Source organism: Vitis vinifera, chromosome 12 (genome assembly GCF_030704535.1).
Source record: "Vitis vinifera cultivar Pinot Noir 40024 chromosome 12, ASM3070453v1".
Taxonomy (NCBI): domain Eukaryota; kingdom Viridiplantae; phylum Streptophyta; class Magnoliopsida; order Vitales; family Vitaceae; genus Vitis; species Vitis vinifera.
Window position 1 is genome coordinate 11,813,875 of NC_081816.1, and position 66,690 is coordinate 11,880,564.

The following is a 66,690-nucleotide window of genomic DNA, read 5'->3' on the forward strand; positions in this document are numbered from 1 at the left end:
CATTGCATAAGAATTTATTAATTTTCATATTTGTTTTCCTACCAAGGCATCTACAATGAGCATGAGCTTTGTAACAATTTCCATTGCATAAGAAATAAGAAGAATATACATGAAGGAACAGATTAATGAGGATATAACATATAATTAGAGATGAGAAAATGAGAAAGTGAGGAAGAGAGAGATGTGCAGAAGCTCTTATGACAGCAATGCTAAGCAACAACTGAATCAGTCTTGTGGAGCATTCACGTGAAGATCGAGGAAAAAATTAACTTCACTTGATGGGCTGATAATTGTCAGAGACACGCCTTGGAGGTAGCTTCCGAAGAATAAAGAGCACCAAAGCAGATGGAATAATCTCTACCAACTGAAAATAAGAGAACGAGATAGGCATCCATATATAGAACGTCAGGATGAATGTTTTAATGGGAAGAAGGAAACAAATTTTTCAGTTACCCGTATCATATTATAAGATCCATGCATGTGTTGCAAATGCAACTTTTCCCATGGGAAAATATCTGAAATACAATTGACTCAATATTGATTTAGAGGGGTGAAAATTTTGTTCAAAATTCAGGTAGATGTTTCTTCTAATTTTGTTTAAGGGAAGGAAGCACATATCAGTTCAGAGTTTTTACAGTTAGAAGCTATTGTTTATTTTTATGTATTTATTTCATTTTGTTGTCAAGAAATTATTTCCATTGCGATTCAGAAGAAGTGTCTTCAAGGATTAATGCAGAAGGAAACGGTATTCCCTAATTTTGTTACAACACGCAAAGAAGATGATTTAAAGACCCTTATCATTCTAATGAGCAAAACTTGTAACCATCTGGGCAAGGATTTCTATGCTCGAGGCATCTCAAAACAATTTGATATATGCTTCCATCACAATAGGAAACTTTTAGCCAAGAGTTGGAAAACCTCCAAATGGTAGATCTTTATCATCCTTGATTTGTACAAAACTAAATACTAATTCCACAGATCACATAAAACAAGGCATACAGCATTGAGGAGTCAAAACTTGCCATGTAATAACTGAGGTTTAGAATGGGATGATTCAGAACATCAAGATCAGCATCCTTGTCAAGTGCAGAGAGAGCAACCTACATGTATGCCAATAATTAAATATTAAGTAGCAAGTAACTTGTAGGAAGTTGGTTTTGTCACAAAAGTAGAAAATTGGGTTAGATTTATGTGAGACTTAGATGACCAATAGAAGCTTACCACCAAGCATCTTATCAGGAAACAAGTGCAGCAAACTCCTGTTACAAAGCCAACCTGCCATGAATATAAATAAGAAATCAAGAGTTCTGAGCAATGTAAAGTATATTAACATCAATCTTGCCTCAAAAATACATGGGAAATATGTATAAAACAAAGTTACAATTTGAAGTTCACTGTGGGAACCTACCATGAAACAATGTTGAAAAATAAGGATGCCTTATGAATATCTATGAAGAATCCAAGTAGAGGGAATATTTGAGTACTCAACTTATAGGATATCACAAACAATCCCTATAGGATAACAAACATTTACTAAAAGGACTTCCAGGAAACAAAACTTGATATTTCATGATTGGCATCCCATTCTATAGGTCTCATAAACATTTCCTATAAGAAAGGATTGTATTTCTAGAGTATCAGCATAGGACTCCCAGCTCACATTCTCCTGTGAGGCCCAAAGTGGGAAAACTAACAGAAAAACACCCAAGGAATGAGATTGATTTGCATGCCCCCTTGTCACTGTAGCAAAACTTAGTCTTATGCATGTGATATCAATCTGTTTCCTATATATTTGTTCATGATCAGTTCTCTCTCTGTGCATGTTGCTTAGGTAGCACAAGAGTGAAGGTATTAGCATCATATGCATTTTCTGTTTCCAAACCACTTAAGATATTGGCCAATTAGACCCTCCCCTCATATTTTATAGCAATCACCAGTGCTAGTAAAAGATCCTCAATTGCTTTTTAAGACACTTCGTCACTACTCAATGTGGGATAAAATGGTTTGTTCCAAAAAAAAACATTTCAACCAGAAGGGAAAATAAAGAGAAAACTCAAGACTCGAATTCTTGCATACTTCCAAAAAATCCCCAAATATTGTAAAATTTAAGAATGACTAGTATATAGAGAGGTCATGACAATTCAATGATTGGAACTTGTGTTTTGGTCTATAAACTAGCCTTAGTCAAGTAAGAAGTGACTTACAAAAAATTGGTGGAATGAAGAGTTTCTATCAACTCGACAAGCGTCCTCATGCAGCTGGAACCCTACACCGACATCTATCATGTCAAAAATTCCTTTTTGAGGGATCCTCAATCATTAAATCCAACCACTTCACTTACTTTGTGAGGGATCTTCATTAATGTAAAAACATTATGATCAACATTTTAGTTCCAACCTGATATGGGGAAAAATGGTTTCACCTGGTTTCAACAAGCCCAACAACAAAGAGCATGACAAGAGAAGAGGCAAACCAAGAGTTGAATTTGTACACTATTTCCAACAATGTTGCCTTTACAAGGATTTCCACACATGTCTAAATTTTAATCCACTTCAACTTTACAAAGCATCATCTCAAACACCTTTTTTAGAGACAAGCATTTTCATACATGTCTAAAGACACGGTTTACCTAAACTCAACTTTATGAAGCCTTATCTCCAACAGTTGGATAATGAACTACGCTGAATATTTCCCCTAGCTAACCAGATGGGCAGAGGTCATTATTCTAAGCAATAAGATAAAATACATTGTCGTCTTCGTTCTTTTCTACTTTAACTGAAGGATCCAAATATTGTTGCCCAAAAGTAAAGCATCATGCTAATTAATAAAGAGTGACTCACATCATACATAGCATCAACTAGGTGAGACAGAGCATGGTATGAATATCAACAAGATGTACCACCTATGTGCTTCCTCTTAAGATGTGTTCATCTCATATACAGCAAAACAATGCAACCATAACAAAGTTGAAGTCATGCATGTGTCACTTTGTTCTTGAAAGAAGTGATCACACATTTTGTGGCCACCTTAAGGCTCCATCAAATTGCTTCCTAGGGCACCAGGGCTTTCCTTATCAGGGTGCCCTGTTAAGGTTTGTCTCTACCACTTGGGTTTGTATAATTTTCCTAGTTTCCATTTTGTTTTGTCCTTGATGCCCATATTTGCATTACTTCACGTGCTTTCACCTTTTTAGTTTCCTGTTGACCATAACTCCTATAACATTTCACACCAATCCCTCATGTCCAGTTTGCATGACTTCATCTACTTTCACCTTATTCGGTTACATGTTTGCTATGACACCTACAAACTTTCATGTAATAAGTGTGATAGTGTGGCCAAACTTGACAACATCCTATTGAGCATGCAACTGTATGTGCCAAGTGTTTGCAAGAAAGTGAAAGAAGGGAAATCCATAAGGCCAAAATTATCCAAACAAACCAGGAAGCTATTATATGTCACCAGGTTCATGAGGGAGCAGGGTTTTAACCATGATGTGAATGATTTGCTCCAGACTGACTAGTTTAAGTTCTATTCTTGCACTCCTCTAACGTGCTCTTTAATCCTCCTTAGTCATCAATTCAATGAAGTAAATAAAATGTATGAAAAGTCATCTTCTCATAGATGAATTAAAGGTTATTTCTTGATGGAGATATTTTTCCCTAAGTCATTAGACTCGCTTTGAAAGTCAATGGAACTTCACTAACCTTTCAAAAGGCTAGTACGACTTCTCATGAGCACTTGATCATTAAGGTGTGACACCAACCCTCCTTGTCAGGCTCCTAAGCCAAGACCTTCCAAGCTCCTTATTAATAATTTGCCTAAGCCTTAGCGATAGACAAATAATCATCTCTTGAATTATTGGCGAATGAAGTCTCTAACTTCTCATCAAAGTGCATTACATATTATATAAAATATCATTGATGATTGAATTGTCCTATTATAAATATGTTGCCAATTGTGAACCTCCTATCTCACGTTACTCCAAATCTCTAACAGCCAATGGAGTCTCCTTTCTCGCTAGGTTGCCTCCTATATATCATGTGTTACTCCAAGTATCCAACACCCAAAGGAGTTTTCTTTAGCATTAGGGTGTAATACTTTGTAAATTAGCGAGCAATTCTCAGTTGTAGGTGTGCCAATAGTCGAAAGACCTTTTATGCACTCATTATGTTCTAGGTAATTGCTACATTAGTAGTTAAGAAAACATATATTGCACATTCTTATACATGTTTTTTCTTTTTTTATTTCGTAAAGTTTTTCAGTTCTTTTAGGATGACCCTTACCTATTCAAGTGTTGCCCTAACCAAATTATAAGAAGACATCTGCTCTAGGACGACATCCTTAGTGTGAGAGGTATCCATAACCATTTTAATATTAGACCACTAATTTTTCTAGAAGTTTAAGCTATTAGGATTTAGGTTCACAATGTATATCATACTATCCATTACCCTTCCTCAAGTGGGGCTTCATAGCACATGGAGAGATATGCAGGCATATAGGCAAACCAATATCCTCCTTTGAGTTTACACCTAGGTTCAATAAATTAGGGACATAAACATACAGTGAGGTTTGAACACATAACCTCCTACCAAATGAGACCATACTACCATGGTGAAATGTAAGGGAAATTGTATGAAAAACATTCTTATTGATGTTGGCAATTACAAAGGAATATATAAAGTTGAGTATACAAATAGAAAAAAGGAAAATAAATATTTACAATTGACCTACGTTCTTGATTCTCCTTAATTTGAGCTCTCCTAAATATAATAGTCAACTAGAAAATATAGTATGGAATTATAAATCAATAATTCAAATCATTATTAAGAAAAATATTGGAGAAAATTAAGAAATATAAGGAAATTAATGATTCGGTGCACATTCTAACACTCCTCCTTAAGCTAGTTCGGAGATATTTTTAATTACCAGCTTGCATGTGATATTCTTGAAAGTCATAATTGAAATACCCTTTGTGAAAATATCAAAAAATTGTCTTGTTATATTGTACATGATTATGTGCAATGTGGATGGTCACTTTATACTCACAATATTATTTTATAGATTCTTCTATTGTCGCGTTTAATTCTATTGGAATGATCTTAAACCAAAGTAGTTCACATATTCATTGAGTCATTGCTCACAACTCAACCATTGCATTGGATTTTGCCGCAATGCATTTTTTTTTTTTTATTCTTATTGAAGAGACTAAATTTTCTCACAAAAAGTGCAATAACCAATAGTTAATCTATGATCCAGGGTTTGACCATTCCTAGTTCGCATCTATATGGGTTTTAACTTTCAAGTGATTATTCTTTGAGAATAATAAACTATGCCAAGGAGGTGATTTTAGATACTTAAAATTCTTTCAACTGCATTCATGTGACACTCTAATAGTAAGGGCATAAATTAACTTACTATATTCACAACATAAGTGATATCAAGCCTAGTGTAAGATAGTCTTCCAACCAGCCATTGATAGCATCCTTTGTCAATTGAATTTATGCTCCAAATTATGGATCAATTGGAGTCGTTGTCAATTTACATCTCAATAATCATGTCTCATTTAGAAATTGACATATTTCCTTCATGAAACTTTTGAATCTTGAAACTTCAATACCAATATGGATCCCAAATCTTTAATTTCAAATTCCTTTGCCAAAAGATTATTCAAATTCTTCATCTCCTCCAAATCATCACATGTGACCATTTACATAAATAATAAGATCAGTTATCATCTACATAAATAATAAGATCAATTGTTTTCTTGTTAGTAGAATGCTTAATAAAGAAAGTGTGATCTCCTTAACTTAAACAATATTCAAATTTAATTACTCAAACCCGGATTTTGTTTATTATTTTAATCCATATATAGATTTCTTGAATTTACACACTTTCCCAAAACCAAAGTTGTCCTCAAAACCATGAGGAGTTCATGTGTACTTGCTCTTTTGGATTACTAATATAAAAGCTAATCAAAATTTGCACCTAGGTTTGAAAGAACTCTATTTGTTTTCATCTTTGCAACCAATGCAAAAGGTCCTTACTAATCTGTGGAAGAATGAAATTAGGAAAGTTGTGATTTTGTAGAGAGAATTAGGTAATCCCGTAATCAAAGGGATTTGTTGTAATTAAGTTAGGAAAGTTTTCTATTTAGGTGCTAGGAGTTTTTGTATATATATGAGTCTCTATACAGGCAAAAGATTAAAGAAAAGAATTTTTACCTTGTACTCTTTCCATCTCTCTTCTACAGGGTATCAGAGTCAAGTTCATAAACCTAGGAATCAAGGAGAGACCATTCTCGACCTTCATCTCCCTTATGTCGTCAACATCGACAACCCTTATGCTTCGTCTCCCTTGTGTCGTCTCTCATCTTTGCATCACATTGCATCTCCATCTCTCCGTTGTTGCAAAAGTGGATCGCGAACTCATTCGTGAGAGCAACAAGCGGCCTTTGTTCTTGTTGTACTGCCGATATTGTAAAAAATCAAGGGTACTGAACCTCCAACGACACCACTATGGCTAGGACCATCCCACATCGACACTAGTGGGAGCTACATGGTTCTCTCAGCCTTATGGGAGAGTTCTTTATCAAAGAGCTCTTTTATATTTTCCCAAAAAAAAAAAAAAAAAAAGAAAGAAAATAAATAAAAATAAAGGTATATCAAAAGGCGGATTCAATCAAAAGGAGATTGAAAAATTAAGAATTTTTTTGGGAAGTCTTGAGAAACCTTCAAGTACCTACTCACTAGCACTCCTATTGGATTAAGGTCTCGAATGAAACATTTGCCAACTCATGGGTTTTAGATTTATGTGCCATAGAATATATGAGTCATTCATCATATCAATTTAACAACTATAACCTTTACCTAAGCAATAAGAAAATTGTCACAATTAATGGTTCATTAACCACTATCGCAGGTGTAGGAGATATCCAAATTAGTCCTACACTCAATCTTAGAAATGTGCTTCATGTTTCAAAGTTGTCCACTAATCTTGTTTCTATCCAAAACCTTACACAACATTTAGGTTGCAATGTGATTTTTTTACCATACTCACTATGTATTTTAAGACTAGTAATTAGGGAAGATGATTGGACTTACTAAAGAATGGAATGGGCTATATCACCAAGCAAATCAACTGTATCTCTTCTTTCTGAATACCATATTTTTAAAGAAAAATTTTGGCTACATCATCGTAGGCTTGAACATCTGTCATTTAGAACTTTTAAGATCTTGTTCCCTTTTTTGTTTGGGAAATTAAATGTTGAGAGCTCTCATTGTGAGGTATGTGAACTAGTCAAACACAAGCGTTCAACCTTTTTAGTTAGTAATAAAAAAAGTTCAAAGCCTTTCCATCTAATTCATAGTGATATTTAAGGTCCTTCCCCTATCCCAAATATATCCAGGGCACACTAGTTTGTGTCATTCATCGATGATTGTATTAGGGTCTCTTGGATCTTTTTACTTAAACACAAATTTGATGTGAGTTTTGTTATCCCAAATTTCCACAATATGATTAAAAAAAAATCAATTTGGTGTCACAATCAAGAGGTTTTGGTTGGACAATACCAGAGATTATTTCCATCAAGTCCTAACTCCATACTTTCATCATAAAAGTATAATTCATGAGTCATCACATGTAAACACCCTACAACAAAATAAAGTTGTTGAGAGGAAAAATAGTCACCTCTTTGATACAACACAAGCTTTTTTGTTCTAAACACATATGCCTAAATCTTACTGGGGGTAAGTCGTCCTAATCGCCACACATTTCATAAACCGTTTACCTTCCAGAGTCTTAGGTTTCAAAAGTCTTATGGAAATACTCTCATTATTTTATCCTAATATGAGAACCACAAACCATCTCATTCCTAAGATATTTGGGTATGTGTCTTTTGTGCATATTCACAATCCAAACAAGGGAAAATTGGATCCCAGAACAATTGAATGTATTTTTTTGGAATATTCAACTCAAAAGGGATATAAGTGTTACCATCCACCATTATAAACAAAAAAAAAAAAAAATTGTCTCAATTGATGTTACTTTTAACAAAAGTGAGTCTTATTTTCCCACTTCTTATGTTTAAGGGGAGAATTCTATCTATTGAGGAAGATAAAGATCGGGATTTATTTTTCATTGATCCCTTTCTTATTGACCCTCCTAAAGTGTCTAATCCAATATCTATACCCTCCTCTAAATTTGAGCCATCCATTGAGCCTACTCCTAAGAATCGAATGACTAGCAAAGTGTACTCAAGGAAGAAAGTTCTAGTTCCTTAACTTATACAAGTGCAAGATTTTGAACCAAATTCTGGAAATTAGGTAACAGTTTCTCATCCTCCCTTACAAGTTGACTTAAGACTTCAGTTTGAAAAACTATAAACCAAAACCTCCCTTATTGTCATTAGGAAAGGAACGAGGGAATGCACTAAACATCCTTTGTATCCACTTTCCCATGTTGTGTCATTCGAAAAGTTGTCTCCATCCTATAAGAGTTTTGTTACAAATTTGAACAATATTCATATTTTAACCACTCTATCCAAGGCTTTATCTAATGAGAATTGAAGATAAGCCATGAATGTAGAAATAAAGGCCCTAGAGAAAAATAAAACTTGGGGGTTAGTAGATTTTCCCATAGGAAAAAGACCAATAGGATGTAAGTGGGTCTATTCTGTTAAGCATAAAGCAGATGGGATGTTAGAGAGGTACAAGGCAAGATTGGTGGCTAAAGGATATACTAAAACATAAAACGTGGATTATTTAGAGACATTTTCTCCAGTTGCCAATATGAACACAATCAAAAAAATTTTATTGGCAACAAATTATAATTGGGATCTACAATAGTTTGATGTCAAAAATGCATTTCTGAATAGAGATCTTTAGGGAGAGATTTATATAGAAATCCCTCCAAGATTTGGAAGTAAACTAGCCACTAAAAAAGTGTGTAAATTGAATAAAGCTCCATATAAGCTAAAACAGTCTTTGAGGGTGTGGTTTAGAAGATTTGTAAAGTGATGAAAAACATGGGATACAGACAAAGTCAAAGAGATCATACGTTGTTCATCAAGCATTTAGATTCATGGGGAGTTATAGCTCCTCTAGTATATCTAGACAACATCATTGCGACGGGAAATGATGAAAAGGAAAAACAGACTTTAAGGCAATGCTTGACCAAGGAGTTTGAGATTAAAGAGTTAGGAAGGTTGAAATACTTCCTAAGAACCAAAGTTGTACATTCTAAGCAAGGAATTTTTATTTCTCAATAGAAATATGTAACTAACCTTCTCAAGGAAACAAAGAAGTTGGCGTGTAAACCAGCAAGCACACTAATAAATCCTAATTATAAGCTTAAGGAGGCTAAGAAAGATGTTGCAATAGATAGAGAGATGTGTCAACATCTAGTAGGAAGACTCATTTTTCTCTCTCATACAAGACCAAATATAGCATATGCTACAAGTGTCATTAGCCAGTTCATGCACGGTCCAAAAAAGGTTCATTTGCAAGTTGCTAACCGAGTGTTACAGTACCTTAAAGGGTCTCCAAGAAAGGGCATCCTATTTAAATAAAACTCAAGACTAGTACTTGAAGCATACATAGATGGAGATTATGCTAGATCTGAGGTTGATATAAGATCAACCACTAGGTATTGCACCTTACTTGGTGGGAATTTGATAACATGAAGAAGTAAGAAACAGAGTTTGGTGACAAGGTCCAATACCGAAGCAGAATTTCATGCACTGACCCAATGATTTTGTAAACTACTATGGTTGAAAATTATTTTGGATGATTTGAAGATTAAATGAGATGATCGAATGAGACTTTACTACGATAATAAATTTGCATCAATATTGCATATAATCCAGTACAACATGATTAAACGAAGCACACAAAGATAGACGGACATTTTATTAAGGAGAAACTAGATAGTGGGTTGATTTGTACTCCTTACTACCAACTTGCAGATATACTCACAAAAGGTTTAAATAGTACAAATTTTCAAGCAAATGTATCCAAGCTAAGAATGGAAAACATCTATTCACCAACTTGAGGGGGAGTGTGGAAAAATGAAATTAGGAAAGTCTTGATTTCGTAGAGAGAATTAGGTAATCCTGTGATCAAAGGGATTTTTTGTAATTAAGTTAGAAAATTTTTCTATTTAGGTACTAGGATTTTTTATATATGTGAGTCTCTATACATGTAAAAGATTAAGGAAAAGAATTTTTACCTTATATTCTTTCCATCTCTCCTATACAATCAACTCCACAAGTTTGAGTGTATTCCTTAGCCACCTCTAAATGAACTCGTTTGCTTGGTATTTTATAGTGAAAATCCAGTTGTTGAAATTGGTTTATTTCCCTTAAGTAGCTCAACAATCTTTCGATTATTATTTTTATATAATGCTCCTATTCATGTATAGCCTTCTCCACCTACAATAATAATCTTTAGAGCCTTTTCCCACCTAAGAAATGAAGGCCTTATCTTCATAATCAAATCAATGAGGGGATAAGAAATTAGAAATGTAGAGTAGGCTCTAGTACCTTTCCTAATAGAAATGGGAATATCAAGATCCAAATCAAAGCTAAAAGGGGAAGGAATGGAATCAAACATACCTAACTCAAGGTTAGATGATTAGTCATGTGAGGGAGAGATAAGGTCTTCCAAGTCACACTCGCCTTTTCTCCTCTTTGAATAAGCTCCCTAATCATCTTTTTTCGGGTTTGACTACCTTTGGTGATTCAATTCTAGATTCATTTTCTTATTTTGGTTTATTATCATCTTTTGCACCTTCTCTAGCCTATTCTTTATCATTTCAACTTTCACCCATTGCTACACTTCATTATTGGCACATTGCTACTCTTCATTATCATCACGTGAAATCAGAAATGAGATCATCCAATACTGATCTTCCTCATAACCACTCCCCCCCACCCAGAAGATTAGTTAAGAAAAAGTAAGCATGATCTTAAAAAACTTGGACCTAGTTTAAATCTTTCCTGCTATGAGTACAAACAAAAACAACATAACCAAACACTCTAAGAGAAAGAGAGTTGAATAAATTGTTGTAAGGGAAATAAATCAATAAGAGTAGTGGAGTTAAGGATTTTTTAAGGCATATAATTTATGAGATATGCAGTGTAATAATAACCTTACCCCAAAAATGTTTAGGAATATTTTTTGTAAAAATCAAAGCCCTAGCAACCTCGAGAAGATTCCCATGTTTTTTTCTCTCCACTACTCCCTTTTATTGTGGTGTATTAAGATAAGAAGTTTGTTGGATTATTCCATCTTCAATAAGGTATGAGCTAAGAGCATCATTAAAATATTCAACCCCCATATATATATATCTAGAGAGAGAGAGAGAGAGAGAGAGAGAGAGAGAGAGAGAGAGAGCATGATATACATTATGTGCTCAAATGTTCAAGTCCTCTTTTCATCAATTTAACAATTTAATTATTGCAATAGAAAAATGGGGTTTTTCTATTGCTAATGTGGTCTCTACCTAGGGATGGCAATGAAGAAGGTTTAGGACAGGACACCCCTATCCCATTCATGTCCCAATCATATAATCCTTCCCCATCCCTATCCCAAACCCGAGTCGGGGCATGTTGATGAGTACCCATCCTCGTTTATAGAAAAAATGATAAACCCATACCCGCATGTCTCAACCCGAATATGTACTTTTGTTTGAATGGGGAGGAGGATGATTTTCTCAAAACCAACAATATTACATTAATCCACAAAATCTCCAATGAACAAATTCACAATTTTCATGCCTATACACTTTTTTGAAAAAAAACAAAAAAACACCACAAAAATTTCTAGAGATCACAATGGCTTTCAAAAAGAAAATATTGGGAAAAAAACAAATGAATCGGCCTGAGACAGCTAGATTCACACTTGGAGCAATACGGGATGCAAGTTGATTATCAAACCAAAACTCAAATTATAAAGGAAAAAATACCCAAATTTTCCACACAAAAAAAATCAAATATTTTTACACAATCCAACCGGACAAAACCCTAAAATATAAATAGGGTTGAAAACCAAATCAAAACACCTTTAGAAGAGAAGAGGGCTTGAAATGGAGATTGAAGAATTTGGCACTTGATGAATGTCGAAGTTCTCACTATCGAAATGGAGCCAATCATCGCTATGATTCCGCTTCTATTTGAAGAAGAGAAAAGGGTTTCTCTACAAACGTTTCTTGATTTTGTTGCTCTTCTTGATTCATCCTTGAAGATGGATTTATGAAGGTTGAAGTAGAAAAGGGAAATATCCAAAGATGAAAGGAAAGCGATGAGAAGAGAGCAACGGTTGATCTAGGGCAATGAAAAAAAAAACTATTTATAGGGAGTTGTTTGGTATTTTATAAAATTTGAAGGGTAAGTTTGTAACTTGGCTGGACGAGGTGATGTGGGGCAGGTTGGTACAAAACCCATCCCCACCTTGAACTTGATTCAGGTTTTGAAAATTTTCCCAAACTTGTCCCATCCTCGGTTATCACCTACGCATACTTGTCCCAATAAGGACAAGGCGGGTCGGGTTACCCAAATAGCCTGCAAAACTGCCATCCCTATCTCTACCTTCCACATAGACATAAAGTCACATGTGCAATAATGTGTGGAGTGAGGGGTTGATGCATGATATATAACCATATAATTTTTTAAGGTTGTTTGATTAGTGACATGATTGTCATCCCATGAGAGGTGAAGCATGTTGTTCACTCTAGATTATGATTTCTAATGTCTGGTCACGTGGTAAGACATGTTGCTAGTACAAATCTCTTGATTTCTTGGTGCCATATGTTGATTTCTAGTAGTAGGATTTCCATAGATCATGATGGTGAGAAAAGCACACAATGTATAATCATGTTGATTTGGCAAACTATATTGATAAGTATGTCTAACTAGTTGTCCATGGTCATTGACTCATGATTATTATGGTTATAGCAACTATAGCATACACATTGGATGCTTTTCAAAACCATTTAATTTGGTTTAACCATCACAACATTTGCACATCATGGTTTTACTTTTTAAATGTTATATTCACCAACTTATATCTTTCTTTTTCTAGCAAAGGGGTTGAATCTCCATCTATAAAGGTTAGGTATGTTGATGTCCTTTAGCAGTAAGACACTTAATGATTCTTTATTTTGACTATTCAAACCTACAATCATTTTATTTTTTATTCATTTATATGTTTCTTACTTGTATAAGTGGCAAGCGTCCATTTGGTATTTATGTACAATTCTTCAATCCATTCATTTCTTTGGTCATGCCTAGACAATTGTTTCTTTCAAATTATGCTATTTTTATTAATAGCATTGTGGGTTTGACTTGTTTTAGAGTAGTATGCTATAATATTTACTTGTAGAAGTCATGGTCACACATTGGACTTTGCATGATATGAGCCCTCAAACTCTTTGAATAACCTTTGAGAATCATTGTTGCCACGCAACTTGAGTGAATCTTAGAACTTCTAATCTTACTTTAAAGGTGGAACAAGGTCCAAATACTTGGCAAGATAATGCATGTTCATCATGAAATGGTTGTCCTACCAATTATCACTATCACTATCACTACCAATTATCACTATCACTATCACTACCAATTATCATCACCTATAACATTTTGCCATTCTTGGAGCAACATTAGCTATCATCCTTAATTCATATTAATATTATCTAAGCTAGGCTGTTTCTATAAGATAATAATTAATTAAGGCTTGAAAGACAACCCAATGCTATTGTCATTGTCTTCCTCATGCATGTATGGTTTACTCCTTTTTGGTTACTTTGTTTCTCCTCCTCAAGGTAGGAACTCTCCTACAATCTCTTTATTTTTAAGATCATATTGTTAGTGCAAGCAATTTTAGACATGAAGAATAGATAGGATGGCAAGCCTAATAACACTTGCCAAGTAGATGGTAATTTCGCATTCCAAATAGTAAAACTCGCAATAGAGAACCAACTAGAGCTCGCTTAGTAGTTGGCTCCAATGAGAAGTTAGTGTAAGGCAAGAAAGATGATGAGAGAAAAGGATAAGTGAATGGGTGTAGGAGTTGGCTTGAAAATGGCTTCATAGGGTTCAAAATACTTCTTCAATAAGAGATAATGAAACAAGTATTTTTACTCTACCGCTCTCTGAGTAGGTCAAGGGTCTCTTTTATATCCTATTGGTTGACTATGGTTACTTTAACCATGATTCAGTAGGTGGGAACCCAGGTTAAAGGGGAGGCTAGGAGTTGTGATTTAATTGGTTGATCACCCTATGTCATGCGGTAGTAAAAAAATGATAAAAATGTTACAATATGTTGAGAAAAGTCACATGATGGTAGGTAGGGATTATTCTTATCCATATGCCATCAATATAGATTAGAGTTAGGGTTGCTTTGATCATTTCCTGAATAGGAGCAACTTAGCCGAAGGATGGTCTTCTTAGGGAGTGTCAAGGTTAAGTATGCCTACTAAGGCTCATGAGTCAAAGTGCATAGGAGCCCTTTTTCACATGTGTCCAAATTAAGAGCGAATTACCCTGGGCATGCTTAGATGAGCAAGCCCAAATCAAACCCGATAGTTCAAGCTTAGCCTAATCATCATAGGCTAAACTGAGCCTCAACACAAAGGTCTTCAAGTTGGGTGCCTTCAAACACCGTATATTATTTGATGTCTCTAGTTACTCCATCATCAAAAGTGCAAGGTCATCATGCTAATGAGATATATAACTAATAATAATGTCAACATCTGGATAAAAGAATTCTCTTCAATAATATTATGCACTAGTTTTTTTTATCTCCTTTACCAAAAACAAGAGAGGTCTTTCCTTTGTTATCCAATGCCAAGGGAACTAAGAAGAAATGCCAATGTATAATTTGATCTAAACAAACCTACAAACCCTTGAGCCTATCTTATTTTCCTAAAGCAATATAGAGTTCATTGGCATGTCCAAACAAAGTATCTATTTTTTTAGGATTACAATTTTGGGTATTACATACTTCATGAGTTGGAATTGCAATTTGATTTACCTCAAGAATTGAGAAGAAATCTTCGAAGAAAAAGATAATCTTGGATCTATAAAGCATCGGTGGTAACAAACAAGATTGAGTCAACAAATATTTTTCATATGACATTACTCACAAGCGTTGAATGATTTCATCTACACACCCTACATAAAAGTAAATAACCAACTCGGTTAAGACCTTAAATCCAAATAAAACCTTTTTTAAGTTATACTCGAGGTTAGGAAATGGTAGCAATGTATATGTTTTGTATATGCCACCAAGCCATAGCAAGCAAAGCTCCTCCCTATATCAAAACAACCACCTACATGCAAAGTAAAAAATTGAAGTTTTATCTTTAGCTCTTTTAATTCTTAGTTTTGTCTCATCTTTGTAGGATATAACTAATATGGAAAATTTTTTTTTAATTCAAGAATTTTTATATTAACAAAAAATTAAGTGATGGACTAAAATTTATCCTTGTGCACAATTTTTTTTCCCAAGTAAAGCAAATAAAGTGCAAGAGGACTTCCCAAGAGTGGTAAATATAAATCCTCAAAAGGTTTTTACTACCAGCAAGGGGTAATCAAACTCAAAATTTATGATTTGTAGGCAAAAGTATCCGAGAAACCAATTTCATAGAACATCATAGGAAACTAAAGTCTTAATTCCATCTACTGACCTCATTCAATTTTTTTTGGCGGCCTCTCGATTCAATAGGAAAGCGCCTCAGCAAGAAAAACAACCTAATGTGCACAGAAAATTAAACATTGCAAAGGAAGCAACAACTTGAATCATGTCATGGATATTAACATCTCACTTATAGTCATACGTAGGAAGTTACCTCCCACCATATATCAAGAATCCTAGAGCAGCAAAGAATGACACTACTGCAGAAAGAAATTATTACCATTAGCACATCCTATAACACCATTGGCATTATCATCAGCATTTGAGCATTATTAAGTTGCACTAATAATTGCATTAAAGTAAAAAATCAATTTCAAGAATGTGTTCTGCAAAGTTGAAATGGTGCTTGTTAGAAAGTTTACAAAATAGAATAAAATAAAAATAAAGAAACAATAGTGGCACCAGCAATAGAAAAAAAAAAAAACTTTGATTCAACCAAAATTATCATAATAACATCACCTGAAAAGAAAAGTTTAGCAACTTCAATAGCAATAGGACTTTGGCTCAAACGTATGCTTATCCAGATAGATATCTATCATCATGACAAATTCACAAGAAAATTGAGTCACAAAATCTTATTACAAATATATTGCAATAAAATCATTTGTTTTCCAAGAAAATGTTTTCACATTGTTTTCTCCCTACCTGTGTAAAGTATACAAGTCCATTGATAATATAATATGCAGGTCTAAGTTTATCAATGGGAAGGCTTCTTGCCTAAAAAGAAAAGGATGAAAATATAAGAAAATAAATTTAAACATAGCAATTAGCTGGAAATGGAATATATTTCAAAACAATGAAAGAAGGATTACCTGGTGATATATTTCAGCCCAAAACAAGACAAGTAATGTATATGTTGAGAAAAATAGAAGACCAGGAAGATCGAGAAGCACCATTTCAAGTGCCTGTAGCAGAATAATTTTTGGAGGTAGCATAACTAAATAAAAATTGGATGATTAATAGAGTTAATAATAACAGTTCCACTGATGCCCTAAATTTAGTAATAAAACCTAATTCCGTTTGTGAGGAGTGTAGAAATAAAACCTTAAAGAAGGTTAAAAACCAATATATGTTACATGGATTCAAACCAAGTGGTATGCATATGTAAACAGATCTTAGACCAAGTTTACTTAGCCTACCAGGTTTGCTTAGCCTCCAAATATCAGGACACAAGGAGAGCTAAGTTTTGGAAATTCTCAAATTATTCTTTGTTGTACTTTCGGGTAAAAGAAAGCCATATGACATACCATTCCACCTGGCATGTAAACTAACAGATTAACAAAGATCTCATAATATTTATATAGCCTATGTAATAAATTAAGGGCCCATTTGGGAGTGATTATGGTAAAAGCACTTTTGAAACCATAGTGTTCCTTGTTAGTAGCTATTTTAATCAGTTAATGTTTAGATATAATCTAAAAAAATTGTCTTTATAGTGTTTTCAGTATGTTACATAACAAAAAAGTGATGTTTGGAAGAAGCAGTTATCAGTTGCTAGTCCAAGAATCATTTCAATTGATTATTTAGATTTTTTAGAAGTGATTTTTGAAACTCTGCCATGTGCTAATTTTTTGTAAGAAAAATGTTTCCAAGCATTACGAAGCACTTCTAATCCTTCTAGAATCATCCTCTAATTGGCTTTAACTATGCTAGATCTGGAGGTTCTAGCAAAAATAACAAAGATTGAGTCATTTTCAATGTTTTTGTTGGACACATGCTCCTGACAACAATTGAATAGAGGCATGTCCAAACATGTCTTGTTCTCATCGTATACCCATGTCAGATTGTGTCCCAAATGGATGCTTCACATATTTGAATTTTTCATGCAACATAGGTTAACATATACAAATTGCAACTAATTTTAAAATGTATTTATATGAAATTTGATTATTACTGATCTAGGAACCTCATATATAATTACATTAAAGTGGAATCAAAAACCACCTCAAAATTGACATTCCAGATGGTATAAGCAAAAGAAACAGAAAGCGATAGCTAGATGCATGATCATAATTAGTGACTAAGTGAAGCATTGATGAAAATCTCTCAAATTGTAGTTCCCCAAGGTGAAAAAAAATGCCAAACCATTTTCTCCATAGACAAACCATCAAGCCATATAATTAGAATCAGGTAAAAAGAATACAGAAGATGAAACTTACTTTAGACTTAATAAGAAACACACTCCTGTAGAATCCAAAGAGGATTGCCCTCACTGCCAAAAACACAGTTTAGATTTAGCGAGGCAGGTAGAAACTTAACTTATGGCAGAAGCATACAAAAGTAGAACAGATGAAAGACAACCCTTACATCCATTTACAATAAAATTCATCAAGTGGAAGACCTTTTGTGTTGTCCAACCATATTCTGGTACTCTGAATTGAATCCGAAAGAGTTGTACCTAAAAATTAGGCATAATGAGATCTTTTAGGAAATTTAGGAAACAAGTTGAAGGAATGAATAATTTCTCACTCTTAATTCTCAAGAAGGATGAGTACAACTTATATAGATACAAGGTTGACTAGGCTATAGCTAATTTAGAACTAAATCAAGGAACCTAATTACATGCAAATTTCTAGGGAAGAACTAAGGAAAAAATAAAATTACAACCATACAAATCAATTACAATATTTAGAAACAAATTATAACCATTCAAATTTGAACATAATTTGTCAAATCTTCCAACACTCCTCCTCAAGCCAGTCCAAAGATTTTTTGCATTCCTATCCTGTCTAATATTTGATGAAAACCCAAATTTGGTAAACCTTTGGTGAGGATGTCTAGCAGTTGCCTAGGTGAGGAGACATGGCATACAAATTTGATCAGAATCCACTTTCTCTTTGATGAAATGTCAGATGGATTGGCTTATGATTTATATTTATAGTTGCCTTGTAATCACAATACAACATGATTGACTCTTTTATCTAAATCTTAAGATCTGGGAGTATAATTTCAACCATAGTAGCTCATAAATACCCTAAGTCATAGCTCTAAACTTTGCTTCTACCCTAGATATGACCAAATAGGTTTTTCTTTTCTTCTCCAATTGACCAAATGTCCTCTTAGAAATGTGGAATACTCAATAGTTGATCTTCCATCCACCATTGAACCTGCCCAATCCTCATCAATATAGGCTTCCAACTTGAAATCATCATTCTTTGAAACATTATTCCCTTGTCTAGGGCTATCTTTAGATATCTAATAATTCTACACTCAACCTCCATATCCAACTTAAGTAGAAAATGCATAAATTGATTAACCATATTTACAACATATGCTATATCAGGTCTAGTGTGTGATAAACAAAATAGTTTCCCTTAAATATTTGGCAAAGGTGGTTCATTCTTTTCCACTAGATTATGGTTTCACTCTATAAGGGTATTAGCTCATCTGCACCCTAGCATGTCGGTTTCATTTTAGTAGATCTCATACATATTTTTGTTGAGAAATAAAAATTCCCTTTTTTGACCTTGCAACTTCATCCCCACAAAAGTACCTTAGAGTACCCCAAGTCTTTGATCTCAAATTCCTTTGCTAGGTATGACATTAATTCTCTAATTTTTTTTTCCAAGTTATTACTAGTAACAATGATATCATCTACATAGACAATCAAAATAGCTATTGTACCAAGAGGGGAATGTTTGAAGCATAGTGTTTGATCACCTTAACTTTGGTGATAACCCTTCCTCACCATTGACTTAGTGAATCTTCCAAACCAGGTTCTTAAGGATTGCTTGAGTCCATAGAGTGATTTTCTAAGTCTACACACTTTGTTCGTCTAAGATTTGTGTATGAATCTAGGGGGAATATCCATGTATACCTTATCCTTTAGATCTCTATGAAGGAAGACATTCTTTACATCAAATTTATGCAAAGGCCAATCAAAGTTAGCAGCCAAAAAAAAAAAAAAAAATTCTAATAGTATTTGTCTTTGCTATCGGTGCAAAGGTTTCTTGGTAATCTATACCATATTAAGTGTACTCTTTAGCAATCAAACTTGCTCCATACTTCTCTATGGTTCCATAAACATTGTATTTAATGGTATAGACCCACCTACATCCCATTATTTTCTTTGCTTTAGATAGCTTCACAACACCCCAAGTTTTATTCTTTTCCAAGGCTTATAGTTCTTCATTCATGACATATTTCCATGGTTTACTATTTATGGCCTCTTTGACTGTTTTAGGAGTTTCATTAAAGGACAAATGAGTAATAAAAGCATGGTATTTTGATGACAATCTCCATAAGGACACAAAATCTGAGAGGGGATGTTGGGTACTTGTTATAATTCCTTTCCTAAAAGCAATAAGCAAATCTAAATCACTATTAGTATCAAGACTAGGATTAACATTTCCATTACCTATCATGGTTTCAGAGATTAGAGAATGCACAGGTAGTATGGATCATTTTCTCCTAGAATAACCATTGAAATAAGGTGTTTCAAGTCTCTTGTGCTTAGTCTCAGGTGATTGAATCTGCAATATAGGTTTTGAGGAATTCGTGCTCTTGTCAAGACTTGAGGAACTTGGACTCTATTTCATTTCAATGGACAGACTTTCAAGTTGATTTTTTTTTTAACTAGTCCACTCTTAAAAGGGGTTGGATGAGAAGGAGAATGATCATAAAGATTAGACGAATGATCAAATATATCACTTAGTAAATCCTGATCTAAAAAGTGACCAGAATCATGTTTTGCTACTACCTTACCAGAATCAAAATCCAACTCTAAAACCACACCAGAATCCTATGATCTATCTTCCACAATCTTGTTACTTCCCCCCTAAAGATAGGTTTCAGAGAAATAAGGTTTGTTTTTGCTAGCATATTTTAAATAATTTTGTATTTATTTCTTTCCTTTTCTTTCTTTGGCACAATATGATTTATGTGAGAGATTATAGGATGGTAAATGGTAGGTGAATAAGATCCCTAATTTATGGGAAATATTTTAGGGGAATATAATCCCCGATTGTGTATATATAGGATGTACATATTGTATTCTAACCAAATTTTGTAAGAAGAGCAGAATTTATTTCAGTTTTCAATAAAGGTAACATCTATGGTGATGTATTTCCTTTTGGTGAGAGGATGGTAGCATTTATATTCCTTTTATGCATTTTAGAGCCCTTAGATCAAGATTGCTTCTCAAGTGGTTATGAACATGAACAAATGAAACACACCTAAAGATTTTTGGAGGAAGAGAACCAATGCCTTGAAAATTTGGGGAAAAAAAACTCTAAAAGAGTATATATAGGAGATTTGAATGCAAAAACTTGAGATAGCATACGTTTGATCAAGTAGGTGGCTGCTAGAATGACTTCATCCCAATAGATTTTAGGAACTTTCATTTGGAATAGAAAGGACCTAGCAACCTCTAGTAAATGCCTATTTTTTTTCTCTACAACCCCATTTTATTAGGGAGTACCAACACATTATCATTGATGAATAGTGCCTTCATTTTGAAGATATGTAATCAAATTATTATTAAAGTATTCCTTCCCATTATCAGATTTGAGTGTCTATATTTTGACTCCAAACTGTGTACTTTCAAAGATTTAGGAGTTAGTCTCTTTCAATGTAAACTTTACCCCATCTCCCTTTTGTTCCTTAGCTCAGAAAGGTAACTACCTCACAAACGCTCTTGTTAGTGTTAATTCCACTTCCAGTCATCCTTGGATCATTGATACCGGTGCAACTGATCACATGACTGGATCTTTCAAAAAAAAAAATTCTTCTTACAAAACTTGTGTAGGGAATCAAAAAGTTAAAATAACTAATGGGTCCCTTTTAGCTATTGTTAGAAAAGATTCATAGTTTTTTCTTCCTTCCTCACACTTCATAACATTCTTCCTACTCTTAATTTCTCATGTAATCTCTTGTCTGCCAGTCAAATAATTTGTGATCAAAATTTTCAATTTAATTTCTCCTCTTCTCAATGCAAAATTCAAGATTTGAACTCAAGGAAGACTATTGACAGTACTAGACAAAGTGGAGAATTTTACTTCTTTGAAGATGGATCTAACTTTAAGGAACAACCTCAAAGTACTTGTCTCAAGTCTATTTCTAGTACTAATGATAATGAAATTCTATTATGGCATTTTAGGTTAGGACATCCAAGCTTTCAGTATTTAAAATATTAGTTTCCAAAATTATTCATCTTCATTTCAATGTGAAATTTATGAGTTAGCAAAACACCACCGTAGCCCATTCCCTTCACAGTAATATAAAGCATCAAAACCTTTTTCTATGATTCATAGTTATGTCTAAAGACCGTCCAGAATTTCTACATTCTTGGGGAAAAGATGGTTTATTACTTTCATTGATGTTCATACTCGCATGTCTTAGGTATATTTATTGAAGGAAAAGTCTTAACTCTAAATAGGTTTTCAAAATTTTTCACAACATGGTACAAACTCGATTTCAAAAAAACATTTAAATTTTTCGAAGTGACACTAGGAATGAATATTTTAATAAAATCCTAGGAAAATACTCTGAGGAAAATGGTATTGTGCACCCAAGTTCTTATAATGATACTCCTCAACAAAATGGGGTGACTAAAAGAAAAAACAAACACCTTCTTGAAGTTGCTAGATCCTTAATTTTTACAACAAAGGTCCCTAAATATTTGTAGGGGGAGGTTGTTCTTATAGCCCACCTATTTGATCAATGGGATGCCATCAAGGTTCTTGGATTTTCAAACAACTTCAATTTTTTTCAAAAAGTGTTTTCCCTCATCAAGAATTTTGGTTAATATTCCTCTTAAAATTTTTTGTTATATCGTATTTGTCCATATTCACAATCATAATTAGGGAAAACTTGATCAAAGAGCTAAAAAAAATGAATTTTTATTTATTTTGTGGTTATTCTCCAACACACAAAGGATACAAATGCTTTGATCCAATTTCCAAAAAAAGAAAAGTTTGTTATTATGGATGTCTTTTTTTTAAAAACAAAAAAAAATGGTTTTAATCATCATCTCCATGGGAAGAGTGATAGTGAATATTCTTTATTTAATAACCTTCAATAAAAACACCTTTTTGTAATGTTTGTCCTAGATTCAAAAAAATCTACTCAATCACCTTTAAAAGCACCAGCACCCGTGGCAACCCCTATTTTAGAAATACCCATGCCAAACCCAAACCCTACTTCAAGAACACGTATAACAACCATGGATGTAATAGGTTAAATACTAAGAGGAATGGAAAGTTGACTATTATGCCATCAAAAAATTACATAGAACCTAAAAAGTGTGAGAAGCTAGGAAAAAAACCGAACGAATTCATTGTCTATTCAAGGAAGAACCTTGATTAAAGGAAAAAAGAAACCCACTTTGCAGGAGCCCTATGAGCCTAACTCGAGAACATATCTAATTTTTTTCAATCCTACAGGTAAATCCATGTTTGAGTCCAATTCTTCCTATTCTCAAATTGAGTTTGTTAATGATTTATATGTTTCAATTGCTTGTAGGAAAGGTCCTAGGTAATGTACTAAACATCCTTTGTTTAACTTTGTGTCCTATGGAAAATTATCTTATTCTCTTCTCGCATTTAGTTCACAACTTTCTAGCATAGACATTCCTAAAAATATATAGGATGCTCTTAATGTTCCTAAATGGAAGAAAGCTATTCTTGAAGAGATGAGAGCCCTTCAGAAGAACAAGACATGGGAAGTAGTGACCTTTCTTGAAGGAAAGTCCACGGTTGATTGCAAATAGGTTTTTATAGTGAAATACAACTCTAACAGCTCTCTATGGTATTGACTATTCAAAAACGTTCACTCTAGTAACCAAGTTAAATGTAGTGAGAGTGCTCTTATCAATTATTGCAAATCTGGACTAACCATTGCAACACTAAGATGTATAAAATGCACTTCTCAATGAGGATTTAAAAGAAGAAGTTTATATGGACTCTCCTCCAAGCTTCACCATAGGATTCAGATCAATGGTGTGCAAGCGAAGGAAGCTATTATATAGGCTTAAACAATTGCCTATGGCATGGTTTGATAAATTCACTTAGTTCGTAAATAAACATGGTTATACTCGGGGGAAAACTAATCACATAATGTTTATGAAGTTCTCACCCAAAGGGAAGTTAACTATGTTAATTGTCAACATGGACACTATTATTCTTACTAGAGATGACTTGCTTGAGACAAAAAGGTTTAAGAAGGTTCTAGCTTCTGAATTTGAGATTAAGGACTCGGGGTCATTGAGACACTTTCTTCCATTAGAAATTGCACATTCCAAGAAGGGCATCGTCGTCTCATAGTGAAAGTACACTCTTGATCTCCTAAAACAAATAGGTATGAATGGTTGTAGACTGATAACACTCTAGTATAATACAATTTGAAGCTAGAAAAAAAAATATACAAAGGGAAGCTAGTAGATACAACTTGATATTAGAAGTTGGTTAACAAACTAATATTCCTATCACACATTTGACCAAACATCACCTTTGCAATGAGCTTGGCAAATCAATTCATGCACTTTCCACATAAAAAATGTCTTAAAGTTGTCTATAGAACCATAAGGAACTTAAAGAGCACCTCAGGGAAAGGATTATTGTTTAAGAAGAACGAGCAATGAGGAGTTGAGATTTACATCGACGTTGATTAGGACAAATCAATCACTAATAGAAGATCTACATCTCAAGTATTGTATGTTTATATGGGTTAACCGAGTTCCTCCAAGAAGCAAGAAGTAAAGTGTGGTGGCATGAAGTAACGCAGAAGCAAAGTTTAGAGCTAGACACATGATATCTACAAGATGTTATGGTTGAAACGTAACCTAGAAGAACTAAGGAGGCCCACTACTCTTCCTATGAAATTGTACTATGACAACAAAGTAGCTATCAATATTGCATACAATCTAGTATAACATGACAAGACAAAACACATTAAGATTGATAAGCATTTCATAAAAGAAAAACTTGAGCCTAATGTTATATGCTTGTCATTTGTTCTTACAACACAACATATAGCAAACATCCTAACCAAGAGACTCCTAAGGTCTAACTTCAAGTTTCTTGTCAGCAAGTAAAGAATGATAGACATCTACACACCAACTTCAGGGGAAGTGTCAAAGATTTAGGAGTTAGTTAAGAATCAAAGATTTTCGGAGTTAGTTAGGAAAGAAATTGAAATTCCTATTTTGTAGGGATAAGATCTGGTTGTCATTTTTTTACTGTTATGTTTCATCAAATTCGGTTATGAGATGACCACCCCTTGCAGGCATCATCCCCACATGAGAGTCTCTTTTCTCTAGTTTAAGGACTAAGATGGAGATACTATCCTACAAAGGGAAGTTAACTTGTGATCAAATAAACTATGTTAGAGAAGCACAAGGAAGCATATTAAAGGAACTATATAATCATTACTCTTCTAAGATACAAAGTTGGCCTTAAGGGACAAAAACTTGTAGATACCTAAGGAAATTGCTACATGTCAATAGTCTATCCAAAGTAAAGAAAAAAAAAAGGCCACAATGGCTATATGCCTTGTTGTCTATCCTCCAGAACTTGCTCGATATCTGGTTCTACTAGGTTCTCATATGAAAAATTTAGGGAACTACTGAGTATAACTCAATGAATGATCATATAATGCAGGGTTTAGGATGGTCAATCCAGAATAGAAAAAAGAGTTCCATCATACCTGTTACTTAACATAGATAATAGATAGTATAACAATCAAGTAGGCATGCAACATCAGACAACCCAATGTATAATCAATCAAACACATGCATAATCCAGGCTATGGTACCACTCCAACTCTCGACACATCCCAATATCATGCAATATAACAGCTATGGAGCCCCTTTCTCCATAGTCATATACCACATATGCATCCACAAATGATACATGTTTCACATATCATGGTGCCTTATAGACATAGTGCCCCTACATCTCTAAGCATGCTTCTCATACAAATTGCTCTAGTGCCCTTTCATCTCTCGGCACAAAAGATCACTAGGTTAATCGGCTACAATGTGTCCTTCCATCTCTACAACACAATATAGGTCTAGGGTATATTACAATCACATGTATAGTAATAATATAAAATACCATAATGACAGTACTAGTGATTTTCAATGAATAATGCGTACTAGGTAAGCTCCCAAGAATGATTGGAGGGGTCACAATGGTCCCGCTTAAAACCCAACCTCCTTAGATAGAGCTTCCCTAGATTGTATCCACCCCTTCGTTATCACCAAACCACAATAACTATTTATATACATACATATCAAGAATACAAGGAGCATATATTTATTATAAATGTCGCATTTGACCAACACATTTTCAAAGCATATCTCATAATATTTTAAAAAAATATATAATGAATACATATAACATTTAAAGCATGAGATATATAATTCTAAAACCAAGTAAAATCATGCATTATAAGACCACTCATCTTTTAGACTGGAATTTTCACACTACATCCTCTACGATGACTCAAAGATCCGACCTCTAGAATAGCACCACCATAGGAGCCTTTCCATACTTCTATACTTTTCTTTCTTGGTAAGTGAACCCCCCTATTTATAGGGACCCAAGGTAAGTGAACACATAGGTGACTCATAGTTAGATGCCGATCAAAGGGAAGTGATCAGTGTATCCCTTATTGCATGGAGACAACACATGACACGTGCTTAATCCGTGCAGCTACTTGGTAAGTGTAATAGCTTGCTAGAGATGACACGTGGCTCATGCTTAATCCTTGTAGTTGCTTGGTAGGTGCAACAACTTACCGGAGACAACATGTGACACGTGCTTAATCCTTGTAACTGCTTAGCAGGTACAGCAGCTTACTAGAGGCAACACATGGCACGTGCTTAATCCTTGCAACTTCTTGGTAGGTATTATAGTTTGCTAGAAATGATACATGACATGTGCTTAATCCTTGTAGCTACTTGGCAAGTGCAACAACTTGTTGAGTCACTATGCCGTACTAGGTATCAAGTGATGAAGGCGACTTAGTGTCCTCTAGGTTACACAGATTTCGACACCTCATCCTTGGTTGCATGCTTGGACACTTAATGCTTGGTAAAGGATAGACAAGAAGGTTATGCTTGTGATTGCTTAGCAAGAAGGTAGTTAAAAAGAAACTTCAAAAGTATTATTATTAAAAACTAAGGATGTTATAGGTTAGTTATTGGTTAGGTTGTTAGGTTGTTGAGTCTTTTATGGGATTGTCTTTCCCTATTTATTTGTAATTTCTTAATTCTTAGAATTAAGGAATTTTGATTCTCAAAAGCTTATATGTACTAATGAGTTTATGAAAGATAGGAACTAGTGAAGACCTCAAATTTGATTTTAAGAGATAAACCAAAGTGGATCAAGTGCAATCATCTATAAATGTAACAAACCATCAAGAACCTAAATGATTTGGAACACAAGAAGGACCTAAACATCTGAATTTATCAAACTAAATGGAGAACAACATTTAGGATTTTTTATTAGAAATGAAACTCAATAGTGCCTAGCAAGAAGACACATTTCACAACGAAAATCAAGATAGTCAAAGTTTTTAAACAAAGATGGAAAGACATTTTTCAACAATGGAAATGGAGGATGTCCTAGACATCTAAGCCAAAGCCAAATTTGATTTAACTTTTGAAGAAGAGGTAGAAATCAAGCCTTGAGACCTTTAAACACCAGTCTCCCAATTAGTATCTAGGTAGTATAGTCCATCTTTTTTCCTTAGCAAGTCTAATCGTCATCCCCGTTATAGAGTCCTAATAAGTGCAACTAAAGGAAGTGAATATGACCAAGCAATTCAAATCTTTACTGATTTTTCATATGGACAAAAGGTTATGTGAAAGATTAGGAACATGTAATACGGATTTTAGAGACAAAGTGGAATTGATTTTGACTGTACCTTGATCAGCTATTAAGAAAAAAGATCAATTAGCAATCTCTATTTTTTGCTTTCTAGAACATGTGGAGTAAGTGGACAATAATTTTAAAAAGCTAGTCATATGATCTTATGCACCTGAATCAATGATCCTGGTGCTAGAAAAGCAGTCCTTAGAGACATTCATTGCATGGATATTACCTGATTGGTCCATAGAGAAAAAACTTGAAGTTGGTGTAGAAATTGGAATATGATTTTCAAGCTGATTCAACAATGAAGGCTAAGCACTCTTGATTTTTAAGCTGACAGATTTAAATTGGATGAAAATGGGACTGATATAAGGTTTATAGATATAAGGCTTGGTAATGAAGGCTAAGCACAACAGTTAGCAAAAAAGGCCAAAGAAAAAATGGCAATGAAAACCTAGAAGAGGATGACACAAATTCCAGAATTGTTACCTCCTCTAATACCATGAGGGATGAATAATTTGTCTCTTAATTCTTAAAAAGAATGAGTACAACTTGTACAGATACAAGGTTGACTAGGCTATGGCTAATTTAGGATTAAATCAGAGAACCTAATTACATGCAGATTTTTTAGAGAAGAAATAAGGAAAGAAATAAAATATACCATCATAAAAATCAATTACAATATTTACAAACAAATTGTAGCCATTCAAATTTGGACATAATTTTCAAATCTTCCAACACAAGTAATCATGTGCTATGTTTTCCATGTATAATATGAAATGGATTAATATTACTATGTTGATGGTTGAAAGGTTATTGACAAAACACATTCTAACATGTTTACCATAGAAAAAAGGAAATGCTAAAATTTGAGTATTCTTTAGAAAGAAACTAAATTCCATTTAGAATTTCTCGGATTTCAAGTTAGATTGAATGCATCAATGGGTTTAAAAGGGAGTACACTGGGAAGATATGTAACAATGAGATTTTGAAAATTGAACTTGTAATTTTGTGTAAAGGAATCTTTCCTAATTCTCAAGACCTTGCTTAAGATGTGTGTTCCATATCACACAATAGTTTTGTTAACACATGGACCTCCTTCAATGTGTCTGAAATTTTTTGTCATCTAATCACAGATGATGGTGTACACAGTCAAACATGAAAAAAGGGCATGTTGTTAGACCACTACTTTCCTTCAATAAAGAAGATAAGATGGTTTTAAAGAAATAACCTATTAGGAGAGTAGAGATACTAGTATGTACGTGTGTGTGTACATTAGATTTGCCCTCCAAGTATTGAAATTGTTAATATAGCATTTGGGTCAAAATCAGACTAGTGCAATTCCTTGGCCAAATTTTAGTTCAAGAGATTTCCTTAAATTGACTAATGCAACATTTTGTCGTCCATAAAGAAAAGGTATTTTCCTCAATTTAAGTAAATCTCTTTCTCAAATAAATTAGTGTGACGGACAGGTCTGGCTGAGAACATATATTATCCCATGTCTAGGAACTGGGTGCAAACTAATGTGTGAGTTTCTTTGTACATGGTGCTAGAAAATTTGACTTAATTAAATGATTGATACAGATTCACCTTTTCTCCATTATGGTCTGATGCTTCAGGAATAAACTTAAAATTTTCTGAATGAATCTATGCAGATTAACATGGGTACGAGATTTTCCAAAAAAGATCGGTGTGCTAAAGTTGACGACAAAGGGATTAAAAGAGACTAGAATTAAAAATAAATCCACTAATCTTAATTAGTGGAATTTATAGGACCAAGCTCAAATTGAAAGGATGGAATTGTAATCTCAAAAGTAAATACTATGCTAAACTAGAAAAATAGAACTCCAGAATCCTCCTAACTGTTATCACATGTCCCATAAATTACCAAAACTAAAGATATTTGGAGTTGAAAGATTGACAAGAAATAAAATGGCATAGTTATGCGATGTCTTCTTGTGTTTGTGTCTGTGTATGTGCCCATATGCTACAAAGATGGGAATGTGGAAAGAAACCAATGAGGCATAGTCATGTGATGTCTTGTAGTGTTTGTTTTGTGTTCGTGTCTGTGTGTGAGTGCCCATGCTACAAAGATGGGAATGTAGAAGGAAACCACTTAGTACAAATGGACAAATAAGAGTTCTTTACGTTCTTTCCCTAATTGATGTAATTTATATTATTTAATTATTTAATTATTTCTATTAGAGAATGATACTATGTCCCCCCTTCAACACCCTATCTTTATACATACAGTCCAGGAACAACCCAGTCTTTCCTTCATAATCTAATGGGGGACACGGAATATGTCCATCCAGCAAGCATAATTGCTGGCCCATGTCATAATCCACATACTGAGCTATGAAACAGATAGCCAAAATCAGGAGATGGGCATCCTAAACCACATGTGTAGAAGGCACTATCAGATTGGATTTCCACATTTGAAGGGCAACGTTGGCGGCATAATGACTTGTGATGATACTGGAACAGCTTCAAATTGTTATTGCAATCGCGAACTACCAACTTGGAATAATTTAAATTTTCCCTCACAATACAATTCCAGAATTCAGTGGTTATTAGTATTAGGCTCTTCATTCAAGAGTTTCTCTGCCTTGGTGTCCCTTTATGATTTCAAAGAATCCAAAACAGATCGACTCACTTTCCTAATGGATACGGAATTCATATCCAGATCTTTTCATTAAGGACAGAAACGCAACTCACAAGAGATCCAAAATCTTGTATGTCTAGATGCATCATAGATATGAATTCAGTGAGAGATTCAAGGGTGAAAATGTATGTAAATTTTCCCGAGAAAAAAAAAAGAAAAAGAAAAAGAAAAAGAAAATACCAGTGCAATCATGGAGACCAATGCATAAGAGGCACACAAAGTGTAGAAAATGCCTTGTTGCCATTGTTCAGATTCATCAATCTCCTTCCACCAATCAAAATCGCCGCTCTCAGTCTCTATAAACAAAAAGTTCTTGGTTCTCAGCAGTGACGCCATTGATGATCGGAAGTGAGAATTAAAGCTGCAGCTTTGATAAGGGAGGAATGAAGAGAGAATTGGGAAGATGGCCAAGGAGAATGGGGAGGGACACGTGGAGACAAGAGAATGAGGACACATAGATGGGAGCGTGGGCCACGTGGTGATAGTCTAACTGCCGACTTGACCTCGTGGCATATTCGTTGTTTGCGCAACGGAGCTGCTTTGCTTGTTTACCGCGTTCCCTGCAGTTTGGGCCCGTAAAGTTTCATGTCTCTCGCCATTTATAAATGATTTTAGGAATATGTGAGTTAAAATTTTGTTTGACACGGTTCTTGTTTTTTTCTTTATAAATAAGAAAAAAATTATAACTTTTACATAATACTAAGCCTGTTGCATGTGCAAAACACATGAAGTGTTTTAATTTTAATTATTTAATTAAATTTTAAAAAAATAATGTTCATATATTTTATGATAGTATTTGAATAAATTTTATTTTTTTTAAAAAAATATAATAATAACTAAAGGAATTTTTCCTTAAAAAAAGGATTTTGCACAAGTTTACATAAAGAAGAAATTTGATTAGAAAGATTTCTTTATAGACTTATTTGCCATAAACTTTGTTAAATAAAAGAATTTTTTTATAAGTTTCATTAAAGAAAAGTTTTCCAATTTATTTTTAAAAAAAAAAGAATATTTCAATTTTGTAAAAACAATCATTTCTTTACTTTATTTTATTTTTATAAAGAAAAAAAAAGACAAATTTATTAATGAAAGAGTTTTCAAACTTTATCATTAAAAATAAAAATGATTTACTCCGGATTTATTAACAAACAGAAAATAAAAAATAAAAATAAAGAAAAACCTCGAAGTAGATTGATGATGATAATAATAACAAACAAATTTAAATAAAGGAAATAATCATTTAAGATCAACAGCATCTCATATTCATTACCATTCATATAAACTACACTATTCATGCATTTTTTTCCAATTATACTAAAATCTAAATATCAAAAAGCAATATTTACATAAAATTGATAAAAATAAATAGATAACTAAACGAAATAAAATCAAAGATTAAAAATATAACAAAATGGGTGAAAGGATCTGAGTATACCTACACAATAATGCCCCTACAAAAATTGCAATCTCTCATCAACTCCAAAAACATCCCTAAAATAAGCCTCTCCTCATAGTAAATATATACAAAACAAAACAGAGAAAAAGAAAAGAGAATCAGGATCTCTTATGCCTATTCCCCCTCACCTATATTTACAGAAGATATCCTAAAGTATACAAAAAAAATCTCCAACTCTTCGGGGAGTCGTCTTTTCCAACTTGCCACTACCCATACCCTACTTCAACTGCTCCAACTACTCCCATGTTTTTCCACTCTCAGCACAATGCCAAAACACCCATCCAAACACCAAGAAAAACCCAATCAACAAAAATCAAAGAGATTCAAATAAGCCTAATAACAATATCCAATAATATGTAAGCCCAAATCAACAACCATGTAAGCCTAGTAACCTTAAAGCCTGTAAACATGATCCAAAGGCCAACAAACAAAAACCCAAGTCTCCAAACAAAGTACTATAGAAATCGAAAGGAATAAGGAAAGGGTTACTTACCATTTTTTAAGCCACCAAAATGAAAGTCAAAGGAATAAGTGTCGGGGTTGAGAGAAAAGAGAAATAGAAAGAGAAAGAGTGGGAAGATGTGGTCGGAGATGGTGTAACCGGAAGTGGTGCCAAAATCACATCACTAGCAGTGATGACAGTGATGGTAGAAGGTGATGTGTGTGTGTGTGCATAGAGGAGAGGTAATGGAAATGGGGAAATAGGTTTTAAGGGAGAGAAATAAATAAATAAAAATGAAAGGGAAAAAAACAAAGAAAATCCAGGAGAAGAAGAGAAAGGAATGGGGAAAGATGGTGTCCCTCCAGTGGGCATCTCCCGTGAGTCTCTTTTTTGGGTGCAGGAGTTAGCTTAGAAGAGGAAAAAGTAAGGAGAAAAAATAATAACAAAAAAGGAAAAGAAGTTGGAGGGGGGTGTGGGGAGTAGCTTAGACGTGTAGGAGAAGGGAATGGGTAAAGCTAGTAGGCGGAGTGGGTAGGATGAGAAGAAAGAGGAGGAGAGAGGAGAAAAAAAAAAGAAAAAAATAAAATAAAAATATAATATAATAATTTACAAATAAAAATAAAATAATTTAGAAAATATTAAAAACTAATAATTAAAGGGTGTAAGTGGGCTAAATAATTCAAATGTAACCAAAATTTAAATCTAAGGATAAAATTGAGCTCAATATCAATGTAAAAATAAAATTAGGACAAATTTTGGGATCTACAAATATGCCCCTCTTCACTAGAGTCCAAAGTAAAGTGAGTGTATACACAAATGAAATGAAGTGGGCTCTGCCAAGAAAAAGAAAGACCACCAAATTTATCCCAGTATGACATGAGCTCTCTTTAACCAAAACAAGAACAAAGAGGCTCTAAAACCCTACAAAAATAAAATAAAATACAAAAACAGAAAATCCTAAGGTGCCTCTAAAGTTACACTATATATTCAAACTCCCTTCGAAAAGTCTCTAAAAGTAACTCGAAAATCGATGTCGAAGTCAAGTAGCAGCCAAACCACAAAGGAGCATAGGAATGAATGTGTACAAATGGAAAAACCATGTGTACCATGCAAGGACACAAGGCATTGGGTATCCAACAATATGACTAAAACACGTGTTACGAGCTAAAAAAACTATGTCGTGTGCCATGGAGGAGGGGAAACTCTATAATAGCATGATGAAGAAATGATAAGCACAACATAACGAAGTGAGGAAAAGAGCAACGAGTGCAAAGCTATGAGGATAAGGTGCGCATTGCTAATGAATATGAAATGAATAGCACTGGGCTATATGCAATGAATAGCTCAGGGCTGTAGCGTAATGAACAAGTCAAGGATGTGGGCACTGAATGCCTAAAGATCGGCCAAAATAGAGAATGTCATGTGCAAACTCTAGGTCAAATAACTCAATGATGTCTAAAGATGATGAACAACCTAGGGTTGTAATGAAATGAACAACTCAGGGTTGTGGATGCAATAAACAACTCAAGGTTGTAGATGTAATGAATAGCTCAGGGTTGTGGATGTAATGAATAGCTTAGGGCTATGGATGCAATGAACAACTTAGGGCTATAGATGCAATGAACAGCTCAAGGCTGTGGATGTCATGAACAACTCAAGAATAGGGGCACTGTACGCTCAAAATGGAAGATCGCGGTCTGCGACTCCAAGTCAAACCACTAAAGAGTGACCAAGATGAGGCTGACCAACTCACTAACAAGGAATATTGAAATGACTCAAGGATGGGGGTATGCCTTAGATGAAACTCAATGATAAAAGGATGACACAAATGAAACTAAAACGAGAAGATGCCACAAATGAAACTGAAGCAATAACGAACTCAAAACTAAAATAAAATGAACAGTTATAGGATGTGGATGCAATGAACAACACTATGTGTAATGAAATGAACAAACTTCAAAATGTGGGCACTGTACGCCTAAAGAGAGAGATTGCGGTCTGCAACTCCATGTCAAATCATCAATGGGTGACCAAGATGAGGATGATCAACTCACTAAAAATGAGGATCTAAATGACTCAAGGATAGGGGTATGCCTCAAACGAAACTCAATGATAAAAGGATGACACAAATGAAACTAAAATGAAAGGATGCCACAAATGAAACTGAAGCAATAACAAACTTAGAACTAAGATAAAATGAACAACTCTGGGCTATGGATGCAATGGGTTATAATGAAATGAACAAAATCCAAAATGTGGGCATTGTACGCCCAAAGAAAGAGATCGTCGTTTACGACTCCAAGTCAAATCACCAATGGGTGACCAAGATGAGGATGATCAACTCACTAAAAATGAGGATCTAAATGTCTCGAGAGAGGGGGGATGCCACAGATGAAACTCAAAGGAAATGAGTAGCACTAATGAAACAATGCCACAACTGAAACTAAAAAGATAACAAACTCAGAACTAAAGTGCAATAACAACTTCAGGTTGTGGATGCAATGAACAGCTCAAGAATAGGGGCATTGTATGCCCAAAATGGGTGATCGCGGTATACAACTCTAAGTCAAACCACTAAAGAGTGACTAAGATCAGGAAAATATCAACTCACTAACAAGGAAGATCGAAATGACTCAAGGATGGGGGTATGCCCTAGATGAAACTCAATGATAAAAGGATGACACAAATAAAACTAAAACAAGAGGATGCCACAAATGAAACTAAAGCGATAACAAACTCAGAACTAAGATAAAATGAACAACTTTGGCTTATGGATGCAATGAACAACACTAGGTTGTAATGAAACGAACAAACTCCAAAATGTGGGCATTGTGCGTACAAAGAGGGAGATCGTGGTTTGCAACTCCAAGTCAAATTACCAATGGGTGACTAAGATGAGGAAAATATCAACTCACTAACAAGGAGGATCGAAATGACTCAAGGATGGGGGTATGCCCCAGATGATGCTCAAGGAAAAAAATTGATAATCTAACAAACTAAATGAAGAAGAAACATGGGGTTTGCAACCAAAAACAATTGAAAGAAAAATGAGAACAAATGAATATGATCTGTAGCCAAAACAACTAAAATGGACTTAGAATGAAGGAATGACTAGGATAATGAACTCAATGAGAAGAGCTACACGCCCAAGATGATAACTCATAAGGATCAACAGATGGATCGAGTAACCATGAAGTCAACAAAAGATCTTATAATCTCAATGAATAAGGTATGCCCTAGTGTGATAACTCATAGGGATCAACAGACGAATCAAGCATTCATGAAGTCAACAAAAGACCCGATAATGAAGGGGTATGCCCTAGTGTCATAAGGATCAATCATGTCTTCTGGTCTATCTAACACAACACCCTGATATAAATATGCAGGCACGTAGGGCCAACTAAATGTCATACGAATGTCACTAAAAGATCTGTATATCACAAATACCCAATTGAACAATGGTTATGAGCCTAAGTCAACTATCATATGAAAATATCAATCATCAACGAGTTTAAAGTCTACATGTCTCAAAGATGTATCTAATAACGAATCTAAAATATGGCCTAATATTAAAGAAAATCACTATCACTCAAAACTCTGTCATAAAAGCATGAATTGTACCAAAACTCTGCCTGACACTCAAACTGCAACTGCCAACACAACATATGAGATGCCCAACTGAGAAAAATAGGATGTTGATCAAATACTTTGATAAAGATGACATCGAACTGAACACTTTGATGAAATATCGATATACTATCCAAAAAGATCTGCTAATGAGAAAAACTAAATTGATTCACTCTATTGAAAAGCATAAACATCATCGCGCAACTAACTGGCTCAAAATACTCCTCAAGGAACTGTGGTGATTAGAGATGACTCCAACTCAATGATAATCCACTAAGAAATCAAAATGATAAATTTGTCAATGTCCCAAGGAAAATACTCCAAAACGAATCCCAAAAGGACAACCAAAATGATAGAAGGTTTGATAATCTCAAGAATGGAAATATGTCTCTGATGGAGCCTAACTCAATCTAATGTGAATCTGGTAACCTCGAAATGGGGAAATATGCCCTACTCAACAACAATCCAAATGGATGGTCCATCTTGAAAGTGCTCTACATGAGGAACTTGAAATGATGAAAACTGTCAATAAACCCAACAATACTCCACTGAGGACTATCTCCATCTCAATAACACAACTCCATCATGAATTATAGTCATATCAATAAAGTATGGGCACAACTCACTAGCTCAAGAGAGGCTTTACTAGAGAATCGTGATAAAATTAGGCTGTCAAATCAATGAAAATCGACTATCTCAACGTGGAGGGGGTATGCCCTAGTGTAACATCTAATGTACTGTAGAACGGGAATCCAGACAATATCGAATCATCCATCATCAAATGTTTAATCAACTAATCATTCATACCCACAACTGAATCAGATCCAGACATCAAAGAGAAGCCTCCTAGAAAAGAAAGCATGATGACATCTAAATATCAACTAAACCTCAAACTCCTGCCCAAGTAGAGATTGTCAAATATGACATCCAATCCCTTGGCATCAAGGTGGTCTTAAGACACAAGACGAAACGTAGGCTAAGATGATAAGATAATAGAAATGAAGGGAAACTAGGTTCAAATACCCGATGATCCAAACCCATACCCTCATGTATAAAAATGCATATGTATAGAAAATCTCGTGAACCATGGACCTGAGAGTGTCCAATGCTAATACAGTGGTGATAAAGGGGGAATAATGAAAATCAAACTGATAATGAAATGTGTAAAAGTGATGCAAAGAAAATATCAAGCTAACTTGCAATATGAATCGATGTGAAAGAATAATATGATGGTGACATGAATAGAAAAGATCAAAAGTGAAAATGGGGATGATAATGAAAATATGAATAGATGAAATGAATGATGATCAAATCAAATCAGAACATGGAGAAAAACCATAGCATTAACATATGAGAAGATGGAAAGGACAATGACCTAGAGTCCCTAAGAGAAGGCACTCATCTCTCGTACTCAAAAGGATATAGCAAAGTCATCACAATGAGAAGAGTACTATGTACATACACACAATGTGCTTATTCTTTATATATATATATATACATAATACATGCGCACACTTTGAAAATGAACAAATGAACTCCAATGAGAAAACATCATAAATGAATACACCCTCAAACACTAAAGCAATATAAAAATCCTCTCTAATGAGATAACCTTTCAAGTTAAGGATCTCCGAATCAATGTCCATGGAATGGATAATGGAAATGACATGACTATCATCCACACAATGAAATATGAATGATCACCACCCAGGATGGAGGGAAAATGAAGAGAAACAAGTAGTAAAGAGGAAAAAAAGAAGATGAATGACATAGACAATAAGATTTGATGAAGTACGGTGATGTGATAGTAACAAATGATAGTGAAAATGTGCTCATAGGTCCAAGGCTTATGAAACTCTTAAAAAAACATGCATACACTAAATGGCCCCTATCCCAATGTAGAAATGTGAGGAAGGCAATAAAAAGTGAAAGGTTATGATGCCTGTGCGAGGCTTAATAGGCTAGCAATGGTTTATATGTCAATGGGGGTGATAAGATATAAAGATGACCAAAATGAAAGCCACTCATCCTATGACCATGATCTCAAACATGATATTTCTTTAGCCAATCTACATCGGTCAGGTCCAAGAATTGATTTCTATCTAGATATGTCAATTGTGTTGTAACCTCTAGGGTCAACTCTCTAATGACATGTGGTTCATCCCAACTGGGTTTGAATGTCCCTCAAGGATCTCCTGGAATAGATAAATCTCAATGACCTATGAGGTGAAATGAATAGGATGTGCACGAAGAAAGTCATCACGAGATTCACACAAGTACTCAAAAATGCTCAAACATACTTAAATCCATATGTAAAAACAATAGGAACATCGTTAAAACATGAGACAAAATCTAATAACATGTCTAATGAAAATGGTCGGCCCACAAGGTCGAAATCTACCATAATCAAGCTGGCAATGCCCTCAAATACATCATCAAAATAAGTAAAAAAAAACTATATCAGCTCTGAAGCAGGTGAAGTTGAATCTCCTTTGAACTCTTGACGACGAAGACCCCAAACATATATATATATATATATATATATATATATATATATATATATATATGTGTGTGTGTGTGTGTGTGTGTGTGTGTGTGTGTGTGGATCATCTCTGGCTAATCAATGCTAACCATCAAACTGACATCTAATGCATCCATCTCAAACTCATGATAAAGAACTGCCCTGTCTACCATGTCTCTGGTCTCAGAGAAAACACTAGTATCCTCCATGAGATCCCTCATCCAGTATGATAGGCTCTGACTCAGTATCCTTTGATCTCATTATCTATACATTGTCATCATCAACATGATTAGTGGAAGGAATACTAATTGTAGAAGGAGGAACCACATGAGTAGAATGAGCAGTCACATGATCGGAAGTCATGCCTAATTGATCCAAGCTAATCGAACCCCGATCAATAACATCTCGAATGGCATGTCGAAGAGTAGTGCACTGATCTATGGCATGTTCCTATCTTTGGTGGTAGAAACAGTATAGGTCCATCCTAAACTGTGGTGGGACTAGCTAAAGGAAAGGCTTAGGCTCCAACGGGGTCAATAATCTAACATCCATGAGCTTTCGAATAGCCTATCTCAACGGTGTCCCTAACTAAGAGAAGCATCGTGATATCCTCAGAGTAAAAAGAGTGCGAGTCTATGGAGGTATGGCTCTGGGAAAGGGGGTAGAAGGTCTCCGTATGAACTGAGCAGCATAGCCTGTTTATGGGGGAGTAGAATATGAGTATGTCCAATCAAAAGGTCAAGGTGGAACTGATTGTTTATACTAATATTGGGGGGGGGGGGTAAGGAGAATATCTCTTGGCAGCATGTGAGGTTGAATGGTGACGTTTGAAGGTCTTCTATCTGGTAGGAGAAATAGTACTAACATCTAGCCTTTGCTCTCCTGATGGCTCCTTCCCCTTAGAGTCAATAGGGAAATTATCTTACCATAATCCTCTCACAAGACCGTCCTCTACACTGAAGAGGGTCATGACCAAAGATCCAAAATCTGTAAAAGGCACTCCAATCACATGCTTGGCAATCTTGGGTTGTAATCTCCTCACAACCATTTGTATTTGCTCTCTCTCAGTAGGTTGGTCAATAACCTGGACAAAATTCTCCCTCCAACGGGAAATGAAAGAAGAAATTGACTCATTAAACCCTTGTCTCAAAACGTCTAACTCCCTTCTCGATATATCTATGCCAGTATTAAAAGTAAACTGTCGTATAAACTCTTATGCTAAGTCATCCCAAGTCCTACGGCTAAAGGAATCTAATGATGCATACCAACGCTAAGTCGCGCCACTCAATGATAATGGGAATAGAACAATCAACTAGGTCTCATCCAATCCATAAGCCCTCATAATGGTGCTATAAAGTCTAAGATGGATGCAAGGATAGTCAATGCCGGTATATCTGTCTATCTCCGGCATCCTGTACTCAACTGGTAAACCGGTCCTTGGTATCCTATCAGAATCATCCCAAACGACTAAACCATCTGACATCCTAATCTACTTTATTTTTCTGATCTACTACTCGAGATGATTTATGTGAGCATGCACATCCTCAGAGACTATGGTCTGTGCTATAATGGGTGGACTAACCTCAGACTGACCATGTAGCATGAAAGGCGAGGCCTGTGGCACTAATGGTCCAAGAAGTTGGTGTATACCTTGCTAACTATCAAGCCTCTAACTGAGACTATCTATCACCTCCTGAACATAAGCCACAATGGTTGTGAACTGATCAATTGTGATGGCCTGCGGATCCATATCTATCTATCAATGATGTAAAACAACCTATCATCAACTTTGACTCAAGATGGAAAACTCAAATTGAGACAAAAAGCAAATCCTATAAAGCACAGGGAAATGAGATAAGGCACGATGCGATAAAATCATATAAGAGATGCTAGATTAAACTAGAAGAAACAAGTCAACACAATGTAGAAAAATGGTACAACTAAAACTTAAGCTTCCACTGATCTCTATGCACTCTCTACTGAAGACCAAAAAAGGAAGTATTGGATCCAAACTGTGACTAAAGCAGCCCCAAAGGCTCTTAGATGCACCCACATGTAGGAAGGAAAATCCTAATAAAAGGATTTAAGGCTCAACCTACAAGGTTAAGGCGACTCTAAAAAGAAATGTGGACTTTAAAGGATCCCTAACAGAAGCAATCGTACCCTCCGACGATACGCAACCCTCTACATGCCTTCGAGAAGACGGGGTGTTTCCATGCAAGGTGGTCATCACCTCCACACATGCACTACCTCGACATCCTAGGGGGTTTCCTATGGTGAAAGTTCTCACAACTCTCAACACTCAATAGTCAACTAAAGTGCACAGTGAGTAGTGTGGGTGCATTTGAAAATCCTATGAAGTTAAAGCAAAAAATGAAACACACTAGTTGCACAAATATCCATGAAACCTAGCTTTGGCTATACAAGTCTTCAAAGATCAAACTCAATAGTTCGACCTCCTTCAGAATGCTCCCAAACATCGATATAGCCCATCACTAGACCTTATTCCTAGTCACTAGCTTGGTCAAAGACCAAACAAAGTAACGAGTCTTGTATCAAATACAAATCAAGGAAAACAAGGTCGACCGAGACTAAGGAGTTTGAGGTAAGAGGATAGATGTGTATCCCACATAGACAAACAACACATGCATCATGATTACTACCAAAAAGTGCTATTTTGTAGACCTAATTATAATGGTTTTAAGCACCTTTAAGTAGCAATCATATTCATTTAACCCAATTAATTCATTAAGGTCCTTAGTAATTGGTTTTAACCATTTTGTGGCAAGTTTACATGTTTTTATCAGCTTATGAATCGATTCAAGCATGCCAAATGATGGAGGAGCTACTTGGACAAGTTAAAGCAAGGATTTTGGACATTTACAGGCTTGAATTTCAAGTGGAAACACGAGCACAAGCAAAGAGAAGCAAAGAGGAAAAGCAAGCAAAGTGAAGAGAAGCAAAGAAGACAGCAGCTGCAGTCTTCTTTCGCACTTTTGGAGCACTTCCCGAAGTCCATTTTTTACATGCTATATACCATTTCAAATCTCTGGAAGTCAAGAATCCAACGCTTCAAACCGTGCACGATTTGGAGCTGAAATGAGGAAGATATGGCCTTCGGAAGCCAACTGCTCCAGGTTATGCGAAAATTTCGCATTCCACAAGGTGTTATGCGAAATTCGCATAACATTCGCATAACCCATGCGTGTTGCGAATTTTGCTCTGTTTTTGCCGACTCCACTTTAGATATTTTCCTTTGTATTTTGTGATGTAATTTCCTTTCTTATCCTTGTAACTAACCAATCACAAGCTTTTGCTTTTGTAAAGACTATATAAGGGGTGGAAATCACCTCTTGGAGCATATATAGAATATAGAATATAGAAGATATATTACGTTTTACACTTAGACGGATTTACAGAGCTCTCCCGTTTCTATTTTCTTAGTAGCCAAACAGCCTCTAAGGGCTTTTCCTCAGAGGATGATTGGCTAAAACTTTTAGTTTCTCAAAGTATGGATGTTATGTGATGGCTTGGATGCAATCCCATGGAAATTTCTCTCACCCGGAAGGTAAGGTAGTCGTTTTTCATTAAAGGTTCATTAATGCAAAGTTTGGTTTTTATTTCCTTTGGACAACTTCCAACGGCCAATACTTGATAAGCTTTTGGATTTCTATCCATTAGTTATCTCCTACGAGCTATTGGAAGGTGAGGTTTTCAATTCCAAGTTTTGCATTAATCCATTAGAACCAATTTCAATGGCCATTGAAAGGTGAGTTTATCACTTGGAATGACTTTGAGTTGCCAATATTTGGTAAGCTTTTGGCTTTAGACCATTAGTTATCTCTTACGAGCCATTCAAAGGAAGTCTAAGGTGAATAACCATTGATGAAATTCACTACCATCTGTTTTGCCATTTTAAAGGATTAAAACTTGATTTGCTAAATCCATACCGGTTCGGGAAGCAAGCATCACCATAGTTGCAACCCCAACGCGAGGAGTCTATCCTGAGATTTCCAATTTGCATAAGAGCCAGAGCATAGCTATCCTATCTTTGAGGAACTTGTTTTTACACCCTTTCATTTTAGTCTTTAATGTTAGCTTAGATTAGTTTAAATCTTTCTCAAACATTTACATCTTCTTTTAAAGCTAACATCCATAAGAAAATCACCTATTTTCCTAATTTGAATATCACTTGTGTTTGCGAAAACCCTTCCCAGTGAACGATCCTAGAACCACTATGCTATAGTAGCTTGGCTACTTTAGTAATAGTATTCAAGGTATAAATTTTGTTGATACGCCTTTAAAGCTAAGCTACCATGAGTCGAATCACATCACACAGAAGAAGAGTAGTCATACAATAGGTAGTCAAGCAATTAACAGGTATGTCATCCATATCTACACATAAGCTAAGCAAGAAATAGGATAAGCAAGATAAGTATATAACAAGAATAAACAATATGTTGATATAAACAAGATAATATACACTAAAGAGAATCGATCACGCCAATATGAATGAGATATACAAGAATGAGAATATGCATGTCAATGAGAGCAAGATAATCATACAACAAGAAGAGTCATATGCTAAAGCAAGCAAGAGAATCAATCAATATAGTCAACATGTCAGTATCACAAATGAACATAACAACCAAACATGCATCATAAAGAAAAAAAGTAATCATGCATCATGCTGCCATATAAAATAAATACATTCAAATATAAGCAAATATATACAAACACACCTGATAACAAGATTCAATGTATAATAAGGCACATGCAATATATATACAAAATAATCATCATGTTAACGCTCATGTGCGCTAAAACAAGCAAATATACAATAAAGACACAATGAGAGGATATCCACTAATCGATTAATCAAACGCCACATTTCCCTCAACTCGAGTTCAAGTTTGACCTTCTAAATATCCCCAGTGAAGTCACCATTTTGTGGACTCTCATTTTTCATGTGCGACCCCACTTTTAACTATAAGACTGGCTTTTTATTTGGTGAAAATTTGATTTTTGGAAAAAGACTTGGAGTCACACTTGTTTTTGTTATATTTTTAAAGGAAAAACAAAATAAGAAAGAAAACCCTGTGTGACTTTTTATTTGGAAAAAACATGTCTGCAAAAGTCAAGTTTGATTTTGGGGGTCAAGTTACTTATTGGGAAGGTACGGTGGTGAGTCATAACACCCCTCTAAGCCCATATATATATATGGTCTCTACTAAACGAATTAAGGGAATTGTGATAATTAATTAATTAATCATGGATACTGTGGACCCCGCATTTCGGCTCAATGCGTTTCCCACTCGATGGCGAGCTCGATCTTTATTTTATTTGAAAAATTGATTTTATTGATTATTTGAAAATGACTTGGAGTCGCCACTTATTTTTGTTTTATTTTTAAAGGGTAAACAAAATAAGAAAGAAAAACCCTAAGTGTGACTCCTTATTTTGGAAAAGGTGATCTACGAAAAACCGGATCGGGTTCGGGGGTCAGGTTACTTATTAGGAAGGTACGGTAAAGACCGTAGCACCCCTCTAAGTCCCTAAAGTCGGGTCTCTACTAATAAAATGAGACTGACGTGGCAATGATGAGGAAATCAATGAATATCAACATGATTACACACCGAGAATCGAAACATGTATAAGAGATGGACAAAGTGAGAGAAAATGCGTACCTTAGCAGCAAACAACAACGTGCTATCATGAAAATGAGATTAGTACAAAACAATGATCACAAGATATATTATACATGTCACTGAGCTGAATACACAATCATCAATAGCACATGTGTCATTTCACTCAATTTTATTTTAAAGAAAATTTATTTGATGTTGGGCCCCCACCAAAGCCCAATTCATTTTTGTATGAATTAATCCCATGAGTATCTATTATTTAGAATTCCGGGATTTGATCCACACTTATTTCAAAACATTTTAAAATCCGGGAAGTTTGAAAGTTGCATGCCGAAGAGAGGTGGCAGCAAATTTTATTGAAAAACAGGATTTTTGGAACTCAAAGGAAACCTAAGGATGAAAGATGGAAATTATTTAAATTTATTTGAAAACCGACATTAAAAAAATTATTTGCAAGAAAGGCTTCAGGAAATTATTTTTTTAAGCCAAAAGATTGAGGGAATGGGAGGTGACACGTGGCCCAAAAGGTGGCCATGCAGCTAGATGCATAGAGTAGATGGCAAGTGGACCCCTGAGTCATTTTGTTTGACAAACAGCTTGCTGTTGTAGTCTGCAGCCATATTGATAATACCCAAACTTGGAGCGCTGACCTTATTTTTCATTGGAGACATCAAATGACGTGTTTCATGGTGGTGAGGCACGTACACTGCTGCAAAATGGGTGACTTTGCTCCTATAACTCATGTTTTCTCTTCTTGAGTCGTTCATCTGGGAATATACAATAATTTTCCAGCACAAACATTCAGAATCTGGATTCCTTTCACTCAATTTATCTGCTGCCACTTCTGAAATATTCAGCTCGAACCAAGGTCGTTCATGTTCTCGGTATATTTCCCTTATACTCGGGTCAACATGGAATTCACTGAAACTGCTTGGTTGATCTTCATTAAATAGAATTAGTGAGCTCAGTGACAGCAAATCTAGTGCAGCACTTGCTGCTAATTGCCTTTATTCGCGCAACTCCCTTCATTTTGAAGGTCGTTACTTCCACCTCGAGCCAAGCCAGTCTGGATGTCTCCCTTAATTGAGCATTCAGAATACTCAAAGCTGTGCTAAAGAACAAAGACACTCCAATAACATCAAAATGGCTGATCATCGCTCTATCAACTCCACACAATAGCTGATATCGAAGGTACGCATAGAGCCCAAAGGAATGCATCATAACCAAGCGCATTTATACTCATAGTCTGGACTGTGACGGATAACCTGTCTGACCTTCGCATGCTATGTGCTTGCTGCACCGAGCTTTGCTCCACCGCTGAAGGCGATGCTGGAGGTAGCAACGACACAGGTCTGAATGACGGTGTTCTCCTGCTTTATGAAGGGCTATCAACAGACTCTGGAGCAGCTCCTCTCCTTAGAAAAGTTAAATGAATGTGATGAACTGCCAGCTTTTGAATTGGAAGCTCCACTCCAAGGAAAATGACGCATATTTCTTGCCAAGCCGAGACTGGCGCTGGGGAGCAATCTGGGTTGCATTTGCATTGACTGCTACAGCTACGTTTGGCCTCAAGTCCAAGGAATCACTAAATGTCAGAGGCCTAGATGTTGGATGATTGGAACTAACATTAGAACGCCTAGTAATTCCTGCTGATGATAAATTAAATGCCACAGGTTCCTGCTGATGCCGCTGGAGTTGGTCGCTGTGGTGGTGGTGATGGCGGAGGCACTTCGCCGCCGGCGGCGTCGTTCGAGGACAACTTCTCAATTCCTCAATCAACCCACTTTAAAGCATCAAGAATAATGGAGCATTTGTCTTCTTGATAGGGATACATGGACTCTCCTTTGAAAGACACGTTAACTCCCTGCCCTGCTGAAGATCGAAATTGTTCCATCTTTGTGATTAATGGAGAAGTCACCTGAATTGCGAGATCCATCTAAGCATGGCGAGACGAGCTGAGAGTGTTCAACAAACTCAACTTCCTCACATCATCCTTGATATATGGGTTCACGCATGGAGAGTAGGGTGGTGATCGGTGAGGTGTTTGCACTTTACTGTCAACACAGTGAACACCCAGCCACATGCAAGCATCACTGTCACTGGAATTCCCATTGGAAAAGGTGCTTTATGGATCACAGTCCACTCTTGGAACAACTACAGTATTCTTCTCAGGCAAATTGCACACTTATCCGCAGGCTTTGCAACTTCAAGAGCATAACGAAGACCAGCAACTCCAGTCTCTGGATCTGAAGGATTTTGGATACCCCAGAAGATCCCGAAAACCCTTTATGCGGACATCCTTTGAATGTTACACTGGAAACCCAAAAGGCCTGGCCACAACTTTCATTCCCTATGCTGGAACCCTCAAATGGCAATGCACCAACCAAAACATCCCACAACTAGATATCCAGGAATAGAGAAATATATAAAAAGGAATCGCTAAAACTCAGCAAGGATAAGAGACCTGAGGATTTATTAAGCAAAACCCTGTTTCAAGAATGACAAACAGGCTGCAAATTGGTGGGATGAATTGGAAGTCCATGATATACTTACCAATCTTCCAACTCAAGCACAAAGAAGAATCTAGCCAATTACAGGGGAAAATCAAGAATATGCGAAGGAGCAAAACAGGGCATTATATGCAAATAGACATGTTCAACCAACACAACTCTGTGGCCCTTGGCGTCCACAGCAAACAATAAACAGCATGTAGAGATCAACAAGGGGCGAAGCAAATCATTAAGAAACAAGAACATACCAAGTTCAAGATGGCCTTACCTGGAAGTCCACAGCACGGCTTTCCTCTGTTTTTCTTTTTTCACCAGCAAGCTTCTCCTCCCAAGTTAGTTGCACTCTCTGATCTCCCCCAAACAGCCTTCAAGATGCCTCTCTAAAACCTCTCCCATCACTACTCTCATTTTTTTTCTCTCTCCAGGAACATGCCCCGTTTTTCTTCGCCCCCCTCTCTCAACTCTCAAGCTCTGCTATCCCCCCACTCCTGATTTTTCTGCCACCTTCCTCTTCTAGGCCCCTCTCTCCCACAGAAAAAGGCACCCCTCTCTCCTGCAGCTCCCCACTCCCTTGCAACGGCCTGCAGCTTTTCTTTGGAATCTCATTGCCACGTGTCAACCTCTCGTTGGTCCTCCAAACCACTAACCTGATTCCTCACCAACCAACCATGCATGGACACGTGGCTCCTTGAGATCGTGACACTTGGCAAAATTGGGCTGCACAAAAACGAGCCCCAAATGGGGATCTACAAATATGCCCCTCTTCGATAGAGATCACGAGTGCAAGGAACATGAACACTGAAGTGAAAGGTAAGTGTGAATAGTGAGTGGAATGAAGTGAACTCTACCGAAGAACCAAGGAGACCCCCATAAGGACACCAGTGAGATATAAACTCACTCAGCCTAACAGATGAACAATGAGGCTCTAATCCTAAAAGAGAAATGATGTCACAAAATGCCTCTGCGGCCACACTAAGGATCCAAGCTCCCTCTAAAACGTCTCCAAAAGTGACCCGAAAATCGATGTCAAAGGTGAGTAACGGTCGAACCACCTTGGAGTACGAACAAGAATGCGTCTAAAGGAGACTGCCCTATGCGGACTACATGATGAATACACGATAAGCACAAGGTAACGAAGTGAGGAGGACGATAATAAGTGCAAATCCAATGAAGGTGAGACACGCAATGCCACTGAATAGGAATGCTAGGAGCTGTGACTCTACATGACAAGACTGACTCTAAACACTAAACTAGGAAACAACAGCTCTAGAAGCCAACCAAAAACTAACTCTAAGTGCTAAACTGAGAATAACAGCTCTGGAAGCAAACCAAAAACTAACTCTAAAAACTAAACTAGAAAACAACAGCTCTGGAAGCCAACCAAAAACTAACTCTAAATGCTAAACTGAGAATAACAGCTCTGGAAACAAACCAAAAACTAACTCTAAAAACTAAACTAGAAAACAACAGCTCTGGAAGCCAACCAAAAACTAACTCTAAATGCTAAATTGAGAATAACAGCTCTGAAAGCAAACCAAAAACTAACTCTAAAAACTAAACTAGGAAATAACAGCTCTGTAAGCAAACCAAAAACTAACTCTAAAAACTAAACTAGAAAATAACAGCTCTGTAAGCAAATCAAAAACTAACTCTAAAAACTAAGCTAGAAAATAACAGCTCTGTAAGCAAACCAAAAAAACTAACTCTAAAAGCTAAACTAGGAAACAATAGCTCTGGAAGCCAACCAAAAAAACTAACTCTAAAAGCTAAACTAGGAAACAACAGCTCTGGAAGCCACAAAAAAAAACTAACTCTAAAAGCTAAACTAGAAAATAACAGCTCTGGGAGCCTAAACAAGACGACAGTAATGGCTCTGGAAGCCTAAACAAGATGACAGTAATGGCTCTGGAAGCCTAAACAAGATGACAGTAATGACTCTGGAAGCCTAAACGAGATGACGGTAATGACTCTGGAAGCCTAAACAAGATGACAGTAATGGCTCTGGAAGCCTAAACAAGATGATAATAACGGCTCTGGAAGCCTAAACAAGATGACGGTAATGACTCTGGAAGCCTAAACAAGATGACGGAAATGGCTCTAGAAGCCTAAACAAGATGATAACAATGGCTCTGGAAGCCTAAACAAGATGACGGTGGTGGCTCTGGAAGCCTAAACAAGATGACGGTAATGGATCTAGATGTCGAAACTAAAAAGTGATGATGATGACTCTGAACGTCAAACTGAGAAGTGATAACGACTCTGAACGCCGAAACCGAGGATGCGACTCTGAATGTCGATCTGAAAACCGATGATAGCTCTGAATGCCGAAACTGAGAAGTGATGATGATGACTCTGAACGTCAAACTGAGAAGTGATAACGACTCTGAACGTCAAACTGAGGAGGGGACTCTGAATGTTGATTTGAAAACCGATGATGGCTCTGAACGCCGAAACTAAGATGTGATGATGATGACTCTGAACGTCAAACTGAGAAGTGATAACGACTCTGAACGCCGAAACCGAGCATGCGACTCTGAATGTCGATCTGAAAATCGATGATGGCTCTGAATGCCGAAACTAAGAGAAGTAGTGATGATGATGGCTCTGAACGTCAAACTGAGAAGTGATAACGACTTTGAACGCCGAAACCGAGAACGCGACTCTGAACGTCGATCTGAAAACCGATGACGGCTCTGAACGCCGAAACTGAGAGAAGTAGTGATGGCTCTGAACACCGAAACTAAAAAGTGATGGTGATGACTTTGAAACGTCAAACTGAGAAGTGGCTCTGAACGCCGAACTGAAAAAATGTGACATGGTGACTCTGAATGTCGTAAACCGTGAATGAACGGCGGCTCTGAACGCCAGACTGCAAGGAAACACTGTGGGGGAAATATGCCCCAGTGTGGCATGTCGCTGCAAATCTCAAACTGCTAGAAATGGCTAAAAGGGACTCTATGAGTCTCAAAAGACGCACCACTAAGAGCTCATGTCAATGAAGAGCTCAGGAACAACGGTCAGTGAGGCGAATACAATATATCTCGGCCGAGTGATGGAAACTGCAACGGACATGTGAGAGAACGATCGCCTCCATGGCTAAATGAGGGAAATACGCCCCAGTATGGCATCAGATGTACCCAATCTGCCCTGATGACCCGAGAATATCACCATGGGGATGCATAAAAGACCTGATGTGTACCGCACTGAAATGATGACGTGGGGATCCAGGCACTCGACATAACCCCATCCAGGAATCACGACTATATCAAAGAGTATAAATCTGACTGAACGAGTCAAGAGAGGCTCCTCGGAGTATCAGGACAAAATGAAATCAATCATCAACCTGGCGTGTATCTCATAACCGTGGATGATCATGTAAACCAGTGGGGATCTATAAATCTCGATCAAGATGGGGAATATGCCCCAGTGTAGCATCGGAAACGTAACATGTCGAAAAATCAGCTGAGCTCAAATCATCTATGCCTGCAACTGGCTAGATGGCTCTCGATAGGCTCCACTAAGGAATCATCGCGAGGATAGCGAATATATCATCATCCCTGCATACATCTCGCAAATAAGGATAAGCACGCAACTCCCTCATGATCTGTAAATCTCATCCGAACGGAAATATGCCCATGTATGGCATCGAAATGTGGGATAGGTCGAAGATCAGATAGCATGGAATCATCTATCCTAGAACATGTGACCTCTGCGAAGATCCATAAAAATCCTCCGAGACGGAATATGCCCCAGTATGGCATCTGACGTGTGACAAATCAGGAAAAACAGGTGACATCGAATCATCCCTCATCAAACACGTGATCCTGGTAATCCAAACACGGTCGAAACGGATCTAAACATCTGAGAAGTGTCTCCCAGAAGAAGATGCATGGAAAATATTTGGATGTCAACCGAATCTCAAACACCTGTCCACATAGAAGTCGTAGAAGACGATATCTGATCCCATGGCCTCAAGGTGGTCTTAAGACACGGGACGTAATGTAGGCTAGGGTGATAGGGTGATAGAAATGAAGGGAAACTAAGCTCAAATACCCAATGATCAAAACCCATGCCCTCGTGTGTGAAATGCAACATGTACAGAAAATCCTGTGAGCCCTGGACCTGAGGGTGTCTAATGTGAATATGATGTCAATGAGGAAACAAGTGAAGCAAATCAAACTGATAATGAGATATGTAATGGTGATACGAAGGGAATATCAAACCCGAGATGGGTCTGGTAAGAAAAGAATGAGAAGTGAAGTGAGAATGACGAATCAGAAGCGAAAACGAGGACGATGATAATGAAGCGAATAACATCAAAAGGAGTGATGATCAACTCAGATCAGACATGGAATGATGTCACATCAACTACGAACATAATGATGGAACGGACAATAACCCAGAGCTCCCAAGAGAAAGTCACTCATCTCGCTCACAAAATATGCAACAAAATGAATACAAAGCCTGAGGGATCCTGGGAAGCTCACATACGAACTCCCGTCAACAAACATACTCGATCAAGTGACCCTCGAATATCAATACATACACTCAGTGATGGATAACAATACATACCTGGTTTTTATTTCTTTTTCCATTTTTTTTTTTTCATTTTTTTTTTTTTTTTTTTTTTTTTTTACCCCCAAAGATGACATCAAAAAAAGGATAACATACTCTCAAATGTCAATGTAACATGAACTCTCTCTGATGATGTGACTTTCTCAAACTAAGGATCCCTGGACCAACGTCTGTATGATAGATAGTGGAAATGACATGACTACCCTCCATGTAGTGAACTGAGGAAGATGACGTGAAACGAACAGTAGATAAGATAAAGAAAATATGATGAATAACACGAACAGTGAGATGAGATGAAATGCAATGATGTAGTGGCGAGCACAGATAATGAGAAGAACGTGCCCCTAGGTCCAAGGCTCAATGAAACTCTCAAACAATGCATGCATACACTAAAGGGCCCCAATCCCGGTGTGAAAATGTGAGCAAGGCTATAAGAAATGAAGGTTATGATGCACGTGCGAGGCTCAAATGGGCTAGCAATGGACTATATATATCAGAAACGGGATAAAGGGATATAGCTAACCGAAATGATGGCCACCCATCCTGCAACCATGGACTCAAACGTAGTACCTCTTTAGCTGATCCACATTGGTCGGCTCTGAGAACTGGTTTCCATCTAAATCCATCAGCCATGCAGCGCCCTCTGGAGTCAACTCCCTGATGAAATAAGGTCCGCTCCAACTAGGTCTGAACTTCCCTCTAGGATCTCTGATCAATCCTCTGATGACTCTCAAAACTAAGTCACCTACATGCAGTGGTCTAGGCTTGACCCGCTTTTTGAAAGCACGGGCCATCTTCCCCTGATATGCACGAACATGGTCTGCTGCTCTCAATCTCCTCTCATCTAGGAGATTGAGCTGATCAAATCGAGCCTGAGCCCAATCCGTCTCGGGAATCTGCTGCTCCAAGGCTACCCTCAATGAACCCATCTCGATCTCAACTGGTAGCACTGCCTCCATACCGTACACCAATGAGTAGGGTGTGGCTCCTGTAGAGGTGCGAAAAGAAGTCCTGTAAGCCCATAGTGCGAAAGGAAGCTTCTCGGACCAATCTCGAGAAGTCTCAACCATCTTCCGCAATATCCTCTTAATATTCTTATTCGCGGCCTCTACTGTCCCATTCGTCTGCGGCCTGTACGCAGACGATCTGTGATGCCGGATGCCGTATCTCTGCACCAAGGTGTCAACCTCTGCTCTGAAATGCACCCCTCTGTCTGAAATAAGCTCGTGAGGGACTCCATAGCGACAAATGATGTGCGATCTAATGAAACTGGCAACTCCAGATGACGTCAATCTCGCATACGAGGCGGCCTCCACCCACTTGGTGAAGTAATCAATAGCAACAAGGATAAACTCATGACCACTGGAAGATTTCGGTGAAATCTTCCCGATGATATCGATACCCCATACTGAAAACGACCATGGTGAAGTCAATGCATGCAACTCGGAGGGCGGCACATGAATGAGATCTCCGTGTACCTGACACTCAGGACATCTCTGGACGAACTGGCAACAATCCGTCTCCATAGTCAACCAGAAATAGCCGGTCCTCATGATCTTACGGGCCAACATATGCCCTCCCATATGTGGTCCGCAGACTCCCGCATGAACCTCTCGCATCACTCTATCGGCAGAAGCACGGTCCAAACATAATAGCAGCATCCCATCAGGTGATCGTCTATATAGTGTCTCACCACAAATCACGAATCGGGTGGCCAACTGTCTCAATGCTCTCCTATCCTTGGCCGTGGCGGCCTCAGGATATACGCCGAGTCTCAAAAAGTGATATATGTCATGGTACCAGGGCAAACCATCGTCTATCTCCATATCATCAATCAAACAACAATACGCTGGAGCAGATCTCGACTCGATCAACAATGGTCGAACAGTGGCATCAGCAGGAATGTCGATCATGGAAGCTAGAGTAGCTAAAGCATCAGCAAACTGGTTTTGCGCTCTAGGCAGATGTGTATATCTCAAATCCTCAAATCTCGCGACCAGTAGCTCCAAATATGCATGATAAGGCCTAAGCTTCGCGTCTCTAGTCTTCCACTCGCTCTGAATCTGTCTCAATACCAGATTGGAGTCACCAAACACCTCCATCTGTCTAATCTCGAGCTCGAGAGTCGTCTCTAATCCCAAGATACATGCCTCATACTCAACAATGTTGTTCGTGGCCGGATGTCAATCCGAGAATGGCAAACGAACAGATCTGGGAATGTGATCACCATGAGGGGATATCAACAAAACGCCTATCCCGTATCCAGAATGTTTGGCTGCACCATCAAAGTACATGCGCCAACCCGACAGACTAGTCGCAGCTGCGACATCCTCGTCTGGAAAATCATCGTCAATAGCTCTGGCATCATAAACTGGTAATGAGGCTAAGTGATCTGCGACAATGCTCCCTCTGATGGACTTCTGAGTGACATAATGAATGTCAAACTCAGTCAGAAGTACCAGCCATCTCATAAGGCGACCAACTAGAGCGGGCCTGTCAAACAAATATCTCAGAGGATCAAGACGAGATATCAAATGCACTGAATACTCGGTCATGTAATGTCTCAATCGGCGAGTGGCCCAAACCAATGCTAAACAGTAGCGCTCAATCGTGACGTATCTCGTCTCGTAATCTAGCATCCTCTTACTCAGATAATAAATGGCTCGATCCTTGCTCGAATCATCGAGCTGAGCCAACATGCAACCCAAAGCCACGTCCGAAACTGATAGGTATAGGAGTAGAGGACGGCCTGGTGTAGGCGAAGCCAAAACTGGAGGCGACAACAAGTACTCTCTGATCCTCTCGAATGCGCGCTGACACTAATCATCCCAAACAGTAGGTTGACTCTTCCTCAAAAGTCGAAATATGGGCTCGTAGATGTCTGTCAATCTGGCTATGAATCTACTGATGTACTGAAGTCTGCCTAGGAAGCCTCTGACCTCTCTCTCTGTCCTCGGTGCAGGCATGTCAAGAATGGCTCTAATCTTGTCCGGATCTACCCCTATGCCTCGCTCACTGACTATGTATCCCAAGAGTTTCCCAGAAGTCACTCCAAAAGTGCACTTCTTGGGATTCAGTCTCAATCTGAACTGTCTGATCCTCTCAAAGAACCTCTCAAGAGCTGTCAAGTGATCTGATCTATCTCGGGATTTCACTATCATGTCGTCTACATAAACCTCGACATCCCGATGCATCATGTCATGGAAGAGTGTGGTCGCTGCCCTCTGATAGGTGGCTCCTGCGTTCTTCAATCCGAATGGCATGACTCTATAGCAATAAGTACCCCACTCGGTAATGAAGGACGTCTTCTCCATGTCCTCTGGAGCCATTAAGATCTGACTGTACCCGGAAAATCCATCCATAAAGGACAACATCGAGTGACCTGCTGTACTGTCAACTAACATGTCGATGTGTGGAAGAGGGAAATCATCCTTAGGACTGGCCTTGTTGAGATCTCGGAAATCAACACAAACTCTCACCTTGCCATCCTTTTTAGGAACAGGGACGACATTGGCCAACCACTCCGGGTACTCGACCACTGATAGAAACCCTACACTGAGTTGCTTCTGAATCTCCTCTTTCACCTGCAAGCTCCAACGAGGGTGCAATCGTCTCAACTTCTGCTTAACCGGTCTGGCATGGGGCAGAAGTGGCAAACGATGCTGGACAATGGATGGATCAAGGCCCGGCATGTCCTCATAGGACCATGCGAAAACGTCCAAGTAGGATCTGAGCAGCTGGATGAGACTATCTCTCTCATCTGAAGATAAATCTGACCCGATCCTCAACTCCCTAGGCTGATCTGCGGTGCCGAAATCAACAATCTCTGTGTCTCCTATAGCAGGTGAAACCCTCTGATCAACGGGATCCAAATCGGAAATAGAAGATGAGTCATCATCTGAGTCGTGCTGTGCAATCTCATCATCAATATCAAAAATCTGTGATGTGGGTGAAGACGGTGCAGATAAATCAATATCACAAGAGACAGGCAGATACTCAAAAATGCTCAAATCCATAGATGAAGCATTGGAAACAATGTCAGAACGGGAGACGAACCCCGACAGAATGTCAAATGAAAGAGGTGGGTCCACAAAGTCGGACGCTCCCTCAACAATGCCAACATGGCTATCAATCAAATCATCAAAAACTATAGCATCCTCAGCAATCTCCAGAGTAGGGGTTGTCTGGATCTCCTCAACGATCTCGATGAAAGACACCCCGAAAAGATCGAATGGTGAAGTGAGCCAAGGATGAACTCTCTCCTCGATCGGGCTCAGGCTCAGGGCGAGCATCTCGTCGATGTACTCGTCGTGTGGGACGGCTCCGTCCACTATGTCTCCGACCCCAGCAAAGGTCCCATGCTCATCGGTCTCGTCCGGGAAACAAAGAGTCATAAGGCTCGTGCGATCTGGAGACGAAGGAGCAATCAACACAGAAGTCGAAGAGCCAGGAGCTCCGTCTCTCAATCGTAACTGCTGGACAAGACGTTGAAGCTCGTCCTCCTGAGTGGTGCTAAGTCCTCCAATGATCATGTCCGCACGGGTCAATGGCTCTGATGCCCTCACAAAATAATCAGATAAGCTCCTGGTGTATGGACGAAGAGGATAGTAGAAAGGTGTGTGGGTCAGTCGAGCCCTCACTCTCTCCTTGCGCAAACGCGCCATGTAGAGATAATCGGCCTCAGTGGGGATGAACCCAAGTCCGAACGGTATGTCGTGATCAGGGATGGCTATGAACTCGCTCGGTCCATGCTGACGTCGACCCAACCCCATGCCGGGTAAATAGGACATGCTCCGCATAATATCGAGCACCACTGTGCTCCCATGCCGGTCAAAGGACATGGCCACAAAATCCCGACAGAAATCCTCTGTCTCCACAGTCTGCACCTCATCGAAGGTGAATCCAGTCAGAAAAATATCGTCATCAGTGTGACTAATCTCGAGCACAGGCTCGGCAGCAATGAACATATCTCCCACAGACTGCACCACGACGACCTGACCATCGTGAATAAACTTCACCTTCTGATGAAGGGAAGAAGGAATGGCCCCGGCTCTGTGGATCCATGGTCGGCCTAGAAGTAGGTTAAAGGATGTAGGAATCCTCAAAACCTGGAATACAGCGACAAAAGTGGCAGGTCCGATCAGCAACTCGATCTCCAATGTACCCATGACCTCCCTCCGAGTACTGTCATATGCGCGAACGGTCTGAGTAGTGGGACCAAAATCAGAAGGAGCGTATCCAAGGGCGATGGCAGTGGCCAAAGGACATACGTTCAGGGCCGAACCATTGTCCAAAAGGACAGATGGGACTCGGCGGCCTGAACAACCAACAGATATGTAGAGCGGGCGAGTGTGGTCTGAGCCCTCCGGTGGCAAGTCATCATCGGAAAAGACAATACAAGTGGCTCTGCCAGCCGTCATCATATGAATGAGTCCCTCGGGAGTGGTCGTGGTATCAACTCTGATCTGGCTCAGAGCTCGAGTCAGTGCATCCCGATGAGTACTGGAGGACGCTAAAAGGCTCCAGATAGAAATACGAGTCTGAGTGCTCTGCAACTGCCTCAAAATCTCGTCATCCTCTGCTCTGACCTCCTCCTGGGATGACGTATCCCCTAAAGGTCTAGTGGTAGTGGCTGGAGGTGGCTGTCTCACTACTCTCCCTCCCCGGAGGATATACTGAACGTCCGGAGTCTGAGGATCATCACTGTGTGGAGCCTGAACCTCCTCAACATCTGGGATCAGAATGTACGGCGCCTGAACGCTATAGCGCGTGAATGTCAGAGGCTCGGAAGTGGCTGCCTGTACAGATGCTGCCTCAGAAACTAATCGGAATGGAGCAGGAATCTGTGGCTCTAGGGTCACCCCACTCGTCTCATAAATCCCAGCTGGCATGATAGGTTCCGAGTCTGAATCATCCCAACTCAACATATGGACATGATCATCAGTCTCATCGAAGTCCAAGAAGTGAATACCACCGGCTGGTGGAGGAACTGCATGTGTGGTGTGGGTCGGCAATGGGTTTGTGGTCACACTCGGCTGACCCAAGTGTACCAAACCCTGGTCTATCAGATCCTGAATAGCATGCCTCAGAGCGGTGCATCGATCGGTCTCATGTCCAGGCCCCTGATGATAAGCACAGTGTAAATCCATCCTGAACTGAGCTGGAATAGGCTGAGGTAGTGGCCGAGGGGTTAGAACAGTCAATAAACCAGCCTCCGTAAGCTTCCGAAGAGCCTGGCTCAACGGCATGCCTATCTGCGAGAACTGCCTCTGCGTCCTCAAAGCAAACGGAGCAGAAGTCTGCTGGGCTCCAGGTCGAGGATAAGGCGCCGCAGGTCTCGCGGTGAACTGAGCAGCGTAGCATGGCTGCCCTGTGGCTGTGTAGGAGACCGCGGGTCTCTCAATGCCCTGAGTGGCATAAGAAGGTAAAACCAATGTCTGTGGCATGTGCGTCTGATCGTAAGCCGGACGAGGTGCCCGTGGCCTGTACTGATGAGATGCATAGGAAGAATGAGGCTCGGAAAACTATGGGATCGACTGATGGCGTCTGAGAGGCCTCTGACTGGATGAACTGATAGAACCAACCTCTGTCGGTCTCGGTCCTACGAATGGTTTCTTCCCCTTAACATCACTAGGGGAAGAATCTGCCCATAAACCTCTCGTGATGCCGTCCTCGACATCATATAAAGCCATAACCAGAGACCCAAAATCTGTGAATGGGACCCCGACCACATGTCTGGCGATCCCCGGCTGTAGGCTCCTCAAAACCATTTGAATCTGGTCTCTCTCTGATGGTCTATCCACTATCTCAGCTATCTTCCCGCGCCAGCGGGAAATGAAAGAAGAAACGGACTCCTCTGTCCTCTGCCTCAGAGCCTCGAGCTCTCTCCTCGATATGTCTACAACAGTGTTAAACGAAAATTGTTGTAGGAACTCCTGGGCCAAGTCATCCCATGTACGGCGTCTCGAGGACTCTAGAGACGCAAACCAGCGCTGAGCCGCCCCACTCAGAGATAGGGGGAAAAGAGTGATCATCTGAGGCTCGTCCAGTCCATGAGCCCTCATCACGGTGTTATAAAGTCTGAGGTGGAGGCGCGGACAACCAATACCAGTGTATCTCTCAATATCTGGCATCCTGAACTTAGCCGGCAAGCTGGCTACCGGCATACCCCCAAAATCATCCCAAACAACTGATCCATCTAACACTCTCATCTGCCTCATACACTGCTCGATGCGGTCCATGCGCGCATGCGTGTCATCAGCGACAACGGCCTGGGCGACTGCGGGTGGAGTGATCCCAGAATGCCCGTGTAATACATATGGTGATGCCTGATGCACTGAAGGAACGGGTGGGGGTGGTGGAGGTGGCACCGGGTCATAGGATACCCCGTCCTGAGCGATAGGTGGCCTGCTCTACTGGTCACTGATCTCCTGCCTAAGGCCAGCCAGAGCCTCCTGGATAGAAGCCATGGCAATCGTGAACTGATCGACCGTGACAACCTGCTGATCCATATCTGGTGTATCTGAAACCCGAACTAATCTACCCTCTACTCTGATCCACGAAACTATACCCAGACTGAGAGTAAAAATCCTGATCCTGAAAGTACTCCTCCTCTGCTCTGATCCACAAAAGGTATATCAAGACGAGGAATCAAAGGTCCGATCCTACAAAGCACGAAGAACGGAATAAGGATATGGCTCGGGGAATGTATAGAAGAAAAGATAATCTGAACGGGAACAAGCAAAGCATCCAAGTGAAGATGAGCGGTCCGACCGTACTCAAACTCGTCCTGATCTTAGTGCACTCTCATCTGGAGACTAAACAGAGGGAAAATCGGATCCAAAACTGCGGCTACAGAGGCACGGAAAGCCCTCAGATGCACCCACGTGTAGGGAGGGAATCCTAATCGAAGGATCTACGGCTCAACCTACAAGGTCAAGGTGGCTCTAAATGGATAAGGGTGGACTTTAAAATATCCCTAGCAGAAGCGATCATACCCTTCGACGGTATGCAACCCTCTGCACGTCTCCGAAGAGACGGGGTGCTTCCATGCAAGGTGGTCATCACCTCCACACATGCACTACCTCGCATCCCAGGGGGTTTCCTATGGTGAAACCTCTCAAACTCTCAACACTCAATAGTCGACTAGAGTGCACAACGAATGGTGTGGGTGCATCCGAAACCCTAAGAAGCTAAAGCAGGATATGAAACACACTGGCCACACAAATATCCATGAAACCTAGCTCCGGGCTATACAGGTCTTCAATGATCAGACTCCCATCGACATCAAAGTGTCGCTCTCCTCCAGAATGCTCCCGTACATCGATATAGCCCGTCGCTAGACCCTACTCCTAATCTCTGGCTCGGTCAAAGAGCAAACACACAGAAGGTCTCACACTTGCAATAGTGAGAACCAGGATGAAAGGAATGACCGAAACCAAGAGAGTTGGAGGCAAGGGGATATATGTGCGGCCCACATAGACAGGCAACATGCAATCATGCAGAAGGAGGGCAGTCATGCATCATACAGTCAAGCAGAGTACAGGATATATCACTCATGTCCACACAAAAAGCTACAACTATCAGGATGAATAGCGATATGAACATCATGCTCAAAAGACGATCAAGATAATATGCAAGTCAGAGAATCGACATGTCAAATCAAACCAACGACGAATCCATACATGCAAGGCGATCAGAATAATCATGGCAAATATCAGAATCACTATGCTGAGCGAAATAAGATAGGCAATCAATACAATCAGCATGTCAATATCCCAAACGAATATGGCAATGAAGCACAGAGAAAATAGCTATCTCAGAATCCTCTATCAATACGAATCAATCATCATAATCAGCATGTCAAATATCTCAAACAAAATATATCAATGAAGCACAAAGAAAATCACTGTGTCAAAATCCCCAATCAAGATAATCGACCAATACAATCAATCATGTCAATGTCCCAAGTGAAAACTCGGGAACCCTCAATGTGCAATCAAGAAGTGAGTATCCACTAATCGACTCATCAAAAGCCACATTTGCTTCATCCTAAGTTCAAGCTTGACCCTCTAATGATCCCCAGTGGAGTCGCCATTTTGTGGACCCCGCATTTCGGCTCAATGCGTTTCCCACTCGATGGCGAGCTCGATCTTTATTTTATTTGAAAAATTGATTTTATTGATTATTTGAAAATGACTTGGAGTCGCCACTTATTTTTGTTTTATTTTTAAAGGGTAAACAAAATAAGAAAGAAAAACCCTAAGTGTGACTCCTTATTTTGGAAAAGGTGATCTACGAAAAACCGGATCGGGTTCGGGGGTCAGGTTACTTATTAGGAAGGTACGGTAAAGACCGTAGCACCCCTCTAAGTCCCTAAAGTCGGGTCTCTACTAATAAAATGAGACTGACGTGGCAATGATGAGGAAATCAATGAATATCAACATGATTACACACCGAGAATCGAAACATGTATAAGAGATGGACAAAGTGAGAGAAAATGCGTACCTTAGCAGCAAATAACAACGCGCTATCATGAAAATGAGATTAGTACAAAACAATGATCACAAGATATATTATTCATGTCACTGAGCTGAATACACAATCATCAATAGCACATGTGTCATTTCACTCAATTTTATTTTAAAGAAAATTTATTTGATGTTGGGCCCCCACCAAAGCCCAATTCATTTTTGTATGAATTAATCCCATGAGTATCTATTATTTAGAATTTCGGGATTTGATCCACACTTATTTCAAAACATTTTAAAATCCGGGAAGTTTGAAAGTTGCATGCCGAAGAGAGGTGGCAGCAAATTTTATTGAAAAACAGGATTTTTGGAACTCAAAGGAAACCTAAGGATGAAAGATGGAAATTATTTAAATTTATTTGAAAACCGACATTAAAAAAATTATTTGCAAGAAAGGCTTCAGGAAATTATTTTTTTAAGCCAAAAGATTGAGGGAATGGGAGGTGACACGTGGCCCAAAAGGTGGCCATGCAGCTAGATGCATAGAGTAGATGGCAAGTGGACCCCTGAGTCATTTTGTTTGACAAACAGCTTGCTGTTGTAGTCTGCAGCCATATTGATAATACCCAAACTTGGAGCGCTGACCTTATTTTTCATTGGAGACATCAAATGACGTGTTTCATGGTGGTGAGGCACGTACACTGCTGCAAAATGGGTGACTTTGCTCCTATAACTCATGTTTTCTCTTCTTGAGTCGTTCATCTGGGAATATACAATAATTTTCCAGCACAAACATTCAGAATCTGGATTCCTTTCACTCAATTTATCTGCTGCCACTTCTGAAATATTCAGCTCGAACCAAGGTCGTTCATGTTCTCGGTATATTTCCCTTATACTCGGGTCAACATGGAATTCACTGAAACTGCTTGGTTGATCTTCATTAAATAGAATTAGTGAGCTCAGTGACAGCAAATCTAGTGCAGCACTTGCTGCTAATTGCCTTTATTCGCGCAACTCCCTTCATTTTGAAGGTCGTTACTTCCACCTCGAGCCAAGCCAGTCTGGATGTCTCCCTTAATTGAGCATTTAGAATACTCAAAGTTGTGCTAAAGAACAAAGACACTCCAATAGCATCAAAATGGCTGATCATCGCTCTATCAACTCCACACAATAGCTGATATCGAAGGTACGCATAGAGCCCAAAGGAATGCATCATAACCAAGCGCATTTATACTCACAGTCTGGACTGTGACGGATAACCTGTCTGACCTTCGCATGCTATGTGCTTGCTGCACCGAGCTTTGCTCCACCGCTGAAGGCGATGCTGGAGGTAGCAACGACACAGGTCTGAATGACGGTGTTCTCCTGCTTTATGAAGGGCTATCAACAGACTCTGGAGCAGCTCCTCTCCTTAGAAAAGTTAAATGAATGTGATGAACTGCCAGCTTTTGAATTGGAAGCTCCACTCCAAGGAAAATGACGCATATTTCTTGCCAAGCCGAGACTGGCGCTGAGGAGCAATCTGGGTTGCATTTGCATTGACTGCTACAGCTACGTTTGGCCTCAAGTCCAAGGAATCACTAAATGTTAGAGGCCTAGATGTGGATGATTGGAACTAACATTAGAACGCCTAGTAATTCCTGCTGATGATAAATTAAATGCCACAGGTTCCTGCTGATGCCGCTGGAGTTGGTCGCTGTGGTGGTGGTGATGGCGGAGGCACTTCGCCGCCGGCGGCGTCGTTCGAGGACAACTTCTCAATTCCTCAATCAACCCACTTTAAAGCATCAAGAATAATGGAGCATTTGTCTTCTTGATAGGGATACATGGACTCTCCTTTGAAAGACACGTTAACTCCCTACCCTGCTGAAGATCGAAATTGTTCCATCTTTGTGATTAATGGAGAAGTCACCTGAATTGCGAGATCCATCTAAGCATGGCGAGACGAGCTGAGAGTGTTCAACAAACTCAACTTCCTCACATCATCCTCGATATATGGGTTCACGCATGGAGAGTAGGGTGGTGATCGGTGAGGTGTTTGCACTTTACTGTCAACACAGTGAACACCCAGCCACATGCAAGCATCACTGTCACTGGAATTCCCATTGGAAAAGGTGCTTTATGGATCACAGTCCACTCTTGGAACAACTACAGTATTCTTCTCAGGCAAATTGCACACTTATCCGCAGGCTTTGCAACTTCAAGAGCATAACGAAGACCAGCAACTCCAGTCTCTGGATCTGAAGGATTTTGGATACCCCAGAAGATCCCGAAAACCCTTTATGCGGACATCCTTTGAATGTTACACTGGAAACCCAAAAGGCCTGGCCACAACTTTCATTTCCTATGCTGGAACCCTCAAATGGCAATGCACCAACCAAAACATCCCACAACTAGATATCCAGGAATAGAGAAATATATAAAAAGGAATCGCTAAAACTCAGCAAGGATAAGAGACCTGAGGATTTATTAAGCAAAACCCTGTTTCAAGAATGACAAACAGGCTGCAAATTGGTGGGATGAATTGGAAGTCCATGATATACTTACCAATCTTCCAACTCAAACACAAAGAAGAATCTAAGTAATTACAGGGGAAAATCAAGAATATGCGAAGGAGCAAAACAGGGCATTATATGCAAATAGACATGTTCAACCAACACAACTCTGTGGCCCTTGGCGTCCACAGCAAACAATAAACAGCATGTAGAGATCAACAAGGGGCGAAGCAAATCATTAAGAAACAAGAACATACCAAGTTCAAGATGGCCTTACCTGGAAGTCCACAGCACGGCTTTCCTCTGTTTTTCTTTTTTCACCAGCAAGCTTCTCCTCCCAAGTTAGTTGCACTCTCTGATCTCCCCCAAACAGCCTTCAAGATGCCTCTCTAAAACCTCTCCCATCACTACTCTCATTTTTTTTCTCTCTCCAAGAACATGCCCCGTTTTTCTTCGCCCCCCTCTCTCAACTCTCAAGCTCTGCTATCCCCCCACTCCTGATTTTTCTACCACCTTCCTCTTCTAGGCCCCTCTCTCCCACAGAAAAAGGCACTCCTCTCTCCTGCAGCTCCCCACTCCCTTGCAACGGCCTGCAGCTTTTCTTTGGAATCTCATTGCCACGTGTCAACCTCTCGTTGGTCCTCCAAACCACTAACCTGATTCCTCACCAACCAACCATGCATGGACACGTGGCTCCTTGAGATCGTGACACTTGGCAAAATTGGGCTGCACAAAAACGAGCCCCAAATGGGGGTCTACAGATACCAAAATTAATAATAAAAATCAATAACACAAAAATGATAATAAAATCAAGTTACGAGAATGCACAAAATATGTGACAAAAGAATTATGCAAAATGATTTATTGAAATAATTAAAAATATATATTTCAAAAAAATTAGTTTTCAAGAAATTTCAAAGAATTTTATTAAAAACAATTTTGAATTAACGATTTCAATTTATTTATTTATTTACAAAGAAATGTCAATTTATTTTCTTCAAGTCATTTGATTCAATTTCAAAAAAGTTATTTACACTTATTTTATTAAAAGAATTTTCTTTTTACAAAATTTCAATTTAGCAACAAAAATTATTTTTATTTGCTTTTACTAAAAATGAATGAATTTTTATGAATTCTTTAGAAAAGAGAGAAAATATATTTTTTATTTACAAAGGATGTTTCAATTTAATTCTATTTGCGAGCAAATTAATTTTTGTCATGTTTATAGAGAACATGACTTTTACAATTTTATTTACAAAAATATCAAAATTCAATCCAATTTTATTAACACAAAAAAAAAAGTCAAAAAATGAATTTTTACAAAATTAATTACAAAAATGTTTGAATCCCTCTTATCATTTGATTTTAAAAAGATTTATTAGAAAATATTTATCAAATAATTATCCATGATTTTATAAAAAGATATTTTAAAATTATTACTTTCTCTTAAAGATTTGGAATTTGTGTAAAAAAAAAAAAGTTTATCCAATTTTATTAAAAATAAATTAATAAATAAAAAAAGATTTTTATATTATATTCACAAAATCATTCCAATTTTGTTCTCCAATTTGATTTTTTGCTTTCTTTTACAAGAATTTATTTGCTTTAAAAAAAGGAAATCTACATTTCAACAATTTTATCTAAAAGGAAAATTATATTTTACTTGTATAAAAAAGATTCATGAAGAATTAAAAATAAATAATAAAAATATTTTTTTAATTTATTTAAAAAAAGGTAAGTTTGTCTTAACTACAAGAGGATTTTGTTTACTTTATTTTAAAAATAATAATAAATAAATAAAATAAAATAAATTTATTAAAAAAAAAAAAGAAGAATTTAACTAAAGGAATTTTTCCTTAAAAAAAGGATTTTGCACAAGTTTACATAAAAAAGAAATTTGATTAGAAAGATTTCTTTATAGACTTGTCTAGAGGAATTTGTCATAAACTTTATTAAATAAAAGTTTTTTTAAAGTTTCATTAAAAAAAGGTTTTCCAATTTATTAAAAAAGACACTATGCCCCAAAAAATAACAAAAAAATATATATAAAATAACATCAACTAAAATCTAGTAACAAAGATGAATATAGAGAAGTATACGACAATAATTTGGTGTGAAATGTCACCAAATATAGCACATACTAGGAGCATTAAAAGTGCACAAAGTGTAACCAAACATAGAAATTGATCTAATAATTAAACCTACCTTTTTCAACATTCTTTTCCATGGCAAAACCTTCATATATCTCCCTTATATAACCTTTATTATGTAAATAATATAATATATAACATCTAATATAGTTACATTTAAATAATTGAATTTTATTCCATTTTTAGTTCATTTTAAATATTATACATATTCTATTTAGTAAAATTTAAAATGTTAATAAATACTTATGCTTGATTTAAATATAATATCAAAGACAAAAAAAATATTATTTATTTTTAGTTTATTTATATATTTTTAAATTTTAATAATGTATAAATTATATATTTATGACATCACCATTCGACCATGGTTCAACCATTGGTCCGACCACTGAACTGTGAACTGATAACTTTTTTTGTTTAATGACTAGTCTAGTTTTTAAAACATTGCATAATACTCTTCTTGCTTTTGGATTCATTTAAGCTAGATTAGATTAGTTACCGTTTATTCATTTTATTATTACTCATATTATATTTGTTCTAGTTTATGTTGATGACATATTAGTTACTAAAAAGCAATAGTGAAGAAGTTCAAACTCTAATTAATCAGTGGAATAATAACTTTGCCTAAAAGTATCTTTATGAAATAGACTATTTCTTAGGCATTCAAGTAAGGCATACAATTGAAGAACTTCATCTCTCTCAAACCAAGTACATCAAGGATTTACTTTACAAATCCAAGATGTTGTTTGCCAAGAGAAGTAATACACTAATAACAATTGGCCTTAGATTATCTACTCATGGGAGTGATCTTGTGGAGAGCGAACAATTGTATCAAAGCATAGTTGGAGGGTTTGCCAGTTTATGTAAAATTCACTTGAATCTCGTTGAAAGTTTGTCAAGAGGATACTAAGATACTTGGGTAGGACTTTGGATTATGGCCTACACCTTAGAAAATCATCTCGGCTAAACTTCTTAGGATTCTGTGATGTTAATTGGCCACATGTCTAGATGACTGGAGGTCTATAATAAGTTATTATGCCTTTTCTTTGGTGAAAACTTGGAGTCATGGTGTTCTAAGAAGCAACATACTATTTCTCGTTCATTTATAGAGGCTGAATATGAAAGTGTTGGGATTGAGCCCTAAAAAGGAAGACATGATATGACAAAATTAGACTTAACTATCCCCTTACTATCCCTTTGGTATATTGACATTAATTTGAGCATTCAACCCACATCTCTTACTTTGTACATGACTTGGGTGCATTAAGAGTAACATTAAAAATACAAGTCATGGGTTCCTTGTAAGTAGATAATTTTTTCATAGTTGGTTCATGGAGTTGGGCAATCCAGTAGAGACTGTAGTGCACCACCTCCTAATTGGATAGAGGGTTTGTCTTGGCCGTTGGGATGGGTTTCTTACAGTGAGTGTATTAGTGTATGTAATGCACATTGGACATGACCTATGGTGAATCATGACACAAGGCTATCAATTATCATGATTCACCAAGTAACTATACTGCATGGAATATCAATCTTGAGAGGATATTAAGTCTATACCAAAATCAACAAGAGGCTTTGACCTATAGTTGAAACCCTAAAGTAGTCATATATCCTTATGGATTGGGTTACTAT

General features: G+C 37.6%; 1 protein-coding gene across 1 annotated transcript; it reads right to left on the reverse strand.

The window, feature by feature from the left end:
• Positions 1 to 942: 942 nt before the first annotated feature.
• LOC100261160 (tobamovirus multiplication protein 1) lies at positions 943 to 30,726 on the reverse strand. Its single transcript, XM_019217606.2, has 10 exons — positions 30,348 to 30,726; positions 17,997 to 18,087; positions 17,849 to 17,901; positions 16,502 to 16,594; positions 16,335 to 16,406; positions 16,149 to 16,221; positions 15,844 to 15,889; positions 15,682 to 15,745; positions 1,222 to 1,275; positions 943 to 1,100 (listed from the first exon to the last, which is right to left on the reverse strand). The coding sequence occupies exons 1-10, from the start codon at positions 30,621 to 30,623 to the stop codon at positions 960 to 962; spliced, it is 963 nt and encodes a 320-aa protein (XP_019073151.2). The 5' UTR covers positions 30,624 to 30,726; the 3' UTR covers positions 943 to 959.
• Positions 30,727 to 66,690: the final 35,964 nt, after the last annotated feature.

Coding starts and splice junctions, on each gene's coding strand:
- LOC100261160 (XM_019217606.2), bottom strand. CDS start 30,623: ATGTGTCCTCATTCTCTTGTCTCCACGTGTCCCTCCCCATTCTCCTTG. Junction 18,088..30,347: donor TGGTCTCCATGATTGCACTG/GTATTTTCTTTT, acceptor CCTAATTTTTAG/GTACAACTCTTTCGGATTCA. Junction 15,746..15,843: donor TTCTTGATATATGGTGGGAG/GTAACTTCCTAC, acceptor TGTGCACATTAG/GTTGTTTTTCTTGCTGAGGC.